A 70,504-nucleotide genomic window follows, 5' to 3' on the forward strand; every position below is an offset into this window, starting at 1 on the left:
CCCTGATGAAGTCAGGGTTATCTCAGCTTGGACTGTCAGACTCCAAGTTTATAACAGAAAGCCGATGTTACAGACTGCAGGTGCGGGGTTTGGAAAAAGTGGACAGGGAGGGTGTAATCAAAGATCCAACATTATGGGAAATGATGGATCTGGCATTTCTGAAGCTTGACCCATAAAAGAAAATATCAGGTTCTTGTGAATCCCCTAATTTTATGGAGATGGTAAATCGCAGCATAACCGCTTTAAAAATGATGAGATGTATCTGGCCACTCTTAGATTTAAAAAACCCCAAACAAAACAGTTAGCTACAAGATGTGATAAAACTGCGTGTTAGTGTGCATTTTTACTCACATTAACTGACACAACATATAATTTCTCTGCCATGTTGAGGTTTTTTTTTTTTTTTACTTCTTGAACTCACTGCCCAAATGTAAATAGTGCTGACATGACATTTCCATCAAGGGAATTCATCCTTCGCAGAGGCCCTGCTCCTTATACGACTTCCAGCCCTGCCTGCAATGCTACAGTACTGAAATCTGTCTGTTCCCCAAGCTGTGGCTGCAGTGCAACACACTTTCATAAACACACGAGAGACAGAGGGGGGGAGAGAGAGAGGGAGGCAGGGACCTTTAATATTTTTCATTCAAAATATTTCACTTAAAAAACAACAGATGGAGGAAAAACTTGATGCACCATGAACACCTCCTGCTGTTCTTGCACAGCCAGGGAGATAGAGGAAATGAAAGTGAGATCGAGATGGAGGAGAGTGTAGGGAGTCAGGGACAGAAATGATAGGTAAGTCATGTCTACAATAACAGCAGACCTGCTGCTGGCAGGGATTCACTGTCTTGCTCAAGGGCACTTTAGCAGAGCGGATGAGTGATCTTAGAGGAGCTTAAACCAGCGTCTGCTTTAGCTGAAGGATCTCTAAGTAAGACAAAAGTGCAGACATTTCTTCTGCGATACAAAATTACAGCATGCCTTCCAACAAGAATTGTAATTGCAGGTTATGAGATCCAAACAAGAAACAAATACTGTGGGGAGATTTTATAGAGCTGCTCAGAAAAAAAGAAAAATGGGAAAGAAAGGGAGGGGAGAAAGAAAAAAAAATGAAAAGAGAGCAGAGATGGAGCCGTTTCTGTTGCACTGACCTCCAGTAACCTTGGCAGGGCAGATGACAGAGCTAAATGTAGTGGAGGAGGACAGACTGGTTTAGAGACAACAGCAGTTCAGAGGTGGAGCTGGCATGAAAAACAAACCCTCTGCTCAGTCTGGGAATCTATCTGTGTGGGAAAACTGGCTGGTTTGTGGCGCTCTCTTTTGCTACGTTTGAGTATGTGTTGTGTCAAAGATGAGTCAGTTTTAAAAAGTGCAGAGCTATAAAGATACCACCTACATCAGATCTGCCCATGCTGAATAACTAGATGTACTTTCTGGAGTGATAATGTGAGCGGAAAGAGGGAGTATATGTGTGTAAGAAGTCTTCATATGCACTCATCTGGTTTATGAGTATTGTTATTGTCCTATGATTAGTAATACTAACTAATAAATACTTTATTAGTGCTCATTTACTAATGCTGACCTCATTTGGTGCGCCGACCTTCAACTCTCCTCCATAACCGCATCCTCTCCCTGGTGACTCTGGGCACACTCTGCTTCAGCTGCCAGACTACACACACACACACACACATTTGCACAAAATCAGGCATCGCTATCAAACAGCATGTGCAGCTGCAAACATGCATATAATAAGCAATTACAGTATGGTTAACATTAAGCATGAGGCAGTAAGGGTTAAGGTGAATGTGTGCACACATACAAACACACGGACCGACACAGACACCCATGGTGGGGGCAATACAAAGACCTCAGACAGGAAAACATGCACCCTGATGGGAATGAAATTCACACTGAGGGTGGTACAGAAATGTGTGTGTGTGTGTGTGTGTGTGTGTGCGCGTGTGAGGATGTGAGTCGGTGTCAGAGCATGGCACCCTCGCCCGCCTTGCAGTTGATAGATCTCAGCTGCACATCTTTATCCTTCAGCATCTGTCTGTCCCTGTGAGCTTCCTCTCTCTCTCTCTCTCTCTCTCTCTCTCTCTTTCTCTCTCTCTCTTTAACACACACACACACACACACACACACACACACACACACACACACACACACACACACACACACACACACACACACACACACACACACACACACACACACACACACACACACACACACACAACACAAACACTGCTGCAGTAAACACTACTAAGCTTCCAGCATGCACACACACACCTCCTTGTATCTTCCGGTGACAGAGCGAGACGCGGGGGAGGGGATTAAATAAGGAGTGGTGAGGGGTTGAGCAACATGTGATGTGCAGATCACACATATGCATTGCACTGAGTGACTCGTTGATTCTGCATCAGTAAACAGTTCGTACCTGACAGCTGATCTCTCACACACACAGACTTAGCTGCATTTGCATTATTAAGCAGTCTGTATGTTTGAACTTCTTTAGCTATACTTTAAGAGAAACTGTCTCCAACCTCTCATGTCAGCTAAATATAGATCTAATTTTAACCCTAAACTCAAATCTAAGTCTGAGAATAACCTTTACCTGAAGTGGTAATATCCAACAGTACTTTTTAGACTCTACATTGTTTTGCAGGTGCATTAAAAGTGTTTCTTTAGTCACTGCCATCTAACCTTCTGCAAGTACAGGAAGAGATATCAACTATTCATCTCAGCCTGGCTCAAACCAATGGAAATGAATAAGTAATTACAGGTTTTAGCTAAGCCTTAAATGATAAGTCTGTTTGTATTTTAGATTTTTCTTATCTTATCCAAATTACATAGCTCAATATTGTATAACTTTCATACTCAGCTGTAGCCCTAAGAAAAAAGGCTTTGCTAATGTTCTGCAGTCATACTAGAAAAGTGACAAATGAAGTAAGACATCAATGTAAATGAAAAAATCTATTTGATTTTGAAAAGGTGCTGTTGGACACCATTGCCCCACAATGCAATGCCCAGAAATTGAGGGCTTGCTTAAAGCTGGAAAACATTAAAACACATTGTGCATGTGAATATTGATTGGCTGCAACATTCCAAAGTCACTTTTTACTTTAAATGGTGCATGCTGTATACCAGGTGTTTCTAGACTTTTTGATAGTTGGCCCCTTAATAGGGAGTGTATGCTTGTAACCAGTTATTACAGGTTGAATGAATCTATGAGTAGTGAGCAGTTCACCTATAAAAGTATAAAGTATACCAGACCTATCAGAGCCCTGCCAGACAATTGCAGTCAATTGTATTCATCTTGTGCCCCAGCAGTAAATTTCACTCACAATGAAAGCAGGCACTAAAAGACTTTATGCTAACTTTAACTCCTAAGTTCTAAAGCTAAAGTAGCCCCTTAGAAGTTGCAGGACACCCACAGTGTCTCCACTTGAGAGGATTTTCCTCATCTTTCGATCCTTATGAGAATATCTAGTGCAGGAACACACACACACATCTTCGCTCGCTTGGACTTTGGCTTTCATATTCTCTGTGTGTCTTCCTCTCATCTCCTCTGCCTCCCTTTTCATTTTATCAACAGGGTATGTCCATGCTCCTCCTAATCTCCTCCTCCATCTGTCTCCTCAGACCCATGCAGAGCCCCTCTGACCTGGCCCATGCTCCACCTGCTCCCCCTGACACCACTCTGCCTGCTGACTCCACGATAAACCTACCCTCCAGCTACTGTGGTGAGGGGAATGAGTGAGGAGGGTGGTGTATGGAAAGGTGTAAAGAATGGACAGATGTTGGGACATGGGTTGTCCATGTTGCCTGAGGGCAGGTAGAGGGATGAATTTAGGCTCTACCAATCCCCAGAGTGCAATTATGCAAGCAATTACTCTCCCTGGGCATCGCACACCCCACTAAACCGCCAAGATCACATTCAATCTGTCAGGGCTGGCTGGGATACTGGATGCTTAATGTACTTCAATAGGCTTGTCCTCATGATAACTAGCTACGGATATCGCCAGAGGGAATGTGTGGAGCAGGATGAGGAGATTGAGAGAGGATGAGAAGAGGATGAGGTGAAGGGTAGAGGGATGGTAGAAGCACATATGTGAGTACATAACTTAAGTTGATATTCTATATGCATGATGGCTTACATATCCGTGAGAGAAATATCAATGCAGAGCTATTCGCTTCTATGTGTCCGCAACAGTTGAATGTGTGGAATACGATGATATGACACATCTTTATTCTGTATTAATCTTCTCAGCTATTTCTGATAGATATCCAGGGTATATGTGTGTGTGCCTCCACATCTGGAGTGAATAGAAGGGGATCAGACTCCAGGGTGAAATGAAACCTGTGGTGCTGTGCTTTTCCCTGGCTTTAGTGCATGCAGAGGAATACAGGTGCCAATTATTTTCACATCTAATGTAAACCAGAGAACAAGGACGCGTCAATCACTGCTGCAGCCTTTTGCAATGGAAATGTGATGTATTCATAGGAACGTGGCTATTTTGGCGGCTGATGAAATAGGTTGGTTGGGACTTATATATAATATCCCTGCAGATTCGGGCTTTGTGAGGAAAACCTCAAGTCATCTGAACTTCAGACTGGTCTATCTATAATGAGCAAAAAATGTGGCAATGTGAAAATGACTCTACTTCTGACGGAGAACAATAAGGAGTTTCATATTTGACGCATGCACATTAAGACATTGACTATTTTTGGAATTGAGCTCCTTTCCTAACAGTAGAAGTTATTGATCTTCTGCAGCTAGGAAATGCAACAATACACAGCTAACAAATAGAAGAAGCTTTGTAAAATAAAGTCTGCAGAAATGACGCCAGTAGATTTATCTTTATGTGGCAGAGCCCACTCCCTCACTTTTTCTGCCATGCTGGGAAGATCCTCCATCCAAGTTAAACAGACACTCTTTTATATGTCAAAGTCAATTTACTGATCGTGGATAGTGCTGCCCTGTAGGAGATTCATCAAGACTGACGTGCTCATGTAATTTTGGTTTGGGCTCAAGGACAACAATCCTTTGAAGGACTCTGGGACCGCTGTTTTATTGAGAGGTAAACAGCAGAATTACCCTGTTCACATTACAAAGTTGTCTATCAAGAATGTGTGCTGTACGAATTTGATTGGTCAGTCTGGTGTGTTGACGGCATTACTCTGCGGTAAAAGTTGCAGCTGATTCAAAGTGATTGGTTTGAACATGCTGCTACTAGACATTTTATGGGAAATGTGGGCCCATATTAGGGGACCAAAAGGAAAGCTGTTGGAACTATGCTGCATTCATTTTGAGTAATCATCTTAGCCATGGCAATCAGTGTCAAAAAGAATTGGTGGGAGACAGGAGGAGCACTTGCTACAGGTTACATAGGTGGGCGCCTCGGGGTGGTGCCAAAAAAAAAAAAAAAGTTCATCAGTGAGTGATCAATGCAGTCACAATATGCTAGAGTATTGATGGATATGATGGAATGGAGAGCAAAGGCTTGGGAATTAGAGAGAATGTAAAAAGCTGCTCAGGGTGAAGTATTAAAAAAAGAAAAGACAACAAACGTGACAAGGAGAAAGGTATGCTATGTTGCTATGCTATGTTAGTTTTAGTGAATGGACATGCTATCATCATGTAGGCTAATCCCTGTTAATTAGCTAGCCTTTGCTGGGGTTGGGGTCATGGATGTATTACAAAGGTTGGATAGGGCTCCACTGCTCAGCCTTGCAACCAAGTTTTCCCAGTGGCCACTTGTGGTATTGCAGCAAATAATCCCCCTGTGGCTCAAAAAGCCCTTTCCCCATAGAGTAGACCACCACCATAAAAAGAGACACTGTAAACCCAAACTATTATCAATTATGGATTATTTCTAATATGAATGTTTGATTTGAGGTTTTATATTTGTAAAGCTTTTTCTGAGCAGGGGAAACATCACTTACAGTACTTATCACAATGGAGAGCAGAGCAGGTGGACCCCATTACAAAGACCGAAGGCGAAAGTAGGGCTGAAGAAAATACATCTTTGTTGCATGCAAAAAAAAACAAAAGAAAGAAAAAAAGAACAGAACAGAAAACAAAGACGAAAAAAAGCTGGCTGAGCATAACAGGAAATAACAGAGAATCTCAACTGACGCTGAGCTGAAAACTGACTTTAAATACACCAGGGATAATTACAAACCGGACGCAGGTGAGTGAAACAAGACACAGGTGAAACAAAGGAGGTAATCAACCGAGGCGGGAAAACACAGGAAGTAAAGAGAACAAAAACTCAAAGAGAAAATGTTTCAAAATAAAACAGGAACTAAAGAGTCCAAATTCAAAGAAAGAAAGTCCTGGCTTAGTTTACATTTTTGTAGTTTAAAAAAAGAGAGAAAGAAAACTAATGCACATATGAACAAAATTAATGGATAAAGAGAAACAATAACCATAGTCAGGCTAAGCACTTGCAGATATGGTCCTAAAATCTAAACTGAAAAAAACAAAAACGTTAACCTCACATTGGAGAAAAACGGACATCCTTTAATCATTTATAAAGAAATGTAAACGTTCCCACCTCTAGTCAAAATATACCAAAACTTAATAATAGCCTATAGCTACTTTAACAAATCATTAAAATGTTGATAATGCAGTATACACATTCTCTTAAACACTGTTATTGGATATTTATCATTTTAAATTCACTTTTAAAACATCTGCGACCACCAGGGTTCAGCCAAAATTCAACCAGGCACTTTACGCTTAATTAAGGTGACACTTTTCCTAAAAGCCTGAGCTGTAAACTGAGAGGTGTACCAAATAATGTGGCAGCTGTGTAAATGCAGCACATAACCTATTAACTCTGAAGAAAACTGGATGTAACATCTCTGCTACACTGGTGTGTCAGTGCCAGGTCAGAGTGAAGCCCTGTGCTAAGCGCCTGCCAAACACATTCAAAGTCTCTCAGAGATAAAGGCCTCATCCCTTTGACATTTTGAGAAATGCCATGTATGACAACCTCTAAAAGCTACAGGAAATCTGTTCCCTCTGCCGCATGTTCTAAAAAGCCTTTCCCTTTCAAAGGCAGCATGAGAGTGAAAAACCAGAGAGCAGTCTAGACATTTTAGCATCTCAAGCTTCAGAGCTGTGTGCTCCTCTTTTCCTCCATGCTAATTCAGCTGGGGTCACACCACTGAGTGTTTGCTTGAGTGCTTCACTGTGGGATTAGAAGATTCAACAGGCAGACAGCCATTTGAATAATTGTTTTCAAATGTCTTTCTTAATATCAAGATCCCATTACTTACTATTCCGCACACTCCCTGGCAATGAGGCACTGGGACTGTTAAGTTGTGTGTATGTGTATGTGTGTGTGTGTCAGTCTAATGGAAGGCACTTATGCGAGGCCATGGAGACTCACTCAGGATGCGACGTAAATGGAGGCACAGAACACAGAAACACAGAACACTTGATGTGGATTGGCTCATTAACTGCACAAGTGGAAAGAGTACACTGCAGCCACCTTGGGATGAAGATAATGGCCTCGCTGTCATCTGTGTAGCAGCACAAAGGTTTGGCCGACATGCCTTTATGAAGGAAGCACAGATACCATTCACTGCACGTGTGGCAATTAGACAGAATTAAAGATGACAATTGTTCAGTGTTTCCTCTCCAATTTCATTGTTGGCAGGGTTGATAAACCTCATTAGAAAATGGGACTTAATAGAAGACTCGTTTAATATTGAAATCAATATCTCTCACATGCAATTAATGGTTTTAGCCTTGAGGGAAAACGTTTTTATAATACGACTGTAGGCATAATTTCACATTTAGGCAAACGTTGTACATTTCAGAGGTTTACAGTAACTGCTTTAGGAAAGTTGGGCTGATGTGACTTTGCCTGAAGTGGTTTATCATGAATTTGTCATGAGATTCAACCAATTTTGTGCGGAAACAAAAGCAAAAAAGCAGACTAAATGTAATGGCTTTCAGTGGACAAACGATAATAGGAAAAAAAATGTGTACAGCGTTATCCTTGAGGCAAGGACTCTAATACGAACAAAAAAGTCACCATAATATCACAGCTGGGCAGGATTGACTCTATGAATCTTAATGCAGCTTTCAGGACAATTAAAGTGGATAAAATGGATCAGTCTACACACCATGTTTTTAAAATGACAGCAAAATTCACAGGAGTGGTTTATTTTTTCAATTAACAATCTTTCTCTAGATTGACTCTACCTTTAATAACCAAAAGAGCACAATAATCTAAAACGGTGTATTATAGTTTAACCCTTGATATGTTAACGAATTAAAAGATAATGATTTTGCTTTCTGTTAAGCTGCTATAGGATAGTAACAAATTAAGTGTTTTTTGGAGAGATAAAGTTCAATCACTGACTCTCCCAAAAACAATCTAGACTACCCTCCCTTCAGTAAGAAGAAAAACCTTCTACCTTTTCTTAACCTGTTTCCTCTCCTAATCATTTTCACAAAGTCCTTTAAGCCTAAAAATAAATAACATTTTCCATATTCACCTATCAAACCTGCATTAATTGATATTTTGGCCACATGAAGGTAGTGCAACAAACAGCAAACACAACCCTGACATATAATGGCCTCGTAAAGTTGTGAATGTAGTGAATGTTTTAGCTACCTGTTGTTGACATGCATATTCATACATTTTTAGCTCTGTTTTAGTCTCCAACAAGACCACATATCTCGCTATTTTGCAGCCATATGCTCCATTACGCAGCTAATAGTTAACCAGGCTGTTAAACAAAGATAAAAGCAGTGAGACTGAACCAAAACAATGAGCTGAAAGACACTAAAACTCCCAGTAGAACTGAAAGGGAACTGCAGACTGGTGATAATTCATTACTATGATTGACACCTTTTACGTTATACACTGCCCTTTCATCCATCCTTAATACAAATATATTGATTAGAGCAGCTTTAAAATTTAAATACATGAAATACTGTGATTTTATACCTATTCAGACCCTTTGCTCTGACAGTTTTAATCCTTTCTGAATCCGATGAATGGACATGATTCCTTTGATTAGTGGCATATTATTGATTGTAATTTGCATACATCTGTCTGTAGTTGTCAGTTTATAGTTAATAATACAACATAAATTAAAGCCTAAGGAACTGTCCGAAGATGAATCCATTGAGACATCTTCTTATCCACTATAACCACTTTCCATCCCTAATGACTTACAGCAGACACCCAGGGGTGAAAAGGATCCACGGATCACTCTCTGGTAGGGCTTAGATAAGACCATCACACAAACAAGTGGCAATCACTACACCCCTGGATTATTTATTACACTCACTTGGCATTTTCTCTCTCTCTCTCTCTCTGCCCCCAATTTTCCTTCTTGTCGTCTTTCTACCTACTTTCCTCTCCGAAGGCGGAGACGGTCGCTAAGCAACCCGCACAACACAACAGTGCAGCTCTCCAACTTGGCTCTCTGCTCTGTGTGCCCCCGTGGTTTCAGACAATCAAATACATGAGTGTGTGTGCATTCATACATAATGTGTGTGGGAAAGGTGAAAGCTATCAATAGTTTCCATCTCATAAGCGAAAGCCAATAGTCCCTTTAGCTTTTAAGAGCTGCCTCTTGACTCCAGTGTAACATCTTGCATTCATTGAGGATTTATTACAGGGCATTCGACTCTGAACTCCCTTCAACAGAAAGGACAAAAATGAGGCCGTGAATCTTGTGAAGAGATATGCTTTTAATTCACTCCAGCTTAAATAAAACCACCACAAAGCCACCTGTTGTAGACAGTCACTATCGAGAGACTTGTATGACATCATCAAGGCCTACATGGTTCCTGATGCTTCCTGGTTAGAGAGTAAAGTTGTGTAATATTGAGTAATAATAGCTACAAATGCATAGCTACTATTGTTTGGCAACAAATTAGAGTTCTGAGAAGTGACACCTGAATCAGCAGAGACTTTTTTTTTTTCTCCTCCTACTCCTCAGTGTCTAAAGATACAAGGCTTTGGTTGGAGCGTGTTCTGATCAGATCCTTAACCTGCAAAGAAACCCTGCAGCAAAGCACACCTCACTGTTGGCAACAAAAGCATTAAGCATATCACTGCAGTACATTACTAATGCCATAATACAAATACAATGTGTTTTGTGCTGCCACATCACCACTCACACAGATACAATTGTCATCTGACCACCAGTTGTAGAAAAAATAAGCGAAAGATCACGTTTTGTCTCCCCCCTCAGGTGCACCCACTAATTATAGACTTTCACATTGTTATGAGGTTACAGTAATTAACTAGCTGCTTATAGAGTATACATTCGAAAATTAGAATGATCATGATGGCTTTACAAAAATATACATTTCGTGGGTATGCACAGAGCGACACAATGACTTGGGTGCGTCCAATAGTCTAAAAAAGAAGGTAAAAAGAGGAGATCCCGTCAGTTTACAAAAGCAAAGCTCAAGAACAAATGGCACTTACTGTTAACTATAGCAGTTAAGGATCTCCAGGGGCAGCATTACAGCCACACGCACACACAAGTAAACAGACACTCCCCATAGATACAACTCAGATCGGAGCTGCGGGCAGGACAATGGATCCTGCTTAACACCACAGACAAGGCTTTTAATTAATCCAAAAGTAGCTTCTCCGCTAAATTAAATTAAAACTAAATTTCCTTAAAAATGTCATGTTTCCTCTTGACTGGATTACATAAAAAATAATTTCCTTCCAAAAATTAACAGAATTGAAAGTTGGGCTCCAATCCACTCCTTATGCAACTCACTTGTTTCATCCTGAGTAAGGTGGGACTCCCTGCTTTTAGCAATGACAATGGTTTTGGCATATAGATAAGATACAACTGTTATATACCAAATTGAGCCCTACAAAGGCCTGGTTTGTAGAATAATGCGCAATGTTTCCTAAACGCAGGTGATTTATGGTGTTAACACTCAAATTATTCGGACTATGTATGTATGGCTGTATAAAAGTGATCCAGACATGCTTCTCCATGTTGGGATTTCATGTTGCTGATGCTAAACTGAATCTGACTGACCCATAATCAGATTTATCCACACCAAAACATTCCTGAAATAAATGTCACATGGAAGGTGTAACTCAATTTGATCCAATTTGTCAGAGGGGCTTCAGGCATCCGCCGCGGCTGTATTCTGCTCCTGGTTCTCCTCTGAGGCGGGGCCAAGGGGTCCGGCCCACCACAGCCTCATGGTGTTGTCTTGTCGGCTCTCCTGCTGTGACATCACAGCTTCGCCTCCTTCGCCGTCTGAGGCGGAGTCACCGTCACTATCCCTCGGCCACGGGAACTGGCGCTGCCCGCTGGATGTCGCCAACAATGGCATGAAGGGGTGAACGCTGAGGTAGAGAAGGATGGAGGAACAAAAAAAAAAAAAACAATGTAAATGAGTTTTCATTTAGATTGTAGATGGCTGAAATGTATGCTACTTTGCACTGCTGTAGTACTCTTAAAGTACATTTCATATATGTTTATAAATAATACACATTATGAAGGAAAGTATATAAGTTAACCTTCTACACTTTTATGTGGCAAAATCAAGGCCATCCATACATACATATTTTATTTGAACTTATATCCTGTGTTCAACTATGATAACATTGACATTACACTGTGCGAACTGCTACTTAGCAACCATCTGCGTGCTGAGGTTTTATTTATTCCCGTCACAAAGCAGTAATATGTTTTGCTGTATTACAATAAGAAACTGGAGGCTTCTTTTATCTAGAAAATGGTGGATGATTTGTTTGTTGCATCCTATGGTTTGTGAAACCTAACAGCACATCCCAGCAGTAGAAGCAGACAGAAAAACAGCAACACAGCCAGTAAACAAAAATTCTTAAATTTGATGATTTTCTCCCCATCCGCAGTTAGATTTGGATGTTATCTGTTTATACACAAGTCATATTTGATCTTTCTCCATCGTCACAGCTTCATAACCATTTGTACCTTTCATTTGATACATCTTGTAAATAAAATACAATCTGATATTTGATGTGTCTTATTAATTAATGCTGCTATATTGCTAATTGCTGTGACATTAGCAAACATCAATGGGGTGGGTTCGATTTTTGAATACCTGATGCCGTTCGTGCAGTCCCAATGGGCCTGGAACCTGAGCTGAGGTTGCAGTAGCTCCTCGGTACCCTCAGGAGGGGCTGTCTGGGTGTCCCACACTGACACCACTCCCTCTGTGTCCCCGCTCAGCAGGTACCTGCCTGACCTGCACACAAACAAACATCAGTGGACAATAAATAAAAATGCAAGTGCCAAACAGTGGAGGTATGAGGAAACCCATGATGACCCCTGAGTAAACAAACAGGATGTAAAAAAGCTGAATGAATGACACTCACATGCTCCCACTGAACAGTGCGTGGCCTTTAAGGTAAGCCGTATCACATACACACATCAGTGAGGAGGAGTTCTGCTTGGTTGAGTTAAACTTACAGGTCTAGGTCAAAGTAGATGCGCTGGTTAGTTGCCACGTTCCTCTTGAGTGAAAACACAACCTTGCCTGGCTCCCTTAGGTCCCAGCAGAGGATCTCTGGATCCTACGCACACACACACACACAATTCAAAGAAGCTTCAGAGCCCAGCAGGTATCAGAGATTTTTCTTTTATTATTTAATTATTTGAACTAATAACGTCTGTGCTCGAATAAGTAATTAAACTAAACATACATTAGCATAAAGAGGTAGCTTGTATTCATTATGGCTAAATTCATGAATTTATCTGAACTGAAACTAATAAATACATTAACTAAAACTGAAAATCTGATCTGTAAAAGACTAAAAGGTAAGGTAAACCTACCCAACCACCTTGAAAACTGACACTCATACAAGCATTTTTATTGATGATTATATCCAACACCATCTAAAACTAAATTGTAGATTCATGAACTGACAGTGTGACCTGAGACCACAAAGTATATTGAATCTTAACAGGGGTGACAGGAGGTAACGGGGATGAACGGAGGACACTGAATCACACGAGGGGCGGATGCTTTTGGGAGCACTAAATTGTAAGTTGTCAAAAGAACATTCCGGACAATTTGTTAAAATGACAGTAGGGGAAGACTCCAGACGCTGAGGGTCATTTATACTAAAATTACTGCGGTGCCTCACCTCTTCTTACCAGCTAATATTTTACTATATACGAGTACCAGTTAATTACTAAACAAATAACCATTTAATACCTCTGAAAACAAATCAAACCCTCTGTAGATGCTTGGGAAACATTGAATACTTGGAATTTCACTTAAGGGGGAATGTCTTCATGTCTAATCAGATATATGTTGACTCAAATTAGTGTATGAATCTCTTACCCAAAGCCTTTAATAATGCTTGTGTCACCTCATTTTGCATTACAACAGAGCAAAGTCACCTGCTTCACAAAACAATCCTTGATGATGATTTATGTGAGATCCTTCAAATGAATTATTACCCTCAGGTCTCCTCTCTGCCATTGTGAATATGTGTGTTTGTGTGTTCACCTTGCGCCCGCCGGTGTACAGGTAGTTGCCGTCGGGGGAGAAGACCAGATGGGTGAGGCCTCCGTGGTGGCGGGTCGGCAGCAGAGCCAGCGGGGTGCCGTCTTGGCAGGAGTAGAGGCCAGCGCAGCGGGAGTAAGAGCCACAGGCGTAAACAGACTGGCAGGGGCTGAAGCCAAAGCAAGAGATGATGCCACTTTGGCCCTGCTTCTTCACTGCAGCAAAGAAGAGAGAGAGAGAGAAAGAGAGAGAGAGTGAGTGTGGCATTTGGCAGGGTTTGCAGCCTTTTAAAAAGGTTCACCAGACGCAGCTCCCAATCATTTCTACTCAAAGTTAACTTATTGGCAGCGGCTACGTTCCTGATTACAACTCCGAGGGGAATATATTTTTCAACAATCCACGTACAAGCTCACAACTGGATCATCTGTTTCCTTTTTAAGCGTTCGCTCCTTTTCCGAATCATGCTCTTTCTCACTCTTGAAAAGAAGCTCTTAGCACATTTTTGGCACAAAAGCAGTCGTGAGGGTTTGGCACGGCGCTCACATGTATCACATAACCTGTTTTTGAGGTTGACTATAGGTTTCATAGACAGCAGTGATCTATTGTAGCAGGATGCTTTGTTACCAGTGAAACAGGGCTGAGACTTGTTATCTTCTTTTATCTAAAAAAAATAAATCTTTCAGTCACTAATTTTGCTGCTACTTTGCTACTTTAAGAATCAATTAAAAAGTAGAAAGGATATTAAGAAGTTAAAAAATAAAAAGCTGCTTGTTGACATTATTAAGGATGAGTTTTGTAGAGGAGACACCGTTTCAGTTTTCAAGATAAAAAAAAAAGAACAGAAAAAAGAATCAACTGCCAGCGAGCTGAAAGTTGTTTGGTGTGACAGAGATTGGGAATCCATCACAGTAAACATTTAGTCGCCTTTTGTTTTTTTGTCAGAAGTATGAAATAAAAGCTCTCCTTGTTGGTTTGTTCAAGGACGCTTCAGTCTGTGACAGCCAGCTGTCAAGACTGCAACTTTTGAGAATACAAGGAACGACCAACTTTAACTTCATTATCCTTTTCACAATGTCCCTGTCTTGTGGATTTGATTTTCTGAGAACACAGCCTGTGAATGCAATAGGTTTTTTTTTTTTTTGGTAAATCACTCTGAGTTTTGAGTGTCCTTGAAAAACAAGAAGACTTTTCCAAACAGTCCCTGCTCACACGTTACATCAATCATCGGATCAAGTCATAATACTTATTACAAATAATGATTATACAGTTGTTATGAATATTTTAAAACATCTGCAATCATTTGAGAGCAAAAAAGTGTGTTTGTTTGCTGAAAACAAATGAAGACATGATGACAGTTTAAAGTTACACCCTTAAATCACACATGGTTTGTAGTTAACGAGCTCAAACGTAGAAAACCTCCGTTATGGAGTTTTATTGAGCTGAGACTGGACTCTTCCAGACAGCAGCTGATGGCTGACCTACGGTGGGTCGCTCCTCGCAGTCTCTTCCAGGACGATCGGTGTAGAAGACCCTGACTGTTTTGTCAAAGCCGCAGTAGAGCTGCGTGCCGTCGGGGGAGAAGCAGAGGGAGTGGGCCGTGGTCAGCTCGTCCAGGTGATTGTAGGGCCGGAAACTGGCTCGCACATCCCCGTAAAAAGCGTCCCACACGTGGACCGGGTTGTCACGGCTGCTGCTGGCCAGACTGCGGATGAGGCCAGATGAAAAGAATGGAGAGGAGGGGAAGAGAGAAAGTTATTAGCACGCATGGAAAAAAAAGAAAAGACTAAGAGACAACAGGGAATAGAGAGTGAACAGTGCAAGGAGAGAAGAAATGCTGAGAATATTAGATAGCGTCAATCATTTTTATCCCTGAGGGGCTATTTTTGCCAGCAACCAATTAACAAATTACTCATTTTAGAGCTTCAGCACAAGAGCATATTCAGTGTGTGGTGAAGGAACACAGTGTACCAGTCAGTATTTGTCCATAAAAGTAGAACAAAGTAAGTGGTGGAATAAAGCAGTGTTGCATCCTGCATCTCAGAGGGTACAAAACAGATATGCTGCTGAGATTCTCCTAAAAGATCAATTATGTATAACTGAAAAACTTCTTCTTGATTCATTTTCTTGTTGCTAACCTCTACTGCACCGCATCCGCCCGAATGTATCAATGCATCAAAACAAACACGCTGCATTGTGTGCTATGCCTCATTATGAAGACAAGTCCATGGCACATTCTTATTGATTCAAATCAGGGCCCAAGACTGAGCCATGCCTTTTAAACTCTAATTATTGGGCGCTGAACAAACGCCGAAACATCACTGCAGCTCAATTAGACAAAGGAAATTAGCCCCTACCGCTGCTGCCGTGTTCTGTTATGGCCCCTCTGAGCCGCAGCTTTATTCCAGAGCAGGGAAATGCCCAATTATAATGCTAGACTGCTGCTAGCTTGGAGCGATGCCTAGAACTCAGTGCAACTTAACCAAGCCATAACAGGGGCCCTTATTCCCTCTCTACAGGAGGGGCATCAACAACACACAGCTTTTGGCAGACGAAGAGTTCAAGGAGCGCAGTGGGAGGAATGAGGAAACTAAACGGGAGATGTGAAAGGACGGGGGGGGGGGGGGGGACACGAGAGAGGAGGGAGGCACAGGGAAGGCACTAGAAAAAACAGGTTTTAATGTTGCTGCGTTCAATAGTCGCGACTGTAACCTTTTTAATCTGCTGCCTCTGCCTTTAAAATTGTGCTGAGATCTTGTCCGACCACCTCGCCGAGCCCCCCTCTCTGATATGTGGCAGTGATCTGAGGAAGATGAAGAGCATCTATTGTCAGCTCCTACATCCTCATCCTCTTGACGGACAGTTCTTTGCGCCGCTTTGGCAGATGCACACATGCCTCTCGAGTGCTTGATTGTCGGCATGAGTTGTTTGTTAAAACGTTGCGCTGTTTACACAACTCTCATCTTTGGACGTTTAAGCCCTGACCCCCCCTCCCAACACACCACCCCCTCCTCCCTGTAAATGAAGGCTGTGTGGTGTTAGGGGTGGAGTGCTGCCAAAGCTGGGCCTTGATCAGAGGGTTCTGTCGGAGGGTGGAAGCTCTAAGTGGAGGATGATGGGAGTTGCGCAAGTGTGTGTGTGTGTGTGTGAGAATGTGTGTGTGTGTGTGTGGAGGGGAGGGGGACACAGCGCGCACTGTTGGCAACTTGGCCTACGCTTGTTAGCGCGGTCGTACCTCTCCTGCCACAGACGATCGGCATTCTCCACAGTGACAGCGGGGTGTTTCTGATGTTGGCTCGGCATCAGAGCGCACCCACAAACACGCTGTGATGTCATAATTGCCGCGATATATATTAAAAAAAAGCCTGTGAGAGCGCGCACCTGCATACACACAAACGCAGAAGAAAAAAAAAAACAGGAGAAAAGAGATGAAAAGAGAAGCCCAGAGTCAGGGAATCGTGAGGCCCTTAAGGTGTTGTCTGGATTTGCGAGTGCTGTTAGCGGGTTGAATGGCGCTGAAAAAAAAAAAGCACTGCGGGCCTCAAACAGCCGAGCGCATCGCGATGGAGGCAGACGAGACGAAGGCCGACTCTTCACTCATAATGAGAGACATCAGAAAGCTTTTACAGCTTTCTCTCCACGCTGGCAGCCGGCTCCCACAACGAGTGCAAATACCACTGGGATCAAAAGAATGAGTCAGAAGCATACAACAACATCTATATTCGGATAGTCTATTACACAGGCTCAAGCACACAGATCTTGAGTCGCATAAACACGGTTTACCACTGCCGACTGACACCAGCCACAGTGACGACACGGTACCTTTTTTCTGCGCGTACACGCTTTGCCATCTGGCACGTTGACCTTAAAGCTGAACTTTAAAACGTCTCCTCTCTCCTGCCGCTGAGGATCGTGGCGAAGATTAGCTTCAACTCACAAGCACGTGTCAGGGTCCAGAGAGTTCATCTTGGGGTACCAGCAGTAGTCGTAGATGGTGTCTCCCTCTGCCATCCTCAGCACTGGACTCTGCCGCAGAGGAGAAAGAAGGGAGAGGACACAATGAAGCATGCAAACGACTGAGGAGAGTTGATGGACACCGCTGGGCTACTACTAGATGGCTGGATGACAATACTGCAGCCTTTGTGTTTCCCACATAGTTCAATCCAATATCAGAAGCCTTTGGCACCCAGAGAGAAATAGAGCAATCATGGCTTAATTTTCTACCCTGTTCACAAAGACTGAGATCTTTGTTATGGAGGAAAATGGATTATATTTCAATTATTTTTGCTCAGTGATCCCAATCTACCAGCATGTAATACAATTAAAAGATTTGGCTCACCACTTGATATTTTCTCAAACCTGATGACAGAATGCCCATTTTTATTTCATTCTATCAGCTGAATCTGCAGTCATACACTTTCTTGAGCATTGTCTTAAATTGATTCAAGTGTGCCACCTCAGTTACACAAAATACATGCAGCTTATCAGAAACATTTAGATTACATTACAGTAGCAATATCTTTGATATAAAGCTCTCGATTGAGACAAGGTTTGTTTTAAACACTCCCTCCATGAAAGTCCAGTGTTTAACCTTGTTGACATGCCCATGGGGTGTTTTTCATATGCTACAAAACATGAAAGTGAATGAAGCAGCACTGCTTTGAAACTGCAGTGTACCAAGGAGGGTCTCAAAAACACAGATTCAGTCATGCAGGATTTCCTATATCACAAATCTAAAGAACCAATCATTTGTCATTAAAGATAATTATATGCAGAGTCTACCTACTCAGGTTTTCTGTGACAGCCTATTTCTATCTGCACATAAGGGTAGCAACCTGTCGAGTTGAAAAGCAGAGACCGTAATATTTCCATCAGGAGAAAAACGCAACATGTCCTCATCTCCTGTTGAGTGCTCAGTCTGAGTTGGATCAGATCCATTTTGTTATCCGGTAAGCGAACGTTGACCAGAAAGAGCGATGGAACGGCTGGCCTGGTGGCGTTTTGGGTTGTAGCTTGGCTAACTGACTGGCCTGATATCACGTCTTCTGCTTCTGTGCACACCGCTTCCTCTCTCCTCTGAGTCTTTGTAATCTGCTACACAGTCTGCTGGACGCCGCGAGTTGTTAGTAAAGTTCACACGTTCTGTTGGGCTGTACTTTCTTGGCTTAGTTCCACTGATCTTGTTATCTGCACACTTACTCAAGTTAAGAGAAGAGTCCCCAACCCTTTTTACACCATAACCAAGAGCCAGAGAAGCTGCTGCACTGTTACGTGCCACCATATTTGCTTATTCATAGATTATGGAGCTTTTAATGAGGGACTAAACGTAATTTTTAAAGATTTTAAAGTGTTAATTATACTTACTCTTTTTGCAGAATAACCATATCAGACACACATTATTGTTCTAAGCTGATTATCTTTATAAGTCTTAATACATGTCTGGAGAGGATCTTTAAAATGGTTCTTTAATTATAGATAATCTCTCATAAACTGTGACAAAGAATAAGGTAGCACTGATCAAAGTAACAGACTACAGTACTTGTTGTGTCATTAAAGCAGAAGTTTTTAAAATGTGAGGCGTACCTCCCCAGTCGGATGTGAGAGAGACATGAAGCAAAGATACTGTGTACTGGGTGAAAGGAGCAGGTGCAAGCAGGTGTTGTGAAAACAAAGGGAAGGTAATTACTTTAATTTTTCATGCTGATTTCCTTTTCAACATGGTCAACCACTGCAGTAGCAGCAGTGTGCGTTAGACACAGCTCATGCAGATAATTAAGGTTCTTTTAGTAGCAACGTTTAGCTATTTTTGATATAGACAGCATCACAGCCTGAGACGACAGGATCCAAACCAAATGTTGGAAATCAGATGACCAGTACCTCCCACTGGGTTAACTTGGGCTGAATCAAATGACTCTTAGTCAGCCGGCTGAGTGTGTGATTTGCAAAGTAGTGCTAGCTAATGATAGCCTGCAACCTTTGCCACAAACTAAGACTTGAAGCTTTTCAAGGAGAAGGGGGAGCGGTGGAGGAGTTCACATTGGTGAATCTAAAGTAATACCTCCTGTTATTTCAGAATTGCACTCAAAAATGAGTTTAACTGATCGTTACTTCATCTGGATGTTTGAGCTTCACCGTTACAAATAATGTGCAGAGTTGCAAAGCGGCATATTCATCTGCTGAAAGCTTAAAGTGTCTGTGTTTACTTTAAATCTGGAGCTTATATGCAACTTACACAAATTCAACGTGGAAGCTTCAAAGATCCAGTGCACGTACACAATACATTTATCAGTGAAGTAGGAGACAACAGTTCAACTTTAGAAATAAACTCATTTGCATGATCATCATTACATTATTGAATATAATGTTCAAGTATTAAAATGTAAGATAGTCTTGTGGTGAAAATGATCACACTTTCACGCAGTCAGTTTCAAAACAGGCTAATAACTACAAACATTGAAAACACTGTGAAAACGTAAAAGTTTGTCAGCAGTCAAAAACTGACAAAAAAGACTTCTTACTCTTTACACTTAATCTCTACAAAACTTAAATAATAATTTCTAACTATAACTCTAAACATTTTTCTAATGTGTTTATTGTTTTTCCTAAATTAACTGTAATCAACTTATAACAGTGGAAGAATGTAGAATACCAGCAGAAGCAACAGATAAGTTTGTGATGATATTTTATAGAATTAAACAGAAGAAACCTTTGTTGGGCTCGTCTTACAGAACTTGATGGAGGAAAAGTGACCTCGACTTTGGCCTTATGGGGGCACTAGAGGAACTACAATATACTAGGATTTTGCAACATATTGAGAATCTCTCTAACTACAAAGCAGTTTTGCTCAAGACTGACATCTACTGTCATCTCAAATATCCTGCTTTGAGAACAAACATTTAAAGCTTTCCAACAGTCTCTTAGCCAGCTTCTCCTCCTCCCACGCACTACTGTAAAACATTTTAGGAAACCCTGATGACAAAGCTATTTTATACCCACCATCTCAGGAAGCAAGTCCCAGTTGTAGCTGTAAATTTCTGGAGGGATGTTGTACACACGAAGCACATTGTCTGCGCTGTTGGTTAGGATACAGGAACCATCAGGGGCCCTGGGTCAGCAAAGGAGAGAAGATAAAGAAAATGATCATGTTGTATAAAAGAGCTGTAAAGTGAGAAAAGCACTCACTCGGGTTTGTTTTATGCATGCATCTTTAACATATGGACAGTTTGGACTATTCACATCATCACTGTACTGGCTGACATATTGATTTATCTTGACGATGAGATTAAGATTGTTCCCAATATCCTCTCTAATACCAAATGTGCTGTCAGCACATGTTCTCATTATGGCCTGAGGGAGACAAACATTTTCCTTTGGCTTCCTTTGCACTGACAGAATATAAATGTCTCCCTGTAATACAGAACACTGATATCTGCCCCTAGGCACAACATGTACAAATGTAATGGTCTTGTTTCTTTATGGTACTACTGACTCCCAAAGTCGATAACTGTATGAAAGTTTTACACCTAGCGCCTTTATAACCTCATCCACATAGTTTATTATGTGTCATGTTATTTTTTTTAGAGGAAATTACCATTTACAGCCTTTGAGGTAATTCTCTGGAAAGTTGGAGTATTCGGTCCAGGAACCAGTCAGCATCTGGGGATTCTGGGTAAAGTCTAAGCCGAGGCTGGAGGCAAGATAGAGACAAGAGAGAAAGGACAAACATACATTACATCTTACTAATGTTGTGTAATTAAGGTGAATATCATCCCATTTATTTTCTGGTGTCTATCAAACATAGTGTCAACTTGCACAAACCTCAATAGGAGATTTATGGTGAATTTGAACATTTCACTGAGCTGCTGAGTTAAGACGCTGCTTCACTTAGTGTCACTAAGAGTGGATTGTTAATTACATTTCACACTCCCACAGGTTAATTCCAATTCCTTCTTCATCCTGTGTCGTCTTGTCCAAATTTTTCCATTACGATAATTGACAGTGTGACATGTTTGATTGGTTAATGCCGTGGTTATTTTTGCTGCCCCACTTCAACACGAGCACCATCATAAAAGGCACAGAGGAAGCAGAGCAACATGTAATACTTAGAGCCAAACAATAATAATCACAGGGAAATTACACAAAAAGCTATGACTGCACAATTATCACATCATTAAAATTATGACTGGAACTTATTTAACTTGCTGACACTCTTAAAAATATTTCCTGCTGCCTGTTGGCTGAAGAAGCAGAGAAACAGGCTGAAGCTGCTTTAGACTCAAAGTCCTTTTTAAAGGTTTTACTTGTTTGAAAGAACCCAAAATCAACCTTATGAACATTTCTTTACTTTGGTAAAGATGATGTAATACATTGATGTTAATATAACTAATAACATGAAATAATAATATTCATAACAGCAGTATTGGTAGATTGTCTGCCACGTTTACTGTTTGTAATTTGTAATGCCAAGTTGGAGACATTTTAATGTTAAATAAAGACAATATGAAATCTTGACATATGCAAGTTTGATTGGTGTCATTGCATCATAGCTTTGGTCACTTGAGTGTATATTGCACAGCCGTGGTGCCAAAGAGTATAGAAGCTCAAAGGACCAAACTCTGGTGATTTTTTGACAACCGCCACTAGATGGCGCTGTGGTAGCACTGCCACCATTTTGGCCTGAAAACCCCATCACATTCATTAGTCTCATGCGGCCGAAGTCGGCGAATCACACAGTCAAATCAGGAGAGCAATAATACATTTATCAAAATAAGTCATCAGTTAATTGTGTGAAACTTACAGTACATACTAGTGATGTCACCATGCTAGCACTGAAGTTTCAATACTCTCAGTACCTGATTTGATACCATGGCAAAACCAGAAATCCCATTCAGGACACAAATCTTTAACAACTTTTTTTATAAACATTAACAATTGAACAGAAACTGTGTGTTTCATTATTTAAACATACAGGCTGCTTTAAAATAAGAGTTACAAATTACATATTGGCCTGTAGCCTTTAAATAGGAAGAAAAGCAGCAAAAAAAATAGTATTTTTAAATTAGATAAAGTGTATGATATGTGATGCTGTATCAACAAATACAACTGTGTGCTTTTGTGCTCTCATTTTGGTTTGCAATCCTATCCTGTATGTGTGATTGAAACTTGAAGTGTTTCAGGATTTAAAACAAACACACTCTGGTTACATTAGAACAATAACACAGATTTATAGAGTGAGCAATTGATACTACTGATAACTGAAATACTGGTATTAGTATCATACTATAAATGCTGATATTGATTTGGTATCTATGGGATCTATGTATTGATTCTTGTGATATCCCTAATTGTATCCACTTTGTAATGTGGTAATCGACTTGTTTAGGAGAACGGTTCCCAAACTGGGATCAAAAGACTACCAGGGCTCCTTGAGAGGGCTGCAGGGGGTTCCCAGCACAAGGACAAATAGATTAATTCACTTTTATTACACTAACTTCCAGGAAAAATATCTTCTTAGAGGGGATGATTTGGGACAAAATCCTCTTAAACACATGTCTGTGGTCTATAGTACATTTATTTTGGAGGTCATCTTTGATATAAAACGTTTGAGATTATTCTCAAAATCCCAAGAATGCTGCATTTTTCAAGCTACCATTTATGTCCATTGCTCACCTTTGGCACCCATGGGAGGCAGAATTCTGAATCAGTGTTTTACACATTTCTGCTTTGATTTGCATTGAAGAAAATGTTGCTTTCTCTCATAAATAAGTATAGAATGCATAAAGAATTTTGTTTTACTTATGGTATTTACTTATGGTATTTTGTAGGCTGGATGTTTTACTGGCCTCTTTAAGTTCTTTGATATTATGTTAGTCGCCTTCAGTCCAAAATGGCAGAGGTGTAGCTCTATTGCTGCATGCTGATGTTGTAATGCAACAACCAATTAGCCATCATTTTTTATCAATACAAGTTCTTTGGTAGTGCTGCTGAATAGAAGTTGTCACTTAAGTGGTACACATAAGAACAAACTACTAAAAATAGCAGGAATGCTCTTTTAAGATGATTCACCAGCAGCACACATTTAATTTAAAGTCAGAAATCACAAGTGTTTAAAGTATATGATTATGGAAGATTGGCATTAGCACTGCGTTTCAGACTATACAGGCATCCTGCATCTGTCAGCACTACATGTTCTGCAGTGCCAGCACAAAAACGTCTTTTTTTCTCTATTTCACTAACATGTGTTTGACACATCTTCCCAATCATTACTTAACCCCACCGCCCCCCCACAAAACCCTGCTTGAAATAGCTCACTTGATGGTCGGTCTACTGGATACTGGGTTGCCCTTAGTTATGTGAACACTGGTTAAAAATAAACTCGACTCCTTCCTCCACTTACTGCTGTTCTTGACTGGGGCTGTCTGCAGATCCGTTACCGTTGGGCTCCTCCTCCGGGTTCGCATCTGCCTCCCCTAATGAGGCATCATGCCCTCCGTCTCCGTTGTGACGGCATTCCTCCTCACCTCCCTCAGTCGAAGTCACCTCCTGCGACCCTTGATCACCCTCTTCAGACTGTACGGGTGCTCCTTTTTTCCCCAAAGTGGAAATTTGGGAAGGTAATGGTAAATTTGGGAAGAAAAAATGAATTAGTCTTCAAACAAATCCTGAATTATAATCTCTAACAGACACACAAACAATTTAATTTATCAAACACACACACATACACCCTTTTTCATAGAATACAAAGGATGCATTACTTTGTGCTGGTGTTCCTGTGTGCATCTCTGCAGGCTTGGCAACCTGCTCCAGCCCCTGATCCTCCTCGCTCAGCCTGGGCCTCTTCGCAGACTTTGGGGCTCCTTCTTCCAAGGTCTCCCCTACCTCTACGCCATCACCTTCAAGTAGAGGTGGCGCCTGTTGAGGGGGCTCATTGTCTGCCTCTGAATCCTGCCCTGCCCCACCTCCACTTTCACCATTTCCAGCCGAGTCGGACATTTCTTTTGTTTCTCAATCTCTCCTGTCAAATCCTCTACCTGGCTGCCAGGTGCCTTGTGTGTGTCTGTGAGTGTGAGTGTGAGTGTATGTGTGTGTGGGTTGGCTGTCAGACGTGGGTGAGGTAGGTGCTACTAGGATAGTGCTTCTTCCTGCAGTGTGGGTGTTTGAGTCTGCTGGGGGACGAGGACATCACAGCACCGACTAGCCTGGGGCGGGTAAAGATGAACATGAAGAAAACACAGCAGGTGAGATAAGTCAATAATAATAGATAGGAAAAAATGCTATGCAACAGACACCTGTGGCTAGCCGTAGACGTACCAACCCATTAATTCTGCTAAGTTAAAGCTTGTGAGGTACAATATTACATCACGAAACCTTACACATTTTATCCCATGCAAGCTTCTGCTGCCATTTTCTATCATTTGTAAGCTTCAGTTTCCTTCACTCGCCCCTCCACAACAGCAGCAGCAGCCACTTCGCGTTAGCTTCAGTTAGCAGTGTGATGCTACCTACCTGGCCTCACGTTTTCGCGCTCAATTCGGCTTTAAAAGCTATCCTGCTCCGTTGTGGCAAAGCCGGAGAAACACTAATAACACAAGGGTATTCGACGACCCCCTTTCACTTCCGAGACTTTGGTGTTTTCTATTCACCACTATTCATCACGAGAAGTTGTATACAACCGAGAGCGGCCATGTGTTTCCCCCAACTATCGCGATAACTGTCGCCGGTGACGTGTTGAGGGTTGGGGGATGTGTGTGCACTCATGCAGAAAGGAACACACTTTATGGATGATTAAAGTCAAAGAAATACACCGTCAGTCACTGCTAAATGCTATTTATTCAGTATTTATTTTGTTCTTCAAACAAACAAAAAGCAAAAACTATTTACATATCTTTCAGTTGTTCTTTTCTGTAAGGGTTTCGTTACATGTACGCTGTCATTTTTCAACAACATTCAAAGACTTATTAAAGCAAAGGAGCTGAGCTAACTGGGGTATCATTGTCATCATATCTTTTTTAGATCAATATTGTTGGAACGACAACTACCAGAGTGACAAATGAACCAGGAGATCAACTACATACCATCGTTATCTTTTCAAAAGGCTGCGACCAAACACCCAGGGCTTTTTGGGAACACAATACTGCAGTTTATCTAATCATAAAAACCATTGTAGTGCAGTACAATAAACTGCCAACTATGTTTTACCCTTTTAAGACAGACAGACTGACCAACAACTAGCACCACCCAATATCAGTGTTTAAAAAGGTTAGTTTTTTTTAAAGTCATTCACAAATAAAGACTTGATGGCATACTCATTGGTTAAAGTCAATTTCTCTGTTTTGGAATCTGATACATTAAACTTGGTAACCATTTAGTATAATTCAGTATCAATTAAACAGTTATGGCACACTAGAGGCTGTGGCTACTCTAGTAAACACAGTTAGCTATGACAGGTAACTATCCATCACCATCCCAGCTGACAAATATACAAAGTTTATTACAATTCTTATCTGATGGTAATCAATGAATATCAGATGCTACTTGGATTAAAAACTCCATATTGATTATCTATGGTACAAAAAAATGAATGGTTGACTAAAAGCACTTATTTGTCAAATCCAATTAGATATACAAGACACTTTCCAAAATTTCCTGGCATGGAATCTCCCTTCAGCTAACACATGACTGACTGGTCCATTCCTTATCTAGTCGGTGCCATCAGAGATGGTTGAAAGAGAACATAGGCCAAATTCTGCCCCTTCACAAGGTCTAGTGTCAAAACCCACAATTATTACAAGTAATGCAAGCTTGCCCTAACAATCATGTTTCTAATACAGGCCTGAGACATCATCTCAAAACTGTAAAAAAAAGTCCCCCGGAGTGTAAAAAAATGAACCAAAAAGCCCCAGCTTGTATCTCAAATTGAGGATTACCTCTCACTCTGGTTCAGTATAGTCTTAATCCGGGTATCTGTTGCAATATCCAACAGTATTACTGCAATCTTTTGTCACACAGCAACAAGTCTGTTCTTCAAGCTAATTCTTATTCATTGCACCCCCGTTAGTTCAGCTCCACACAGTACAGACTTCAGCCCTTTATTAAGCCTGCACCTTCAGCAATAATCTAAACAGGAAATCTGAACAAATCCACTCTTCATTGGAAAGGAAACCAAAAGGGCAAAAAAAGCCAACAACCAGCAAAAATAATAGTCGAGAACAGCTTGCTGCTCTATTCTGTAGCTAACTAGTAACTTTCCCGTTGATCAGATGTACATGTAGCAGGTTATTACAGAACAGACAGTTCTGTTAGTCAACAGAAAACAGTCTTGTAGAAAAAGCTCCTCTTTTTTTCACTTAAGGTATTTAACAAGGTTGTGTCCAACTTAAACTCAGCGTCGTTTCAAGAACATTTTCAGTTAGCTGTTCAGGACTGAACTATACAATTTAAGGCATGTTGAACAGAGAAATAAAGCAAAAACCACTATGAGAAAAAAAAAAATCAAAACACAAACTTTTACATTATTTACAAGGCTCAGCGTTTATAGTGATGAGCATTGACGCTTGTGTGTGTGTGTGTAACTCTATTGTGTGATGTGATACTAATGTAGCCCTGTTATGTGTGTAGATGTGGTTCAAGAGGAGAGCCAATTTTAACTGAGTGTATGTTGCTTCTGCTGTAGGTGTGCATGTAGTGTGTCTGCAACTCCTTTTTACACTCTAGAATATATGTGGTGTGTAGCTAAGTGTATGTGTTTTATGTTTCAAAGTCTTTTTTTTTTTTTTTGTACAATTCTTCAGTTCATCCAGTTCTACAGCTGCAGGGATTTGTGGCGGCTTAGATCTAATTCAGCCGTGTCCATCCAACCCCGACCCCAGCTCTCGGTCTCTGACATCTGGGCGGGAGGGCAGGTCTTCCATCCCGCTGGTTAGAAGAAGACCTCCGCGCGGCCGCCCGAGAGTTTCAAGCTGAGGAGGATGACGACATCTGAGCAGATCGTGCCTCTCTATCCTCTTCCTTGGCGGAGAGTGCACGATCAAATCCCAAACCTAACACTTCCAAACCCAGATGGGATCCACGGTCGATAAGAACCTGTAACTTCATCTGGTAACTGTCCAACTGATAATGCCAATGGCCTGCCCAGTCCAAGGTCAAGACAGAAAAGTTTCTTAGGGTTTTAGTTCAAAAGGATAGGTTTAGGGTTAACTGGTTCATGGGTTGGCTGTAGATTAGATGCTCCTCGCAGAGGGCAGCGAATGAAGCACAGCCAAACTCCTGTGGGAAGACAGAAAAGTACAAGATCATCACCACACTGCAACAAGGATAGCCAGAACATTTATCATATAAGGTCACTCGTGTGTGCCGACAACAGGCCAAATTACACTTAAGCGAGTATATCTTACCAATGCCAAGGACTCTACGGCTCTCAAGGCAGGCAGCAGGTTGGGAGACGAAGTGTCCTTGCCAACAGCTCTTCGAAACCATTACTGCCTTTTTTTTTTTTTTTTAAACTTTGTCTGTTGATCAAACACTCTTGGGTGGGGACATCTGTAGCCACTGCAACATCCATTTTGATAAGTAGCTATCACTCAGTCTTGGAGCCACTGTAGCATGTCCAACACCTCAGTCCATGTGGCTTTCCCTTCCACCCCCGATTGTTTCAGGGTTACTGGCAAAATAAGGGAAATGCACCACGAGTCTATCTTAAACTATATTCAAAAAGATTGGGGTTTTTTTTAAGAACATTCACTCCATATAATCAATGTCTCATGAATTTTCCTTCATCCATTTTTCTTTCTACTCAGAAAGGTAATACAAAAATATGGTTATATACAGGAGGTTGGAGAAGACAACCTTCTCGAGTCTCTTATTTCAGTTTGGGAATATCTTTTCAGTGACTTTGTCAAAGTCGTAGCAATCCTCCTGTTGTAAATTGTGCTCCCATCCCCAAAATGGTACCTCACAGCTTGAATGAACAAAAGTGCATAGGTGAGTTGGTGAGGGCAGGGTGTGAGTGCTTATGAGGGTTGAGGTGAGGACAAGCGCACTAACCAGGTGTACTCATATTGCCCTCTCAGTTCCCTCTAGGGTTCTGTAGCCCTGCACTCCGTTCTACACAAAACAGAGTCGATCCTTGATTTTCCCGCCTTTGCTCCGTGGTTGATCATCAAGTCTCAGGATCCACGACCACACAAAAAAGTCCAGTTAGAGGATCTTGTCCATGTTGTTGTGATGCCTGCCACTCTTCCTCAAAAAAAAAAAAAAACACCACTCAATGTCCATATGGCAGAAGCGCACTTGCAAACCCCACCCGTCTCATGTGGGAACGGAAAAAAAATAAAATAAAAACAAAAAAAACTGCACCCACGGATATCCATGTGGTTTGTAAACAACCAAAGCTCCAGTATGGAATAGAAAGAGTCCTTTCTTTTAATTCTTAGTCACTACTTGTACGACCAGGATTGTAGAGGCAGTGTGTTCAACTGTATCCATCCCGAGTTTTTTTTTCTTCTCCACTGTGTAAATAAAAAAAAGACCTCGCTAAACTCTTTGAAGCTTTTTTGTATTTTGTTTCCATTTTTGAAATCTTCTGAGGAAAAAAAAAAAAAATCTGGTATCAGCACGGGTTTCTTGTCATTTTTTTGGAATACATTCAATATTTTTCTTAAGAAAGAAATAATACACACTTCACATGGCGATAATGAAACAAAAATGAAAAACAAATTAAGGAAAAAAAAAAAAATTAAAAACACACAACAAAAATAGCAGCCCCAAGTGCTCATTATCTTAGTCCAAATACTTTTTAAACTTTGTATATAATGTATATATTCATATATATTTTTCATTAAAAAAAGAAAACTCGTCATTATCAAATTGCAACAACGAAGAAGTAACACAATATGCTAACATGTCATGCACCGTTCTGTGCACTTGCACATTAAGATGCTGTATTTTTTTTTTTTTCAGAGTCAGAAACTCGACACCTTTCATTCACAAGTTCGAGAGCTGACAAAAGGCAACGTGATCACACCCCAGGAAAAAACAGACTGGACTAACCTTCCGATGGATCACCCCTAGACTGAACTACAAATATTTACGATATAAACTTACATACTTTACACACACTGTGCTGAGCACTGACACACGCCACACTCGCTCTCAAAAAAGAGTTAATGTCTCAATGGCCACGCACCCTATCCAAGTTCTTAGGCACAAATGTGCATTCATACACATACAAAAAAGCACATGTATTCAAAATGAGTACCTGTAGTCTTAACTCATTTCTATGAACAGTAAATGAACATGCACACTGAAAACACACACACACTTTCTCTCTCACACACACACTCGTACAAAGTCTCATTCTGATGCACACACAGTAATGTCCCTCATGATTCGCCCTGTCTTCTAGTCCTCACAGGTCTAGAGACAGCTCCCCGGAGGGAGAAGCAAAGGGAAATAAACTAGTGGTGGTCATCGTGTGATGAGCGCAAAGCTAACATTTACAAATGTATGCACTTCTATTTTCGTCTATCTGGGGATGAAGAGCTGGTGAGAGAAAGGATGTGTTGTGCAATTGCCCTCTCTCTCTCGTTCGTTCACACACTCACTCTCATAACAAACAGATCGAGTCCCCGTTTGGAGAAGGGACACAAACACGCGACCACTCTTAACATGAGAATACAAAAAATTAACATTTGAACAAAAAAGACAAAAATGGCCTCTTATGTTTCATACATCTTGGTAAGCAACTAAAGAAAGAAAAAAAAAACATTGTGCAGACTGGTATATTACTGACACAAACCAACCATCACACATCAGTCACTCAGTCATTCATACACATTCACAAAAATATTCACTTCTATAACTAACCCCATTTGTTTGATTTTTTTTGTTGTTTTTGTTATTTCTTTTTTAGGCAAGTGCAAATCTTCAAGTTTTTTTATAATCCATTTTTCAATAGCTTTAACTTTTTATATAAACGTAAAAAAAATGCTAAACAAGAGAAATATCAACAGTGTTTGTCTTTCGAGAAAGGATTTGCTCTCTGATAAGGTTTCAACTAAAGGTCCCCCTGACTTTGAAAACCTAACAGCCCGACCGTTCACCCCCAACGACTGTTTCTCCGCCCCCTTCCAGTTCCGATGCACATGCGCACGGATAATGTGTAACACACACACACCATATGCGCATTGATTCTGAACACACGCATACATACACACATGGAAAAAAAAAAAAAAACCTATTCAAATCCCATCTCAATAAAGTGCATTAGTTCAGTATAAGGTGCTTAATCTTTTGAGTGCCAGAGGATACCCATCTTCCTTTTAACCTCACCCCCCCCCCCTCTCCCCTGCTCAAGTGATCAACTGGTGCAGCAGGGAGCCCTTTTTTTTTCTCCTTTTGGGATGAGGAAAGGGTGGGAGGGCGCAGATCCAGGCGCCTCCACCCTGCACCTCCCATCACGCTCGCTCCTTTCCTACTCCCACCACCGCCACCACCAACTCCCACCCCCACCCCCACCCCCCGTTTCCCCCAGCAGTGCACATTCGTCATCAGGTTTGTCTGATTAAAAGACAGAAGGCCTCAGGTAGCTATTGCTGCTGCGCTGCGTCACATCAGTAATCCTCCACCATCTCCATCTCATTCAGGCTCAGACAGTCGCCCGCGTTGTGGAATGAGTACCCTGCAGGTGGGAGGGGGCAGAGAGAGAGAGAGAGAGAAAGAGGGGAGACGGAAAGAGCAGAGTAAGATCAGAGGAGGGCGGGACACAGGGGAGTTCACAGGGCTGCCTTTAACGCTGTAGGCAGGGGATAAAGACACAATCCAGACAGTATTTGAAGAGTTCTGTTGCATTTTTGTATGTGAGGATACATTTATATTTGTTTATGTAGGACTTTTTAACATGAAAAAAGTTTTTTTTAAAAGGAAGATAGTGGTCACATTTAAACAAAGTAGGGAGCGTGTGCAGGATAAAATCAGAACAAAACAAGAGGTAGTGTGCACTTTTTTCTCCATGGTTTTGTTCTATATTTAAATAAATCTGTAATTATACCACATATTCTAACACTTAACCTAAATCCCATTTATTTCACCACCTGTTCACATCTACTTCAAGAGCAAACTTCAGATATAATCCTTCAGATATAATCTTGCTCTATAAGCCTCACAGACTTCTCACAACCCGGAATGGGTGCAAACACGTCTTGGTGATGATCACATTTTCCATTTGGGCTCGTTTTGTGTACTAAGTTGTTACCTTGATGTAAAAGTGTGTTTTATTTATGTCAGACTGTTGCTCCTATCAATTAAACATCATACTCATATGATAAGGTTACTATGTGTAGTATGGAAATGGACAAAGGTGACATACCTAAGATGCTGGGGTCAGAGTGCAGCATCATGGGCTGTTTCTTCTTCATCTTTCCCCCCTGGTTGTCATAGAGACCAGCCTTGCCCATGTGGTTGGCTTGAAACATGGACTGCAGGGTGCTTGGATTCATACCTCGCATTGAGTCCTAAAAGAAAAAGAAGGGGAAAAAAAGGAGAAGACCAGGGAATTTAATTAAGATGAAACTATGTCGAACATTGTGACTGTGACTGCCTTTCAGTTACCAGCTGACTAATATTGCTTTCTTATAGCTTATAATATTTCAAAGTTGCTAGGTGGGGCAATGCAACAACAATGGCTTGTTTGTCCACTAAGCAAGGAGCAGCACGTGGAGTCTATTATGTTATCTCCTGTTATTGTTATCAGAAGAAAAAAAAATTTGTCACGCCTGTAGTAACAGCAGTGTCAAACAAACACAGTGACAATCACTCTCTCCGCCTCACTGACAGCTCAGTGTTTGTGTGTACTGTATGGAGGCATGTTGGAGGTATGTTACCTGCAGAGGGAAGTTCATGTTCAATCCAGCCACTTCCTTTGATAACTGTTATTATAAAGAAAAGGAGAGGAGGAATTTATATAGGTAACCCTGTCCAACACGCTTAAAGGCTTTTATTGTTGGAATTTGAAACCTATAAATAGTATTTTAAACAATGTATCATATGGAATCTGCATTGACAAATATGTACGTGCTCTTTACGAATCAAATGTACAAGGCATTCATCACTTCATCGTTATAGTTTGTTGTCATTTGGGATATTTTATGTACATGTTTCTGCAAGACACACTCCTTTTTTTAACGCATAATTCGACTGGAGACTTTGCTAGTATTATGTACACACCTCTGTTTAGGTAATGAATCAGAACTGTAACCTCCAATTAACTTACAAATATGTGATGTTTCAACAGATAACAGGTACAGACATGAATGTGAACAGCAACGCTGCTTTGCTGTATTCATTCCTGACAAAACCCTCACTGATTTGACCTTAGACAGGTGCAAACTAGTATCCAACTTTTGTACTGCCACTATCATTCTTCACTTAGAAGAAAAAGTCCGAAGCAGTTATTAGAGTGGAATGAATTTTTTTAGATGAAGACAGTCACAGTTGACACAGTGTGCTCAGTAAATGGAATAACTTCTGATTCTTGTGAAAATGTTTTATTTCTAGTCTCTAAGCAATGACAGCAGCCATTAGTGGACATGATAACTACTCCTAATGCACAGAAAGAAGGAAGTCTGTGCCCAAGTTAAAGTGTCTGTTTTTTCTTTACTTGTTTAGTTTGGGATACTGAACTGAGGGGGTGTATCCAACAGGTTATGTTTCAGAAAAAACCCTATGAGCACAAGCCTACCTGCTGCTGCTGTCTCTGTTGGTTGGCTTTCTGTTTGGCACGTCGCTCCAGAAACTGTTTGGCGAACTCTTTGGCTTCCACTGTGTCCCCTAGGTAGGACCGGATGAAGTCCAGCACTGCATAGGGAGACTCCACCTCCTTCAGGTATGCCACAATTGTTGCAACTAAAAAAAAAAGTATTAATTATAGCAGGGAAAACATTTAAGGTTAATTCACATTTAAATTCCACTTAGGAGGGAGCTTGCGTATAAACGCTATAGATGTGTTGCATTTAACAAGCGACGCTCACCTATGTATGAACTCTCCACACACACTTGTAATTTGCCAAATACATAAAAGCTGAGGAGCTTACCATCCAGAGAGGAAGAGGAGTTGTTGGCAGAGGTGTTGAGAGCGTGCAGCATCTGTTCACACCAGGTGGTGAAGCCGTCCTGAGGCTTCATGCCCTGCAACAGCTTCAGCAGCTTCTCCTCCTCCTCCGTCCGCTTCCGACGCATCATGTACTGATCACTGCAGAAGACGAACGGGGTCGAGTGCATATTTATTAGCTTCTTCAATTGAAAGCTACAGATATAAAACATTACGATGATATTTGCCACATTAGGTCTAAAAAGATGATGACAAATGTAGCAGACTGCTAGAAGAAGGTAATTATGTCACTTTACAATGACACAGATATTTGTTACAATATAATGGGTGCAACCACATAAGCCAAGCTGCAGAGTTTACAACGGGCCAATCAGTATTCCTCGGGCGTGTATTAAAATGCATTTCACTTCATTTAATTTCATCTCCCATACCTGAGTGATGGGCTGCTGCGGCTGCTCTTCAAACCCATGTTGTTGTTGCTGTTGCCACGCAGGCTGGCCTGGTTCTTCACAGCCTCGTCCCACATGCCCATGCTGCCTGAAGAGCTTCCGCTGCCACCCTTACCCTCCATGCCTCCAGGACCGCCCCACATGCCGACGCCATCCGCCCACTGACCTCCCATGGAAGAACTCCCCATCGACATGCCGGAGTGCTGGAAACAGAGAGAAATCCAGCTCATCATTATGACAAAAGACATTTCTATTCGTGTTTGCCTACAGTGTGCGCTGCCTGTCATTATTTTTGTATGAAAACAAAACAACAAACCACCAAAAAAAACATATAATTTTAAGTTGCTGAAACTCACGCGTTCTCTCTGCTGCTGGGCTCTCTGTTGTTGCTGCTGCTGTTTCAGCAGCCTTTCGGCCTCCTGCTGCATTTCCAGTAGAGCCATAGCCTGGGTCTTTCCTGACTTGGTGAGCCCGGAGGAGGAGGCCCCGCTCCAGCTTGAGCTGCTTGCCCCAGGCCCCTGCTGTTGGGGGGCCTGCTGCAGCAACTTCATGATCAGTTCCTGCTGCTGACGACACTGCTGGGAGATAGGACAAACACTTTAGAGCTCAAATAAATAAATTAATGAACACTAGAGCCAGGTGATAAATCTATATAGTCTTACACCGATAGTCTGTGTTTCTATAATAATTAATATACTGATTACCAATTCTAATCCCTTAATTAATTAGGGATATATTAACCCCAAAACTAAAACAGAATAGCATGTTTTGTTTTTTTAACTTAGTCCACACCAAAAATGCCCAAAATCCTGTGTTTGGAAACGCTCAACAGGTAATTTTATTATAAATAAAATTAAAAAAGGGGAAAAAAAATCTTTGGCTAACCTGCTTGCGTCTGAAGAGATCCTCCTCGTCCCTCCTCTTTTGCTCCTCCTGTTGCCTCCTCTTCTCCTCCCTCCTCTTGCGCTGCTCCTCCTCCTCACGCTTCGCCCTGAGTTCAGCGTCTCGCCTCTCCTGCTGGAGCTGAAGGGAAAAAGTCATTGAATGAAGTAAAAGAAAAAAGCAGAAAAAATGTTTCTCTTTGGAGTGCTTAGATTAAAAACACAATAAAAATGACATGACCGACTGTGTGCGGTGTAGGTACTGGAAGCAAAACGTGTAAATGAAGAAATGTGTGCTCTAAGGATGAAAATCTCATGACTGAACCCACCTTTTGAAGCTGTTCGAGAGTTGGACCCTGAGTAGAAGGATTCATTGTTATGTCCCAAAGACTGGCTTCACCGCCTGCATGGAAATAAAAATGGGGTCATTTTAAAATCATAATCACGGTTTTGTTTTTTTCACTACTTACATGCACACGCAACACATTACAGGCTAGCTCGTACCTGACGGCTGTGAAGCTGAGGTATGCATGTCCCACATGGACCCTGTATCTGGCACTGACATCGACCTGTTCATCGAAGGCATCATACCCTGCTCACTGCACCTGGAACATAAGCAGAAACGCTCAACAGGTAAATCACCCGAGAAGAAAAAAATGTTTTATGTACAAAAAATTACATATAGTGTAAAATGTCAGAAACTAAATTAAAATGCGCCCTAGCCCTGACATGTAGGTTGACCTGTACTACATTCTTTCACCTGTTAATGAGCTGGAATAGCTGCTGCTGTTGGAGCTGCTGATAAAGAGCTGCCGCTGCCAGCTCCTGCTGCTTTTTCAGGCGGTCCTGGTCCAGATTTCCCTGAAGAGAAAGAGGAAAGAGACCATCGCCAGTCAATATCATACATAAGATACCAGTTATCCCTTTATAAGAATTGAAAGAGTTAGTTTTCACAGTGGCATTTTAACAGAGAACTGTCCAGTTTTTTCCTAACAGAATTTGTTTTGTGTATTGTGCATTCAGATAGATGTTTTAAAGTGAGCATATGTGAATTGGGTGTTTCCCCATAATAATATAGGTTGTCATAAATGCACTTATCTTAGCACCTGTGCCATTTAAAGGCAGTCAGGGACATGGTAACCTATATGTAGTGTAACACTTCATGTACTGAATGATGGTATGTAGTCTGCCTTGTTCTGCTTTACCAATTTGAAGCTTACATGTAACTAGTTATGTAACTGTTACTAGAGGACACTGAAAATATGTTTCATGAGTTTGAGTATTAATAACTCTCCTCACTTCCTCTGGACTTCTACTCAATGACTTCAGGAGGAAAATATATGGATTAACACAATAAACAGTACAAAAAGCAAGTTACGTGTAATAATATCAAGTGGGAATCATTTCACAATCTTGTACAAATGTTTAACAGGGAATATTCATCTTTTTCTACAACACATTATCTTTCTACTCAAACTGAACTTGGATTGATTTTAAGTCTATTACCGTGACCTGTCTATCAATCTTTCCTCTCCTCTGCATCCTCCCCTTCCCATCCTCTATGTTGGCTGTGCTCTGACTCACAGTCCCAGCGGGCCCCCGGGTGGGCTGCGGGCGCTGCGTTGGTGGTGGCTGTCTCACCAGCAGGGGCGGCGGGGAGGGCCCTGGGGCGAACGGTACGCGGCCCCACATCTTTATGACGTCCCCCAGGGGTTGGAAGCCCTCGTCGCAGCCCCGCTTCACCAATAGGGTCATGGTGAAGTAGCCTGCCTGGAACCATTCGCACATCTCCACAGTGGTGAATGGACCTGGGTGTGGGTGGAATAGAGAGGTGGGGATGAGTTTACAAAGCCGTAATAATGAACCGATATACTGTCTGCACGTGTAGGAGTGCGAGAGTGTACCCTGGATCTCTCCCTGTGGGTCCTTGTAGAACCACTTCATGGCGGCCTCGTGAGACAGCGGCAGAGCGGCTGCTGTGTTCCTGCTCTCCTGCTGCAGAGTCTGGGTGAAACACTCCTCCTCCAAAGAAGTGTCCTGAAGTGATGCCACCATTTTTTCTGCCTCCTATACAAACACACAGGTTGCCATGACACCACATCAGTTTACCTTGCAAGTTTAGACTGAACATTTAAGACATTTAAACAGCTTTAATCTTTTAAATACAGCTTAGTCATCAGGTAGAGCTGCTAAAATAAAGCTGCAGTGACTTTCTGATAGTCATCACAGCAGCACATTGGAAACTGAAACTAAGTCACGCTTGTAGCATTCATTTTATACTAGTTTTGAAAATGCCTGTTAGATTAAGAGATACAGTATATTGCAGTATGCAGTGTTGACATCTTTGCCTCTTGGAGGTGCTAAAGGTGTCCCTACATTAATGATCAATGTGCAGATGTTGGCTATAGTGTTACAAAACGTGTTTGTTTCTTTCCAATTCAAGCATGTGATAATGAAACACTTGTTCTCAAATGTCTCTGAGACACATCTACACCTACACATTTATTGTGCATTCAATATAATGAGTCTAGATTGTTGTGCGGCACAGCCATCGCTGGCTGCAGCCGACCTCTCAGGAAAAGAGATCACTCGGTGGAGTTAATCATAATTTCGGAGACAGATGCTCTAAATGTTGCCTCCTGTTTTTCCAACCTGCTGCAGGTGCTTCATGCCCTCGTCGTCCTCGGTGTCTCCTCCAGACAGTGGGAGGAGAGGAGCAGCAGAGGAAGGGGGTGGGGGAGGCAGAGTGGAGGAAGTGGAGACGCTGGGGCTCAGCTGGGCCTTGGAGCCCCCTACCGGAGCCGCGTCTGACACAAAAACAACAAACAAAACATTAGTAAAACAATGGGGACGTATTTTTGGTTGTTCTATTTGTGGGATAATGATGTTGGATGTGAGAGACAGAGCCACCTACTGGCTCTGTATCTGAACAAGAACAGCAGGTTCAGTAAACAAGATATTAAATGACTGGGGCTAAACATATTGGATATCAAACCAAAATATCAACGTGGCTGAATTTCCTCTCATGCTCGCTGCTCTGAGACTAAATGCTTGGCTGAATGTACGAGGTCACAAGCTCTTAAATAACTGCACTGGGACTTCAGGATCTGTCATTTCAATTACAGTAAATGTACAGTCAGAAACTAACTCATCATAAAGCTCCAATTTTAACACTTACTCTTGACTTTTCCCTCAACAAGGTTAAACTGATAGGTAAATGTACAATAAATATGCCTCCCTACAATAGATATCGAGGTAGGTGTACCTTCACAAATTGTAGTGCAAGCCTTAGCAGGGTGGCTGTTGCTCAGATGAGTGTTGTCCACCATTGGGCCTCCTGGGAGCTCCAGGGATGGAGGGGTACAGTGGATAGGGGGAGAGGTGGAGGGTGATGCTGGCTTTGTCTCCCCATCAATGTAAGCAGAGCCGGCTTCTTTACTCTCTGTGGAGGTGAGGAGTGACGGAAAGGAGGCAAATTTAAAAAATGCTTGTGACTAGGTAGAACTGGATGGAACAGGGGAGGAAACATGTTCTGAATAATCAAATCTTTCAATTCAGAATCTTTCCTCACCTTTGTCTTTGTCTCCGTCAGCACTGTTCCTCTCCATGTCAGCGAAGCTCTCCTCCTCTTCCTCCTCCTCTATCCCCTTAAACTCAAACTCTTCCTCCAGGATTGTCTCCTTTCCGCTCTTCTGAAAGAATAGGACCACGAGAAAGAGAAAAGAGTGGAACAAACGTTCATGAGGTCAGAGACAAGATTACCCCATTTTGGATAAAACACTTCACGCAAACATTAACATCTATTCAATTCAAAGAGTGGAATTGAAAATAATATAACCTCAATTTTTTTCCTCAATACACACCTTCATAGTCATGAAAGCTCCAGAGGAGTCAAAAGTGCCCATCTCCCCGTCTTCCTCATCTGTACACCACTCGGGCAGGCCGTCCCTGTCATCCTCTAGTCCCTCGCTGCCTGCGCGCCGGCGGCCGCTACCACCGTGACCGTCAGAGTCCCGGAAGTCGAAATCGAACTTCCTTCGACGGCTCTCTCCTGGACCACTGTGGTCCCGCCAGCCTGCTGAGCGAGGACCACCATCTGACAGAGAGAAGAAATGGACCACTGTTAGTTAAGACACTGTCAGAGCAATAATCAGAACAGCCATTAAAATATCAAAAGAAATAGTAAAAAGCCTAAAAACTTTCAAGCTGCTGTTCCTTGTCGAGATCATTTTACTGCCACTAGATGTCACTATAGCTACTTTGTAAGTTAGAACTGTACATTTCATTCATTTATTAGATTTTAGCGCTGCTTTTGATTTAACTGTCTTTAAGCTACTTCGACATAAGAATATTACATATAGCTGGTGTGCCAATAACATGAACACATCTGTTGTCAGGTGGGTTACAACATTTAACAGTAGTTTGGCCTCATTTGAGGATGATGAGGCAGTACAGTGAACAATTTAATATTTTTCATTGATTTAAACGTGAGCTCTGGGAGATGTTTTGATTAAAATTGGATCACCCAGAACCAATTTACTTATTATTTCAAGTTCAACAGATGCACATATGGAAAAAAACTGGCTCTCATTCAGGGTAATTACACAGGGCAGGTTGCACTAGATTATAGCTAAATGGGCTTTTTAAAAAGTCCAGTGAAACATAAATGATCTGCAGAAGCTTCAGATAGTTCTGAATCAAGCAGCACATCTGGTCATGAACTGTTCAGAACAGGAAGTTAAGGGAATGCAAGTCTTTTATCTTCCAAACATTTTTCAAGGATAACCTTCACTAAAACTAAGCACTGTGACATAACTAGACAAGTAACAGTGGATTTGGTAGCTCTTCCAGAATGCAGACATAATGATCTTTTTTTGTACAGGCCATTCAATGAAATCTTTTACCTTCATTAATCGGAAAATCCCTGAACAAGGTTACCCTTTAAAAATAGTGACAACAGCTTCCAAATGAGCCACTGATAGATTTAAGGCCTTTTCTGGCTCCGAGTTTATAACGTGTATAAAAAGACAAGAATATAGTGGTGAAGCAGTGAACAAAAAAAAGAAAAAAAAAATCAATTTACAGCATTGACTATTACTGTGTAGCCTTCAGTATTCACTGAATCATCTGTGTTGATCAGTTATTTCAGGAAGTTCCTTTTACTTGTTTTGACTGAGCAATGGCACTAAAATAGCAGCACACTAGTTGTTAAACCCTTAAAACCACCAGCAACACATTTTATATTGCAGCTAAACTAAGCTAACAGAAACTCTCCCTCCATACTGGTGAATCAAATATCAGAGAGGTGTGTGGTCTGCCCATCCTGCATTTAAACAAAAAACACATGAGGCCTTTGTGTTTTCCTCGTGTGTAGCTTTGATTTTGAACACACACAGTTTGAGGCAGCGCTACGATAAATAGATAAACGTTTGTATTTATCGTACCATCCCTGCGGGGTCCAGCGAGTCTCCAGTTGGTGCCCGGCTCCCCCCCCTCTTCCTCCTCCTGCTCCTCGCGGAGAGTGCGCCAATTATCGCTGTCAGCCCTTGTAAACTCCTTCCTCCCTGGGCCCCCGGGACCTCCAGTCTCCTCAAAGCCAGGACGCACCACCTCCCGCCGTAGCGGCTTCTCGAATCGACGCTCACCCCTGAGGAAAGGAGGGAAATGAAGAGTAATTCATATCAGTGAAGTGATAAACAGAGAAAAACAAGCCTGAAACATGAACTAGTTTATGTCCTAGATAAATCTGACCAGCTAAAACCTACATCTCATCTACACATATCCCATATTTATACATTTGAAGCTGGCCCCCATGAAAAGAAAAACTGCTTAGAAAATACAACAAACAGATGCTTTTGTTCAGTCTAAGCAGATAAGAGAAGACTCCTGCTTAAGTGAGATAAATTAAACCATGAGAGCAAAAAGCTACAAAAATACCACAGAGGATTATTCAGTTCATTACTCTGGATGACAGCTCCTCTCAGCAGTGAGAATACAAGCTTCTACTACGCAATGGAGCGCTTGGAGCCATGATTTACTACAACCCATCCTCACTAGTGTGTGCTGGTTTCCTTACCGGTCATCCCAGCTCTGGCTGCGATGTATCTCTCGGACGCTGCGGCCAAAACCAACCTCCGCTTCTTCAATACTTCTTTGGTAGAATCCACCTTCACCACGGCCTCGGCCTGATTAAACACACACAAACACACGTAGGTTCGACGACTTGCCATTTGAGAAGAATACGCTGTGTGTGCATATATTGTTTCTCTCTCCCTCTCCTCCTTTCTTGTATTTCCCCTTGAATCAGCCTTATAAAACGCTTTCACAACTTTTAAAAAACACACAGCTATTTAATTACCTTGAATCCCCTTCGAGCCGAGCACAGTCGCAGACAGACACCAACGTGCACACAAATTATAAAACCCACATGGCACCATTTTTCTCAGTTGCGTCCTTGGCTGTCCTGAACCGGACGGCCAGTGTTTACATTGGCCATTCATACGAGTGGAGTGTTGTGTGTGTGCAAGGTGAGTTCATAAGCCCCGTGGTTTTAGGCAGGTGTGGCTGGACAAAAGGACGACTATTTAGACAGGCCAAGAGGAAGTGTGGTGCGTCAAGATGGTGGAAGAAAAAGGGGAAATAAACACTTCAGTGGTTGGCTTGAATAAACTCTTTTAAGTTCCCTGGATAAAAGCCATGCAGCCATTGTAGTTTCAGGCTTGGGGCAGCATTTCTGTTGCTGTTGGACTCGTGTTAGCTTTAGTGTAAGTGGTTGTGGATTTATCATAACTGCACTTAGGCTGAATCAATGCTGTGCTTTATTTGTTGCCGTGTTTTTTTCCGCTTTCCTAATGGGTGTCTGGGTGACATTTTTTTCCCTCTTTAGTCTTACCTCGACCGCCTCGTGTGGCCCCTCGTCCTCGCACCACTCCGGCCGGGGCAGCCCCACCCACCCCTTTTCCCATGAGCCTCAGCACCGCCACACTGTTCACAGACATGGAGAAGTTCCTCTGCAGAGAGAGAGAGAGAGAGAGAGCAAAAAGAAAGGAATGTTAGGAATGTCAGCTCGCAGCCACATTTGTCAACCAATTGAACGACTCGCTTTGGAGCAGAGGTTGTATCACGGTGAGATACCACATGACCGTTTGAAATAGTTCAACATTTGTAGGTATCAGTGTAGCTGTGTGGGTGTGTGTGGGTGTGGGTGTGTGTGTGTGTGTGTGTGTGTGTGTGTGGGTGTGTGTGGCTCACCTGCTCCTCCTCAGTGAGAGGCACCAGTGCCAGTGGCTGCATGGGCTCATCTTGCAGAATAGCAGCAAACTCCTTATCCTGCATGTCTTCTGGGACCTAAACAACAACAACAACAACAGCACTATGCATGACTGTACGCTGGTGTTTAGAACATGTTTTGTCACTTTTAGCACTGATGACTTCCTCAACATTGTTGAAATTCAGCAAAATCATCATGTTGTATGGTACTGTGAGAGTTCTATCCACTAACCTTGTTGTCTTTGATATAAAGTGCTAACATCTCCTCTCGGCCGTAGCGATACTCGGCCAGCTTGTACTTTGGCATGGCGGGGGAAGGAGGGGGGGATGTCACACTCCCCCCACTGGACAGTGCACGGAGCCTGGGTGAGGACAGATCATTGGACATTAGTAACATGTATTTTCAATGTGAGCATTTCCTTTATCAAACAGATGTCTTAGTTTTGAGTTATGAAAGGTATGACTTTGCTCCAAATGTTTGGTTTTTTTGGAAGGTGCAAAAGTGTAGAAAGTATTCAATAGTATGAAAAGACAAGAGGAATCATCTTAACAGGTAATCAAAGCTATTAGTCAGGTCAGTGTTTCAACAGGAAGGTGCTGTTCTCAAATTACAGACTGAACTTTTAAAGCTACAGGTTTGCAGTATTTTTCCTGGTTACTGACTTGAGCTAAAGTTTAATGCAGAAAAATCACTTTCAATAGCTTTTGGTGTGAAATCCCCTGCTGGCACTGAGTACAAAAAAAAGAGGGTTATTGTGAAACTGCAATAGAATTCCTTTTTAATGTGAATTGGAGAAAATAATAGCATCCATCTTGCACCAGGGAAAGAAGAAGAAGAAGAAGAAAAAAGAAAAAAGAATTTACTAAATGTTCTGTAACAAATCAACCATCCACCTACGCAGGTCCCCCGGAATACACTTGGCTCGACGCGGATGATATATTAGCTTTCCAATCTCAAGATTTCATTTTAAAAAGCTATTACTAGCAGGCCGGCTTCCAAGGCCTGCTGTTTAACAATGGGCTCCATTCACATGCCTCTACAAAGTGTGTCATTGACTTACAGCCCCACATCAAAACCATATGCACCTCTGTGAGATGTGTAGGTGGGTGCGGGTTGGAAGAGGTGGAGGCAATACTGATGAGGGAAAGAAAGCATCATGAAAGACTAGCTGGTAGCGAGCGGCGAATCAAAAACGGTAAAAATAAGTGGAGCAGGGACTATTATGCATAATAAGAGGAGAGCTGAGGAAACAAGCCAGTGGGTGGGGTACTAGGAAATATTTTTGCATATTAGTATCTGCTTTACTTGTAGTTATCTTAACTAAATTTAGCTTCCACCGCAAATACTGCAAGCATGGGATCTACTGATCTCCCGCTTGGGCTGCAGCTCAGACTGAGAAGCAGATGATCTTCCATACACTTAAGTTAATGATCATTCAGGAGTGTTGTAGCCTTATAGCAAAGGCTGCCCTCAACGATGTTACAGAAATTGAAATTCTTGGCAGATGGTTTTTCCTTTGAATTCTACCACGATGACTAACATACTTGCCGGCTCCGCTGCCAGCTAAATCTCAAATGGTTGAAATAATTTTGGAACGCTAACAGGCATTAAAAAGACTTGTAAACACTCCGGCCAGACAGCTGTATGTGGTCAGCGCACGAACCGGACCACTCTATAGCTGTGTTAAAAAAAATGGGGGGGGGGGGGGGGGGGGGTACAGGGATAAATGTGGGGCTACAAGGGCCACTGAGAGGAAAGCAGCTGCAGATGTGTAAAGAGAGAAATATTCTGGGAGGCTGGCGCTGCACCAAGAATGCATACAGCAGTCACAGGCCGTTAGAGATGGCATGCTACCAAACTGGAGGCTACCCCTCCCATTAATCGCTACACAAACATTCGCTGCTGAGGAGGAGGAGGAGGAGCAGCAGGAGGAGGAGCAGCAGAGAAGGAGACAGAGATGGACAGGAAACTGCTGTCAGAGTACCTACATTTTGACTTCAGGTAAAGAAAAAAAACTAAACGCTTTCACCACCATTAGTAATTATAAGAGAAATTAGTCTTTAAAAGCTTCAACTGAACGCAGAAAAATGCATAAGCCAAGTCATTAAATGTTATTACTGTTATTTCTATGTGGTTAGTTATATTTACTGGTATGCATTTCATCCCTCCTGATGGCACAGCTAAGGACAGAGATGCTGGTTGGTCTCTTGTGCCAGGGCTTGGACTAACTATTACTTTCATTATCAATTGAACTGCCAATTATAGTCCTAGTTAATGGCTGTGTTTGTAAAAATGTCAGAAAAAGTGAAAAAAAATTGAAAGCGAATCTAAATTGCTTTGTCTATTTGACAAGCTATTTGGCATTTTAATTGAAAAATGACTCAACCAATTTATCAGTTATATTCTATGACAAATCAATTAGTAACTAACCATTATCTCTGTAAATGTAGGCCATTGTTTCATTAAATGTCTTACTGACAGTCCTGATTTCCAGCTGTTGATTTGACCGGGGAAATTAAACAGTATATGTAAAAGAGTAACTTATTTTATATTATAAGGACAGATTTACATGATATTTGCTGTGAATATTCGTTGTCTGAAAAATGAATCCCAGTCTGACGCCCTGGCCTGTCATTTACTCTCACTAGCAGGTGGTGATATCCAATTTACACACAAGACATGTAGTACAATGCTTTGAAACTTAATAAGCACAATCAAGAAGGCCATGTATTATCAAGAAGTTACTAAATACATGTAACTCGGTTAGTTTTCAAATGTTGACAAAATTAAACCAATCACATGCATTTTTTCTTTTTCTTCACTACAAAAAACAAAAGAAAAGAACAAAATCTGATCAGTTACCATTCTGGGCCGAAGTTAAGAGTCTCAGCAGTCATATTCCTCACGTCCACACAGAACTGAGTATCTGAGGAGGGAAAAAACAAACGATTTTCTGTTATGAAATGTGAAGAATAATAAATGCATTCCAAAAAGGAGAAGAATTAAATTGTGCCATCCGCCCAAGACTCCACTTCCTTACCCTGTCCAGATGATCGGAGCAGGCTGGACTGGGCTGGACCAGGCTAGAGCTGGCTGGATTTAGTTAGGCTTAGGTGACTAGAAGGCTGAGTGGTGCTTAAGCTGTGGTCACAGAGCTCCCCAAACACACAGACACAAAGAGAATAGCTGCCAGTTTCAGGTGCTTGAGGAATACCAGGTTATCAGGTCCTAACTAGGTAAGGAAGGGGGTTTTGACAATAGTTTGGAGAATGGAAGCTCCTGCTACTCACAGCCGAAAAAGGTTGTTAAACATAAAAAAGAAACGAAAAGAACCTTGGAAATTAACGATGGAACAAAATAAAACACTCTTGCTAGTAATAATGTTTTCTCTCTCTTTTTTTTTTTGTTTGTGTTTTTTTTTTATATATATATTTATATATATACAGCAGTTATATCTCACATTAAAGTTAAAAATATGAACTGATTCATCAAAAAAAGGTAACGCAGGAACGAAATAACAGCCGAAACAATGAAACAGGCTGCTGGAACAGCTGCCAAGAGCAGACGCGACTCGCACTCCTCTTCTCCTTTTTCTTTGTCTCTCTCTCCCTCCCTGTGCCTTTTCCTCGCGCTCCAACTGAAATGTGGATTGACGGAGACCCTCCAGGTAACTCCTTTATTTCCTGTCCTCCTCCCTTTGCACCACTGAAAAAAACAAACAGTTTGAGAGAGGGGATTAGAGAAATCAAACACAACCAAAAACATACACTTAATAAATCAACTGTCTGTGAGATGCATTTTCACAACTTGGCAGTCTGCCTGTATTGTGATAGGAAAGGAAGTTTAATTCGATTTTCCTTTGCGCTGGATTGACACGCTATTTTCAAGGCGGCGTGCCTCAGACTCACTGAAAGGCACCGGCCCAATTTGATCAATCTGTATAGCGCACTGAGCTGAGAGAACAACACTGTGGTATTCCTTCGCTGGATAAATGTGATGGCGAGCTATTTCTAGTCTAGTGCTCAATCACGGCCCAACGTTTCTGCTTCTCACTGAACATTTTCCATCCAGAAATTATAAGACTCTATTTCAGTGATGCTGTGAACCAGGTCTTTCTTAAAGCATTGCAGCTGGTCAGGAATAGTTCCTCAAGATGTCATGGCAACTGAACCGATATCCAGGCAACCAGGTTTCTTCGGGTTAATGCTCGTACATGCACACAGCGTCCATATGATATGAACTCCGCACCCGTACATTTGTAACTGTTTTCCCGTCATATTTACCACACATAAAACATCGCTTCAAGTACAGTTAGTACTGACAGATACACAAATGAGAGGCTGGCAGACAGAAACCTGCTTGGCCTGCCAGCTACCATTATCCACCACGTTATACCAATGTCTTGGCTGGATAATTGGGGTTATTTTAAACCTGGACCTTATTTTGCTCCCTTTTACCATCATGAAGATTGTGTTAGCTTTCCCATTCAAGCAGTACCACTCTGTAACGCACAATATCCAGCAAGACATCCACTTGAGTTCAAGATGTGATTCAACTGCATTCCTTTTCTTTAAAGAAAAATGTATTTTACAATTCAACAGAAGATAGTTTAAACCACCAAGTTAACAAGTGAGTTTCTCTTTACATGAAAACTTGGAGGGGGTTTTGTTCTTAGGATTACTGTTTCTCAGCATTAAATGTGGTTTAAAAGGGTATCAGGGGACTGTCAATTTCAGAGGCTTAAATAACTCATCACTGGCAGATCTTATCAGCTGTGGCCAATTACATTTGCTCTATGGGTTGGTAAAATATCCGACGAGTTCAGATTGGGTGACAGCCAGATGTTTTGTCTACCAGTTATATGGAGGCATCTTTCTCTTTAAATACCTCTGGCAGTGTTATTATCAGGCCATTGTCTGCAATGCTGACAATGAGCCGTACTCTTTTATAGAAAATAAACTGTCAGTGTGATCAATGTGATGGAATTCAAAGGATTAGCCAAAAACAGACCTTCAAATCTGGTTATTTTATCTATAAACAGCATCTTGCCTGGTATAAAATCACATATACACTGATAGATTTTATCTATATCACCCATCTCTACTATGAGTCTTAGCCACTGGTACACTGTTAAAGGAGTTGTTTAACACTAATGAAATTATTATTGCTTTAACTTTGCAAAACATTTTACTGTCCAATTCATTTGGAAATATAGACAGAAAAGCTCAGAAACCTGTTTCAGTTTCAGAAGGTAACTAAAGGCGACTTTAGCTTAACAACTATTGTGTATGTTTATGGGATGTAACACAACATGGCATGCTAATAAAAACTTGGACACTATTTGTGTTGGACTGCACAACATCAATTTGAGGCTGTTAGATTGTTTGGTGAATCACAGCACTAAGATGTAAATAGAAAAAAAAGTCTATGAAAGCAAATGCCCATCGTCATCTGGCATCATCCATCTGATGCTGCTCGGATGTTTAAAAACACAAAGTCACACAAACTTTTTTTCTCCATTTCATTTCTTGGATCACCAAAGCTCCTCATCAGTGGATGCAGGATGTGTCTCCCAGTGTAATCTAGGAACACTGTTTTGGATTGACCAGAGGTTTGATTACGTTTCTCTCATGATTGTAAACTTTGGTTTGTGCTTATGCTTTCAGACCTAGCCTGTTTGGTTCAGTTATTGATACATGCCATTTCGGTTTTTGAAAACAGAGAAATTAATAACTTTATAATTTTGTTCTCATTCGTCTATTTTTTAAAAAGATTACATAATGTTCCAACCATTTAAGTCACTGTCCACTCCCTGCAGCCGCTTGGTAAAAGCCCTGTAACACTTCTATGCTGGATAAATATCATTTTTAATGTCATTAATTTTCCTGACTCTGTAGATTTGGGGAATTTTTATGGAAATGCAATGCCTAACGATTTAAGCTTGTGAAAAACAACCCATTTCATGACCACATTGAAGCCAATTTCTATAAAAGAATTCAACTCACGTGTCGGTTTAACTGAGTGTGCAAAAGGACTGACTGGAAAAAGTATTTAATTCTCAACGACCCCCACATGTAACACAATTGTGCATGCTTACAAATAGTGTCAAACATCATCAATGTCAAAATGCTTAAAAACATTTTATGCCTTAATCAGCCATCCCTACACCACACAACCACTCACACTAGTTAGAGGTATCTTGTGAGGCAAATCAACACTTGAATTTGAACACAAAATATGAACTGTAATACTACACATGATACTTTTTTAGCATTGCTCACAAATCCATGTTTACTTAAATGGGGGGTTTTATTGTAAGAAGTGGAAAAGTGAGCTTTTAATACAAGTTGGGTGCCCACTGGCATTATGTTATATCAGCATATGGCAGGCTCACCATTTATATGCATTAAATCATTTTAAAATCAAATGTAAACAACAATTTGATTTTGGAAACGTGTCCTGACTGTAGATGGCAGTCTTGGCTTTTTAAAATCTTTTAATAGCAACACTAGTGGATCCTGTGCTGTTTACTGCTAGTGTTAAAACTTCTGCAACTCATTATGTCTCAGTGCAATTTATAATTATTAATACTGTGTAATAATGATAGAAAATCCGGAATGACATGATGGCAGCAAAGTATTTTAACAGTACTTTCCAAGTAGCTCAAACGACATTAAATAATATTGCAATATATGCATGTTTACAACAATATACTATTTTGTTGAAATATTACTTTTTTTTTCTTTTTTGGAGGGGGAGGATGGGGGGGGGGGTATATGGCGTGTGTGTATTGTAGTTATGTCACCTTTTATACTAACTTAAGTAACAACACAAAACCATCATGGTGGAAAAATTGGGATAACAACATCAGGGTTGAATAAGACTTTTATACCATTTTCATCAAAGCTCTGGTTGCCACAACTGTTGATGAGCTCATTTTAGTCAACTGTCAGGAACGCCTCATAAATATCTAAGTATTATCTGATAGTAGTGTAATTTAATGAGCATTGGGTTTAAACTAGAGCTCGACCAATGTATCAGTCCGTCAATACTGGCCTATCACAAGTAGATCAGTATAGTTTACTTTATAGAGTTATAATGGCATAATTTAATGTAATGCATTTGATTATTTTTCTTAATCTAAGCCTAATACATGGCTGTTTTGGTTACAACTTGTTTTTTATGTATAATTATAACATTCACTGTAACGTTTAATGTTTTAGTGCCATGCCATTTAATACAATAAAGTTTATCATTAAACTGTAAAATATCACACACGCGTTTGTCACAAGTGTTTGATTTGAAGGACCATTGCCAAAAAAAAGTGTGTTTGTGTATATTCTAATATCAGGTACTTTTGTCACCTTAAAGTCAGTATTGGCCCTAAAGTTCAGCATCAGTTAGGCTCTGGTTTAAACATGTTTGATTTGAAATAAGAAAATAATGTCATTCATTTATAGCACTCCTGGTTGAAAATCATATCAATGAGAGTGAAAATAATTAGTAAAGAACTAGCAGAAATCCAATAACCGAAGAGCAGAAATTCAGAGCACCGTAACAATGTACAAAATGTAACTTAACCCTTCACATCTGTAAAGATCGCGGGGCATTAATACATTACTATACTACAGACTCCAGGCCACAACCGGCAAATAAACGACATCTTTTACTGTGTAGCGCCAAGTTTGCACCGAGGAAACTGAAGCAAGGTCATTCAGGAATAATGTTGTTAACAGAATATGTATTTTCTAGTGCATTTGAATATTTGCAAATGTTTTGCTCTTCAAAAACGTGGCGGGATACTCATTCAAGCGGCGGCTATGCACAATGTAAAACAATGCTAATTGCTATCATTAAAACTACCGATTTTGCAACTTTAAAATGGTAAAAACACTCAATTGTTTGTTAGGAAAGATGGCTAACGTGCACAAAATAGCTCAAGTTGACATTAGCACCAGTTAATGGTTGCTAGATTCATCTGCGTGGTACGTTGTTCGTCTTTCAAAACTAACTACAGCAGCTCGATTGATGGGATAAGAAAGATACATCGATGATTACACTACTTTTTTGACCCACAATATCATATTTCTGTTGCATAACAGAGATGTGTTAGCTAGCCTGCTACCTAACCTAGCACAAGGTATGCGTTGATCGTTAAGGCCTTGGCTTGTAGGTTCAAATGACACCAGATATGATGGCGGAGGGGGCGGAGAGAGACTCCCCGGCCTGCTCCGCCAGTGTGCGGGGACGACCACCTCCACTCTGCTGTCCGTGTTCACCTCGGGCTGCTACAATGAAAACAACCAAACTAAAATAACGCCAGTAACAACAAAAGGCTTTTAATTGGAAAACGACTCCGAAGCAATGTTTTTTTAAAACCTCGCCACTATTAAATCCCAACTCATCCGAGCTGCAAGATGTTAGCTTGTTAGCTACCGTTAGCTAAAAGACAAGCTGCAAAGAGGAAACCACGGCTTACCTTTTACTGTTTGTAGCTACCAGACCGGCGTGTCTACAGCCAATATATTGTATGCATTGGTCTCTTTAAACACTGTAAACGTATTCACTCGACAGAATCGTACTTTCAGAAAGTCGTGCTCTGTGTTTTATGTATTTTTTTTTTTGCCCCTCTCCTCCTACGGTCGCTGCTGCGTATCACTATGTGTCTGCTGGCTGCTGCTCGCTGCTCTTCTTGTTGTTTGTGTTTCGGAAACATGGCCGTCCGTGTGACACCACGTGACTGAACATTGACAAGCGGCTAACCAATGTTGTAGCAGAGCAAACACACCCCTATTTACCCGCCTGGACATTGCCGTGGTGGACCACACTTTTGCATTTCATAAGAAAATAAAGAAGAAGCGTCGTAGCTGAATGGGCTCAATTAACCAGTAGTCTAAAGTGTAGATTTCAACATGAAGTTGTATTAACAAAGGCGTACATCGAAAACAGAAAAAGAGCCGTCACAGAATAATACATAACCTGCCTTCAAAGTTGTTTCATGAACTTTTCAGTCTGCGACAAAATGCTCGAAATGTATATGGTGGGAATTTGGAGCAATGAGTCCTCAATACCCTTGAAAGTGAAGTGAATGACTGGAAAAAGCATGTTGAGTGGAGGACGATTCCGTTAGGCAGTAGTAGGGTTCAGCCAGTAGAGGTCGCTGTTGGTTAACAGTGGTACCATTTGAATGCAATGATTTTGGGCTTGATGCACTGGGGTCAGTTGTTTTGCAGTGGGGCCTTTATTTACATAAACATCAATGAAGACTAAGTTAGCATTGAAAAGAAGAATATATATGTCCCTTTGAATGAAGTGCATGTTAAGTCAATTTTATTTGTACAGCCCAATATCCCATATTTGCCTCAAGGGGCTTTACAGTCTGAACAGCAATTACCCTCTGTCCTTAGACCACATATTGAAATAAGGAAAACTCCTTAAACAAAACTTTAATGGGGAAGAAACCTCAGGAAGAGCAACAAGGAAGAAACCTACAAAATTGGAACAGTTTCTTCATCTCAATGTTAGACTTAGAAATAGTTAATTCACTGTGGCACTGTGCAATAATCCTGGAACACTATTACCCACTGTACCTAAAAATTATATATAATTTAGTCTAAAATACAAAATGTGCAATGCATTTTTCTCACTACTGTATATCTGAACAGGCTATTTACATACCCACCTACTCAATGCATATAAAGTAACATATTTTTTAGTATTATCTCAGCGCTCCTTGGACTCTTCATTCCTTTGCACTATTTGTATCCTGTTTACAATTCACTGAAATGTTTTCACCTGTATATAGTCATTCCTTACTGTATATTTCTGAAAATGGTTGTGTTGAGACCCAGTAAACTGGAGTCAAATTCCTTGTATGTGTAAACATACTTAACCAGTACCGACGATTCTGATAAAGGATGTAACGGAATGAAAATACAGAGGAAATGTGCAAACATTGAAAAACAGCTGTTATTGTTGCAGGAGTGCATCATCTTCAGTCTGGCACACTTTCAATATCCAAACTGTGAGGCTGAGAAAACTTTTGGTTACACATCAATTCAATTACTCTATGAATACATGGGAATTAATAATCTCATAATACCAGTTGGGTTGTTTTGTTTTTTTGTTGTTGTATGTTTAATAAGTACATAAATATGTTTGAAACTGTGTATGGGGTGTGATCGGCAAATACTACACAGCGAACATTTAGAGCCAAACTTAAGAACAACAGATATGATAGACATATAGGAGGGGCAGTGCAAACAAATTCAACTGTTGCATGATTTTTAGACTGACATTTAAAATCAGTGTAATCAAATGGTAAATGGTGTGGATAAAACATTTGCAATCGTAGCATTTGTTACAGAATAGCTATATAGTGTATAATACAGACACACAAATATTGCGTTATAAATTAATTGCATGTTATGAATACAGATCTAACAGACAGCAGCACCGATGTGACTATTAATACCAGTATTATTACCTGTAATAATATATTGATAATCATTAATATAGTATATGTATTCATCAATGGCTACATAGTTGTAGTTTGTAGTAATTATTACCACCAGAGGGCAACAAACTCTCACAATGTGTGTACTTGATTTAAAAAAAAACTCAACTACCAATTATGTTTATGTGCTTAAACCAATTTTATTGCATTATAAAGCATCATCAAAGCATTTATATTCCACAAAAAGGTTGAAATTGCTTCTAAATGTATGAGCAAACTATATTATTTAGTAATTTTAATGAAACAAAGAAAATATAGACGAACATAAGCAACCAAAATATCAACAACATGAAGCCATTGACTGACTCATATTTGTTATGTATGTTACATACAATTATACAGGAAGGAAGACAGCTTGCAACAGTGGAGAACAGAACTTGAAGAGTTTTGTAGCTTGAAAGTCTGTCAAACCAAGACAGACTGCACTTACTGTCCCCATAGTGAGTCAGATTGTAAAGAAATCTGACAAAACTATTGTAGAATTAACATAAATGTAATATTACATATTTTCATCCTAGCTGCAAGTTATTTAAGCTTTTTGAATACATTTTTTGTGTCTGGTTGCAGACCAATTTTGTATCAGACAGACTTGTATTCTATGTATGTTGAATCTAAAAAGACTGACTTTCATCCACTGGTGGACTCCAGTCACAGATCACTGGGAAGAGGCAGATAAGCTTGAACATCGACATCATTGTTTCCCCTCACCACTGTTTGGTCCCCTCTCAGATGAACCAGCAGGTCCTGGTTGACATTCAGGCTAGTGCGGGGTGAGTACAGGTCAAGGATATCAGCTTTCATCCTGAACGGGCTATACTCTGAACAATTGTCACCTTCTAGCCCGGGGGCACACTCCGCCTTGTAGGAGAAGTACAAGTTGCCGTGATTCATGGGACAGACGAACGTGAAGGACCCGGCCTCGACTGATTTGGTGCAAGACCCCAAGAGATCATTGGCTTGGTCATACCAGTGATTATCTTCATCCCACACCTCAAACTTCAGCTTCGTCTTCAGGGGCAGTTCAACCGTGCCCAGGTAGAAATCCTCGTTCCACTTTGGGTTATTGTTGTTGTTGATGACCTTTGTCTGGAAAGTCTGGTTGCCCATCAGGACCCTCACAAAGCCATCAGTTTGGGTGAACATGTCACCCCACAGGCCAGTGGCATGTTTGACAGTTACAGTGAGGTGGGCCACGCCTAGCTGCTGAGGGCAGCAGTTGTCGGTGATGTGTTTGGTGGGTCGACACACGCACGCACATGGATCATGGGAGCTGGGAGTGGAACCCTGAGTGCACTTGTTGGAGCAGTGTTTGATTAGAGCGTGTTCCAGAATATAGTCTTCAGTGGCCTTCTTCACTCCCTTTTTCTTCACAGGATCTTTAACTAGCTGGTAGAGTGGGTACAGGCTATAACTGATCATTTCTGGATTGATTTTCAGGGTGTTCTTCCATTTACGAAAGGTGGCAGGTTTGACCTCGGTGGAGAAGAGGAGGTCAGTTGTATTACCTATAGAGCCCCCCACCACCTGGGTGAACCTCTGCTTGAATGTACTGCTAAAACTACCCTTGTTATTATGTCTTTTCAAGGCATTCTTGCAATACTCTGCCTGAGCTTTTATTTCAGTGCTCTTGACACTTGCTCTTGCAGCTGCCTCAGCATTCAGGCAGTTTCTCACCTCCATCTCAGTGTAGCCATCCAACGCCGCCTTGCATGTTTGCACAGAAGTGACGCTTTTCACTCTGCCACCCAGATCGACTTTGTGCGTGTAATGTGTGCCAAAGGTGGCCAGGAATTTAATGTAATCTGGCTTGGTCTGGTTGTTGTACTGCTGTGGTAGCTTCATAATAGACTGAACAAACATGGGATGGACGGGTGGGTTTTGTTTCAGGCTGTAACTGAAGCAGAAAGAAAACAGACTTTAGAGGAAACAATGCACATATTACAGACAGAAGAAATATATATTATGATTTTAATTTGTATCATTTTAGCATCTTAAGAGTCTCATATGGAATCAAAATTGTGCTACAATTGAACTTTAAAGTCACTTCTGAAATTTGAAATTGCTGAACTGTCCACAAATTAGTTCTCAAGCTATTACACTTTTCTTTTTTTTGCCATGAATCAGCTGTTGCTCTGAAAAATGTGCAAATTGAAGATTACAGCTAACTCATTGTACTAATTGTTAGGCATAAAGAGGCACTGTAAGGAAGTCCTCATAAGGAACACAAATCTAATCAAATAGGTCTACTGTAAGTATGTGTGATTTCTCACCGGTAGGAGGAGCATTTCACTTCTTGGGTAATGAAGCTGAACTTGTCCAGTTTGGACTGAGCCATGATGATCCTGGCAGCAGTAGACTGCATACCCCCAACTAGGAGTGAAGTGGTGTTCAAGTTCAGGCCTACTGTCCAGCCAGGCTTCACATCTGTGTTCCTCTTCATGATAAAAGCTTCAGGGGACTCATACACAGTGGAGGATAACATCATGTTTAGTTTCAGGGGTTCCCACTTCTCCACAGCCGCAGGCAGCCTCTGTAGCTTCCCCTTCATGAGGGGGTTTTTGCAAAGGGTGCAGGAGTTGTTCTGTTGCCAGGTGCTCACATCGATCACGTAGGACTGTGTACGCTTCATGGTGACAACGTCAAATCCCAGTCCAGCTAGAGTTGTCCCAGGGGCCGTCCCCGCAGCTTTGCACATTTCTGCTTGGCCTATCGTGCAGGAGAGCTGCGCTGAGTGGCACACAGCGGGCAGCAGCCACACTGCAATGAGCAATGTCTGGAATGCTGTGAACAGAGGTAAATGAGTGCTGAATGTTAGATTACTTTCAATTAGGTAAGTTATAATTGTATATTGGAATTAAAATATAAAACACCATCACTAAAAATGTGTGATTGCTAAGAAAACAAACTAGGCAAGAGTTTGCATACCACCAAACAAACATTCCACTACATAAGTTAATTTTCAGCTCAGTGATGAGACTCTATAAGCTGAAAACAGCACAATGTTCTGTAGACAGTAGATACATATGCTTCAAAAATTTCATGCACTTTTAAAGTAACTGTTCTAAAATTGCAGCCATTTCAAAGCCATGATTTTTGGGTATTCCTGTCTCTCGTAAGACTATGTATATGACTTTGTATCAGAAAATGTCTTGTTCTAAGTCATAGAACAGCTGAGTCTATGATATCCTATATTATGTCATTGAAAATAACTGCTGTGTCATCACCACTAATCACTGAAAACTCACTTTAACTGCCTGTTAAATTGTGGCCTTGTCTGGACTAATCTTTATAAGCATCACAAACATTGATCTGATATCTAAATTGTTCTGTTTTAGCTGTTCCCCAAAAGAAAACAAAAATCAGTTTTACTATAGAGCCAAATAAAGTATAATAAAACAGTCTTCCAAGTAAGCATACTAATGCTTCTTTTTAGAACAATAAAATATAAAGAGCTGTATTCTAACCCAAAAGAGTGACCAGATAGAGATCACAAAATTATTCCCAATACAAAAAGCATTTTATCTGCCAAATATCCATCCAGTGTTATATTGACTTACCTAACATATCAGCCTGTACTGTACAGCATGTATAGCAAGATGATAAGATAGGCTGATATGATGTTGAAAATGTTTCCTGGCTGAATATATATAGCCGCTCTGATGTGCGTCAACATGTGCGGTTGGCAAGTTTGTAATAGATTCCTCAATATAGATTACTTGGTAATCTAGAGTACTTCTGTTTATAAATGTAAACTAAATACACGTCTTTTCAATGTGGATTTTGTTGCCTTTAAAACATGCAGTAAGTAATTACAGCTGTAATTACTGTCATGTTTGTCATTTCAGTGCTCAAACAAAAGAAAAGCTTCAATATAAAAAAAATGAATCTGATGAATGTGTTTATTTCGCATGGACCATATGCACCTTTTACAAGTGAGTTGTAACTCCTTTGTTTTAAATTTGTCTATGAAGCAAACACCACTACATTACTTAAAGAGGAACCATCCCTGTATCTGGACAGATCTATCAATCTATGGGCGTTTTTGGTAGAGGAACTAAGTGGTTAGATGTCCACTCTACTGTACACGAGTGTCCTTGCAAAAGGTGTGATCAGCTCAGGCATGTCATGCAACACTTGTACATGCATGTACATCTTTGCTGACTTACAGAGACCACAGACTTATTTAGTTTTGCAGAAGTTGTTTCTCTCTGATTCAAGATAACTTCTCATTTTGATAGTTTCATGCATTCCTTAAGACTAGAGGTTAGCAATAATAAAAACCCTCTACCCATCAATGGCACTACCTGCAAAGATTATATTTAAAATTTATACTAACACATACAACAGGGTCCCACAGGCAAAGATAAAAACAATAGAAAGCAATTCATGTCGAGTGCATGTAGGGATGCAGAGAGGAGTTCCCCCAAGTATGTTAGTTTATTGTCTTAAATGAGGTAAATGCAGTGAACAGAGTGGAATCATTTAGAAGCATTTAAGAACTTGAACACAGCCTGGCTGTGCAGAGATGCATGACTGCACAGACATTGCAGGAGCAGATAAGTCAACTATCCAGCCAATAGATCCACTCTGAGCCACTGCTTCTTTGCATACTGGCTCTCTGTCCCACAGCCATTATGCAGGGAAACTCCAATACAAGATGACATACTATACACCACATGGAATTCATTCATATTGCTACAGGACATTTCAAACTTCCTGATGAGGAAATAATCAGGATTCCTTTTTTCCCCCACCATCTACTCCAGTTGTATGACTATGCACTCGTTTTGCACCTGCTTCCTGTCTTTCTCCCTCCTCATGGTATCATTCCTGGTGAGTGCCAGCGTTTCAAACAGCTTCAAAGACTGCAGACACTTTTTCTACATGCAGACACCACCTGTCGGGATCAGAGGAACAAGCTTGAAGAAGATCTGCCAGAGGTATGCAGACAAACTGCGCTACTCCACGTTGTATGACAGCAGTCGCCACCTCCCCCTCTACTCAGCCTACATCTTTAAGAAGTCTGATGGGAAGAGGAGGATGGACACACCCTGGATGTATGAGCCTCAGGTATAGACAGCAGCACTGTTTACTGTTAGGACTGAGAGAAGCTGATTGGTTGTGTGGGCAGTAATGCAGTTATGCTATGTCAGATGAAGATGAACTGTCATACAATTTGTGTTTCAATTTTGCTCTACTGACTTTTGAAGTAATAACAGCTGGTTATTAAAGACCCCACAGTTTACACATACAGAAAAACAGAGGCATGGATCATTTGTTTATTAAGGGATATTTTAAAGCTTGGGTTAAGTGCTTGAGGTTATTTTGGAGACTTTTTCTATCAAGATCATAACTTTTAGAGAAAGAAGTGGCACTTGTTTAATCCAGATTTCATTAGGGATACGACAACTTAAGACCTTCCTGTATTGGTTTAAGTGTTCAGTATGACCTTCAGGCTCTAGTCACTTAAAAAAGAAAAAAAAAACCTTTCTTTTTCTTCTTTTCCCTACAGTTGGTTTCTGAAGATGAGAGTGGTAACATGAGGACACTTCCCCTTACAGATGACACACCCCCTCTGATTGAGGACAGCCAGGCTGTGTTGGAGGACTATACAGATGCTGTGCAATATAAACGTGGTCCACTTAATCCAGACCTGCACCAAGCAGAGCCAGATGACAAATCCTCCACCTACACCCTGACCAACGTGGTCCCATTAATCACAGACGTCATGGACCTTTCCTGGAATCCATACTTGGACATTGTTCGCCGTCGCCTCAACAACTTCTGCTTTGGCAAATCTTTTATGGTGACAGGGGTGACCATCTCTGGGGCAACCATCCAGAAAGATAAAAGAGACCGCTTGGCTATTCCAAAACATTTGTGGCTGGCGTACTGCTGCCCACAGTTTGATCGTAATTCACCGTACGAGGTGAGGTTCATGTTTCCCAGTTATGGGGGCTATGCACTGAATGAACAGACTGGACACAGTGTGGTGGAAGTCCCTCTGAAGACTCTGGAGGTTTTCCTAAAGAGCCAAACAGACATAGACAATGATGTGACTATTTTTTACAAGGGCTGTGTGTCAGAAAACCTCTTCAAAAAGAAGAGAGACCTGATTAGTGTTTCAGTATGAGGGGAGATCTTGAAGTGGATTCACAGACACGATGAAGCCTAACCTAATACTGAAATGTACCTATAAACTGGACTAACACCCAATAAACTTTAATAGTGAAAGTGTTAATTAGTCCTGACTTCACATATCTTTAATAAATTGAATTGGCATCATTTTAAGAAGGTATAGGGCCATTTCTTGACCTATGGGGCAGGTTAACATTCCGATTTTATGGTCGCCCCCTGTGTTAGGGAGAATGGGCCACAGCAGAAGATATTAACTTGCACCTCCAAATGAAATAAGATGTTATGGCATACTAAAGTGATACCTTGTGATTAAGCATCAATTTCCACAAAGTTATGGAGACTCATAATAAAGATATTAAGAGAAGAACTGTCAAAATCAAAACATCAGAGCCTGAGATATCCTGACTTGTATACAGTAAATACTAAGCTATAAAAAGACTTCCAACATTTCCCATTATGCAATTCAATAGCATCGTTCATTTGAGCTTCCTTGCCTGTTAAACAGTTAGGTCTTTTAACCCCACTTTGTTACATAGGCTTGCTGATAAAAATGTGCAGTTTATAACTGATGACATCATCAGGGTTTTTGCCCCTTTAATCCAGTATATCAATCCAAGGCAGAATTAACCGATTGATAATTGGTCACATCATTTGTTTTGTGTATTTCGTGTATTTTTGGCTTAGTTTGTGTTATACTAATTCACACATTCATGTATATTCAAATGAGAGGAAAGTCTCTATGTTAGTCAAATGGGCCCTGGTTATCTGGATTTTATGGTTCAGCTGTTCAAATCAAACTTAAACAATGTTTATAGCCCCTGAAAAACTCTACCTCATTTGTGCTCTGTAAACCTGCACAGTGCTGAACAAATTAATGCTAGTTGATTGGCAAACTGGCTTTGCCCAACATTAAGAAAATGCCATAAAGACTATCTGTCTCTAAAGCACTAAAGCTGGTGAATGATGCAACAGGCAAGAAGAGGGTGACAATTTTTTTTTTTAGGCTTTAACAACATGAGTACCTCTGACATTCTGTGGTTCCCTTTGGTCATCAATCTTCTGCATTTTACGGGAAGTTCTTGCACTGTACAGTATGACATCAGAAACAGTCCTCCCTGGGCCACACTACTGTCACTATACTCTGATTCACACACCACGGTTGAATGTCTAAGTAGCCTACTGGTTTAAACATATTAAGAATGTTGGGTGCTTGTTTGTAAGTTGATTATGAATGCTGAATTTAAAACATTAACAACTATTAATTTTAACTTTCACTGAAAAAAACATTTTAACAACTTTATCAAGCATTACATATAGATCATTGGTTATTGACAATGCTTGATAGACCCTTCATATGACTTTTAACTATATCAGTGCCAAACACCTGAGTAGAAATCTTTACCGGATGCTGTTGAGATATTTTTCTTTCATGGTAGATATTTTTTTGTTTATAAATAAAAATGAATAAAAACCATGCTATTTTGTAATTATTTTCAAAAATATCCCTGCATTCATATTATAAGTTTTCTCCAATTCTTTTGATTGTTGGGGGAGACTCTAATTTCCAATGCGTTGTCTAAAAAGGAAAGGAAGAACAGGAAAGTCGGTGACAATCTTTGGACAGTTTAGTGACAGGTATAGCTTGCATCACTCTGTTGAGTGTAATTTAACAGTCAAATGCTATGTCAACAATGGTTCAATGTTTTGTTTGATCTACGAGGTCCATCTACAGGAGACACTCTTGCACTCTGACTACTATACACTTTTATTATACTTTTTGGACATACTAGACTACCAACTGTTTTTAACCACTCTTTTTTGTCCCATTTTTCACACTATTAAGTGTTATCATTATGCACTTTATTGCCTTAATAGGAAACATTGTTACCAACATGAGGAGCTGAACCTTGAAATATTTGGTTGAAACCATGCTTAAGTATTTAGAGTGACAGCAGTAAATGAGAATCCAAGAGACTGACTATGAACGGATGCTCACCAATTAAGTTTTTACAGGGCATTCTGGTTTGAATCTGGCCAGTGACATTTGCTGCATGTCATCCTCCCATTGGTCAGTCTCCACTTACTCATATTCAATAAATTATTCCTGGAAAGTATTTTTTAAAAAGGAGTTTATGTTTGACCAAGCTCTTATTTTTACTTATTGTCTGAACTTGATGTTCACTATTACACAATAAGCAAGTTTCAAGTCTCCTAAATGATTTTCATACGATCCAGAAAATGAATGAAGAGCAAATGGAACAATAGAAAAGATACACTCAAAGTATACTTGCAGTAAAAGGTAAAACAAGTAAAACCACTGGTGGTTCTGTAATGCCCTAAAAAATATGGAGATAGCTGTGAATTGTAATGTTTTCACAGGCAAATTTTTAAAAGGCTTAGTTTAATTGATGCAATTTTAATAGTTTTTAAACAACAGTGGAAGACAGATTTTCAGGCTTTGGATTTTACTAAATTTCTTTCTGATTTTACTGAGTTGGAAATAGTCTGGCTTCACCAGAGTTCAAAGTTCTGCAGGAGGAGGTGGAGGCTGAGAACGTCATTGTGAAGAAAAAGAAGAAGAAGAAGAAGAAGGAGAGAATGTGTGCATTCTTCCGTGGCATTTGGAGGAAAATGTCATGCTGCTGCTTCTGAAGCATAATTCACATCAATGTAAATAATTGTATATACTATTTAAGTGCATGAAATAAATGACACTCAAAAAAAAGATATTGTTATTAGTAATATATATACAACACTGGGTTTGGTGGGATACCAACCAATGAGAAAATAAAGCCAGTGTCAACAAAACACAAAGGTTAATGGTTACATTCACAGTTTTCAAGTCAATCTGAAAACATTAAACATTACTTCCTCCTTTCAATACTGAACATGAGATCACAAATATATAGTTTTGTTTTTGTTAAAGGCTCGGCCATTTCCTAAAACACCTGTGCTGGTATACAATGTGATTAAACATAACTTGATTTGACATGTGATTAAATGAAAGCATTCGTTTTGGATTGTATTATGTGCTCGGTGCAGGGGCAAAAAAATACATTTGTTCCCCACGATGAAACTGACTTTGCCTCACTGTAACCAAGTTTCTCCTGCTAGGATATTTTTTTGGCCTGATTGCTGCCAGTGGCTAAACCCTATCCATTTGCATCGATCTCCTTTGAAGAGAGATGCAGATGAGCTTAATGAGTGGGGAGCCTGCCGTAACCGCCACTTTGTGTGTGTGTGTGTGAGAGTGAGTGTGTACGTGTATGCATATTTGGGATTTTATGCTTGTGCATGACTGTATGTATGTGTACACCAGGCTGTTTTGGTCCAGTGTATGTGTGTGTGCCGCTCTGCCAGAAAGTGTAATGGCAATGACTGGTGTTGTCTCCCCTGGCACACAATAGCCTGGAGACCAAAATGTCACTCGACAGGCCTGTCTCTTCTATCTCTCTCTTCTTTCCTTTTTGCTGAAAGGGATGTAATGACATAGACGAGTGACAGAGCTGGAGCATGAAGAGCTGTGACACTGGGACACAATACATATCTCTTGAAAAACTCCTTAAGCTTTAACAACTAAACAGCTCAGAGACATGAAAGTGTCCTAACAGATAATAGATAGATAATTGGCTGTAGTTGTGGCTGCAACTGTCAAGCACAGCAAGAAAAGCTTTCGGCACACAAAACACAAGACATCATTACTTGCATGGTGAACCCATCTTGTTTTCTTGCTGTATTTTCACTCTCAGATACAAGAAAGTCAGAGTGTGACAGTGGAAGAGATGGATGACACTTCCAGATGACTTTGAGGTCTTGCCAGTGTTTCTGTCTTGTTACCTGTTGAAGAAAAATAAAGCAGAATCTTTATTTTATATGTTGACAAGACAGGATGTAGATGTAGATGTAGATGTATCACTTCCATATAAACTTAACAGATAGCTAAGAAGGATGGGAAATTGGTTTGTCCAAACAACCCATGGCAAAAAAGGGAGATATTCAAGGTGTGCATATAAGGTTTTTAATGTGAATATGAATACCAAGGCAGCAGCAACCTTTGTTCTTTTTCTGGATGAAAGCTCTATCTTTGACATTGTCATACTGCTAGTGTTACTGTCATGTAAATGTGTAAATTGCAACACAATTTCCATTTGCTGGAAGTGCTCATTGCTCACAGTTTCCATTTACTGGAAGTGCTCATTCAGTTTCCTCTTTTAAAGCTACTGGTGTTTTTCTTGACTGTTTTCATGAAAGTCAAATGTTTACTCAGATGGGAGCTCGAGCAAACAATCTGAGGTGATCAGACACATACATGCACCCACGTCCACACAAACATGTTGAGGTTTTGTGGAGAGTAAAGCAGTAACCAGGGAGGAGAGGCGAGCTGAATCTGTGATGACTGCCTTACCAAAGGCTCTGTGGGATCCTGCCCTTTTCTCCACCAATGAGAGAACAATAGGACTGATGCCTTTGTTATTGGCCAATGGCAATGCACTGTATCAGTTGGGTGGCAAGACGTACATTGCTTTGCATAATGACTGCTGATCACAGAGAGCTGTGTGTGAAACCTGTAGCAACTGTTTGAGTTAGATGGCCAGGTATAAGGACAATTGTAGCAGCTCGCAGGGATATACTTTTAAAGAGGAGAGTTTAATTAACATCAAGAATAGCGTTGCTTGTGATTTTTCCTTCTGCAGAAATACCCTTCTGGCACACATCCAGGATCTGACAGCATGGAACCCATACCTACTATGGCATTTTGGGCACAGATAGTTTTACTGCTACTCAATATAATGACATTATCAGTCAGAGGGAGAGTGGAGAAAGAGTTGTCTCCAGAGTGCAGAGAATTCCTCTACATGGCAACACCACCGTCTGGACTGGAGCACCCCTCCCTCCATTACATTTGTCAGCGTTATAACAGGAAGCCACGCTATGTGACTCTGTACAACACCGTGGACCACATACCTGTCTACTCTGCCTACACCTTCAAACGCACGGATGGGATGAAATGTGTGGATGTGCCTTGGATGTATGAACCTCAGGTAAGACCATAAAGTTTATGTGCTGTAACATCAGCAATCTTTTTCTGTATTGAAATCATGTTAGTTTTGTTGTCCAAATGCTTTAGTTCATACAGATGTCAGATATCACATTGATCATATCTCTTTACCTTCATCCTCTGATTTGTCCCGGGTCTGTCTGTTCTGTCTACACAGCTATCCACATCCTCTGATACAGATGAGATGCAGCCCTTCCCACGTGGTTACATGCACCTGAATTTCGAGGACGCCCAAGCTGTTCTGGATGATTACACAAACGCCATCTTCTACGAACGCGGTACCCTCAACCCAGACGAGCATCACGATGAGCTCGATGACAAGGCCTCCACCTACACCCTGACCAATGTTGTGCCTGTGGTGCCCGAGTTCAACAACGGAGTATGGAACACACAAGAACACATCATCCGCAAACGGCTCAACAACTACTGTCGGGGAACAGCCTACGTCATCACAGGCATCACCACCTCAGGGAAAATGATCCGCCGCCACAACATCAACCGCATTGCAGTGCCCACCTACTTGTGGTCGGCTTATTGTTGTGAGGACTATGACCATAATGCACCATATGATGAGCGCTATAAGTTCCCATCTTTTGCTTATTATGGCCTCAATGATAAGAATAATGAGATAGTTGAAATCCCTGTCCAAAAGCTTAAGGAGTTCCTTAGGAAGACAACTTATGTAGACCAGAACTTTCAGATCTTTGTAGGTGACTGTGTCCCAGTCGCCAGTCAAGTTAAATAGGGAAATATTTTGCTATAGGGTAGCTATTTTGCATTTTTCCTCAACTATCTTAGAATCACATTACATTATAATGTATTGCATCTGGCCAGTTTTTCTCAGAAAAAGTTCATACTTTGTTATGATACAATCTATGAGACTATATATGTTAACAGTGATCTTAGTTAAACAGCTGATTTAGAATAACTAGCTGTTAGAAAATGTAACAGAAATGTGCTGTCCTTGTCAAATATGCAGTAATAAAACATTGCCCATCTGTGACTGAACTGTCTTTGAAGTTTTTAACACATGCAAAAACACTTCTGTGATATGACCATTTCTCATTATCTTTCACAAGAGTAACAAATTATAAAAAATGTGCTTGCCCACTAAAAAAACAGGAAACAAAATGAAGACTTTGAGGGCTTTTTTTCGGGGGTAATGATTTCACACTTCTCATTGTATCTAAGCTTCTTTCAGAATGAAACAATATACTGTATAACTAACAGTACACATAATCTAATTAAAATTGCCAACACTTTTATATTGTAGGTTAAAACTGTTTGTGGTCCTCACACCTAACACACTCAAGAACAGCTCATTGGTATACATACTGGATGTAGAATCTATACTTTAGTTTCTATTACTTAATAGTCATGTAAAAAAAAAAAAGAAAAAAAAGATGGTGTGGATTTAGAGGATCCGAACATCTGTCTGTCCTCTGACATATGGATTGCCATTATTATACATTCAAGTTTCTCCATTACATGCTTTTTTACTCTAACCCTCTCTCATCTCACAAAAACAAGACTTAATGAACTTAATGCAAAACGTAATTACTCAAAGTATAATACCTTGAAAGAAGAGGGGAGATTATACTTCCTCCATTTCAAGTGTAATTTGGCTCTCTGTATTCCACAGCTATAAAATGCTCTCAATGAATGATAACATTCACTATGTTTGAATTACTGCTACGACACTTGTATCACTTTGAATATATGGAAAAGACTTTACAATGGGACACCAGTCTGCTTGAACTACAGATGAGGCAGGGAGGGAAATAATGTTGAGTCTTGATAGAGCAGGGACATGGGCTGTACTTGTTAGATTATAGTGGATTTGCAGTGGTGAGTTACAGGTGAGAAAGAGTCACACGAGCAGGAGCAGAGGCGTCTGAAGGCATACAGAAGATTAGACATAGTGGAAAACAGAGTTGTCGGGATGGTACCTACATCTGAGAACTGTGCCTTGCTACTGGCAGCTGTGGTGACCGTGCTGAGCTGTGTGTTGCTACCGGGGGCCCAGGCGGGATTGGTGGGGGACTTCAACCATGCGGAGCGCTGTAAGGACTCTCTGTACATGGGTACTCCACCTCGAGGCTACCTCAGCAACTCCTTTAAGAAGATCTGCCAGCGTTACGAGGGTAAACCCCGCTATGTCACTCTGTATGACCCCCAAAAGCATATCCCCATCTATTCTGCCTATACGTTCAAGAAGTCAGATGGGGAGAAGAAGGTGGACTTCCCTTGGATGTTTGAGCCCCAGGTGAGTGTTCTTTTAATCCAAATCCATTGTACATAGGTCTGCCATCTCTTTGAATGTAACTACAGTATGTTATACAGTATAATATACAAACCCTAATGTATATCATTATAAAAGGACTTTTTTGTTTGGTCCTTCATCGTTTTTGTTCCTTCTCTTTATGCTGTCTTCTGTATTACTAGCTTGTCAGTCAACTGGGAAGCACTTTGAACTACGCTAACCTGCATAGAAGGTGCTATATAAATACAGTTTGACTGATTGATTGATTGTCTGCAGGCAAAAAACGCATCTCATATATTCACACCTACCCAGGAATTTAGTCAGTTGGGGAAACTATATTACTGTAGCTATGGGCAACAATGTATGCTTTACCACTTTACCACTGGAAAGAAAGTGGTGTTCAGTCAGATAGTGTTGTCTTATGCTTTGTTAAATAGTTATGCAAATTATTTCACTTGCAAATGGGTTTTATGTGAATGTAGTAAATGCTCTTATCAATGGATGAGCAAATTATTATGGTCTGCTGAACCTTTCATAAGTAATGAAACTGTTAAATGAATTTACAACAATATTGTACTGTATCCTTCTCTCTCCTTCTATAGTTGGCCTCAGAAAAAAGCAGCAGTAACATGGAGCCCTTCCCCCAATCTACAAGCATGCATATGAACTTCGAGGACAGCCAGGCAGTCCTGGAGGACTATGCTGATGTGGTTCAGTATGAACGTGGCCAGCTAAATCCCGATGAGCATCAGGCTGACCCTCTGGACAAAGCAGCCACCTACAGCTTGACAAATGTGGTGCCTCAGATCAGGGAGTTCAACCTGGGTCCCTGGGCAGAACACCAGGACATCATCCGAAAACGCCTCAACAACTACTGCCGCGGCAAGGCCTTCGTGATCACTGGGGTCACCACCTCTGGACACACGATCCGTCGCAACAATCTGGACCGAGTGGCTGTACCAGAGTACATGTGGTCTGCTTACTGCTGCACTGCGTTCGACCAAAATGCACCATATTTTGTACGCTACAAGTTCCCTGTGTTTGGAGCCTATGGGTTGAATGATCGTATCAACAACCACATGGTGGAGGTTCCTCTCAAGAACCTAGAGAAATTCCTCAAGGGGAGGATGGATGTGGACAAGAATTTCCAGATTTTCTACAATGACTGTGTGCCAGATAACTGAGACAAAGTAGATGTGACCTCTGTTATGAATTATGTCTTAGAAAACATATTTAGCACCTGATTGTAGAATGGTTTGAGGTTCTTGCAGCTAAAAAATAATATTGTATGTTGTAAGCAATTAAATAAAGAGCTTATTGGAGTACTAACATGGTTGCAACTAACAATTATTTTCATTATTGGTTAATCTGCATTTATTTTCCTCTATTAATCGTTTTATTGATTACTAAAAGGTCAACAAAGCCTAACCTGAAAACCAACGGTGTCTATTCAGTTAACCATCACATGAGACAAAAGTTGAAAGTCACATTTTAGCAGTTGGAGCCAGAGAATTTAGGGCATCTTATTAATTTTCCGTTGATCAACTAATCTAAAAATGTCGCAAGTTCATAAAATGCAAATCAACAGCTCAAACAAATTGTTGGAAAAGAAGGCAATTTACACATTTGCAACAGCTTATTTATATTATTATATATTATAATATAAATGTATATATATATATATATATATATATATATATATATATATATATATATATAATTATTGTATCATTTGCAGTATAAATACTATTCATATAATTCATATTGTGAAATACTACATCCTCCAGTCAAACAGTTGTTTTATTATTAATTCCTCCTCTTTTGGATCACTATTTGCATATTCATCTCACATTTAGTGTTATACAACCAGACAACAATAAAAGAGCTTTCAACAATAAAAATTGAAGGGGAATGTTTTAATATATGTCTTACTATATCTGTGGTTCAACAGGATTTTTATAGAGCCATACAGAAGGCATTTTAATCATTTAGATTTAGATTTGATCAGTTTTTTGTCATTATTGATTTTGTACACATGATGGCACTACAGCTTATTTTTAAAACACACATGCAGACAGCACAGTAGACAGTTTGTTTAAGTAAGACACTTGCAAACACTGATACTTAATTGTATCAGTGAGGAAGTCCAACATTTTGCTGAGTTCATCCACACAAATAACAACATCATTTGCAGGTTTGTGACAGATAATTACGTTACTTATTTGATCATTTTTTGGCAGTCTGAGGCATGCACAGATTATAAAATGAACACTGATCCAGGGATGACACTCTTTTCCATGCCACCCACCCTCGCTTTTGCAACTCCTCCCTCTCCAACTGACACCCATAGTAATGAGGGTCAACGATTAACAAGTGGCTCCCATTCTTGTCTGTGCAAACGCCTACAATCCCCTTGGAGGAGTTATCCCTGTCCCCTCCCATCATGACTGGACATCCATGTTTCTGAAAGTGCTGATGGAGCTCTTCCACTGCAACCTGCTCCAGCTCTGCCCCTCCGCCTCTGATGTGTACCAACTTACAGGGAATATCATAGAAATAGTCAATGACCAGGGAGGCTTCAAATGTTCCAATCCACTCCCTAGAGCCCGAAAACGAGCCTGGCTTGTCCCCCATGGTCACCAAGGCTTGCTGGGTTTCTGAGAGGCTAGGTGGGGGTCTGTGTTGGCCCTTAGGTGGGGGCCAGTTATAGCACAGCCAGGAAGCCATTGTCTGAATGGTGCGGTAGCCACAGCCCCATCCTCTGTCATCTTTCCCATCACAGCCATAGTAGAAGTAGAGGTAATCTCCTTTAATCATAGAGCATTTTACAGAGTCTACAATGGGAGCAGGAAGACCAGTGTGCACATTCTTTGGTAAGCTCATCTTCTTCATAATCTTCCCTTCTTCAGCTGCACTTTCTCCCCAGTCAATCCATTCCTCAGACCCTGAAGCTAAATTATTTTTATCCATTTTTTTTAATCGTCTCTAACGCATTTCGTCTAATATATTAGACTTCAAAACTTTCCAGCTGCTTATAGTTCATGACACGAATTAACGACGGGACCGTGGTGTAACTGCAATAACCGTCCCTCCACAATACTTAAGTTCCGCCTTAGCTTTTGTTCCTACTGACGATGACGCCTTCAGGAGCTCCTCTTCAGCGGGTGAAATTACTTATTACACCATCTCTTGTTTTTGTAGTAGTTTGAATGCCCCCCCCCCCCCCCCCCCCCCCCCCCCCCAATTCTTTATTCTTTGTTGGTCAGAACATACAACAGAACAAACACAGAATATACAAACAACCAGACATTCCAGTTCCTAAATAAAATATTAAAGAAGGAAGTGTAACAAATAAAACGATTTCAATATAAAATAATATAAATAAAGAATAAAAAAGTAAATAAATAAAAAAAAAAAAAAAAAGACAGACATCTTCAATTAAAACATTTTGAATAGAATTCAATGATCATCTTAAAATGTTAAGTCAAATTGAGTGTTAGATATATGTATTTTTTGGAAAGAGTGCAGTAGCCTAAAGCTACAACAGTAGGATAAAAAACGGAAAATGCAAAGGCAAATTATGATATATATATAACATTGGATAAGTACAATTTTCCTTTTCTGGCGTTTTTACAAGATTAGATTTTGTGACGTTTGTGTCAGACTCCGAACGCTGCATTAAACGCAGGGCACGTGAATGCAACATTTCTGAACGCACCTGGCTCTAATAAATTGACGCTAATTAATGAATAGCCTGCTTGGTTTTTCTTCAAAAAATGGCGACGCCGGGAAAATATACGAAATGTGTCTACTTTTTGGTTGTTTTTATGCGTGAGTGCGGTGTTTCTTTGGCTCAAAGAAGAACTGCAGAAACTCAAGTAAACGCTGGACTTGAAATAAAATGTGGAGAAGTTAAAGTGAGACTAACAGTTAAACGACTGCTATTCGAAGGCAGAGGTATTCCGTTCAAACCTGAAAATATTCGACTGGGAGCAAATTCAACACAGCAGGAGTCCTGTGGGCCGAAAGAACCGACGTCTGAATCTGAAATGGTCATCAGTGTAGGGCTCCAGGAATGTGGGACCAAGTCCATTGTAAGGCTAGTGTGTTAAAATGAGACAATCAGATAATAACGTTTCTTTTATGTGGCTACAGAATGACAAACACCATTCAAAACTCTGTCATAGGAAATTTTCTTATAGTTTAGTCATTATTGCATGAATCTGAAATGGTCCTATTGTATCGGTGTAATGCAACACAGTGCAGCACCTCAAATTATAACACTATTAGTTTATAGGACATTTAGCCATTACA

At 40.7% G+C, this 70,504-nt stretch overlaps 8 protein-coding genes across 17 annotated transcripts in view; 4 read left to right on the forward strand and 4 right to left on the reverse strand.

Moving 5' to 3' along the window:
- Positions 1–9,714: 9,714 nt before the first annotated feature.
- wrap53 (WD repeat containing, antisense to TP53) lies at positions 9,715–25,325 on the reverse strand. 2 transcript variants are annotated; one of them, XM_062444303.1, is made up of 11 exons: positions 25,016–25,325; positions 24,265–24,708; positions 23,907–24,090; positions 21,102–21,197; positions 20,507–20,615; positions 17,448–17,536; positions 14,992–15,215; positions 13,517–13,728; positions 12,472–12,575; positions 12,104–12,247; positions 9,715–11,363 (listed from the first exon to the last, which is right to left on the reverse strand). In XM_062444303.1, the coding sequence occupies exons 2-11, from the start codon at positions 24,500–24,502 to the stop codon at positions 11,138–11,140; spliced, it is 1,626 nt and encodes a 541-aa protein (XP_062300287.1). In that variant the 5' UTR covers positions 24,503–24,708; positions 25,016–25,325; the 3' UTR covers positions 9,715–11,137. The 2 variants fall into 2 exon arrangements, with proteins under 2 accessions (XP_062300287.1, XP_062300286.1); XM_062444302.1 differs by having other exon boundaries at positions 23,907–24,093.
- Positions 25,326–25,331: 6 nt separating this feature from the next.
- gigyf1a (GRB10 interacting GYF protein 1a) lies at positions 25,332–50,912 on the reverse strand. 9 transcript variants are annotated; one of them, XM_062444295.1, is made up of 26 exons: positions 50,694–50,912; positions 45,255–45,919; positions 45,077–45,140; positions 42,446–42,575; positions 42,196–42,291; positions 41,837–41,954; positions 41,021–41,129; positions 40,389–40,591; positions 38,808–39,040; positions 38,516–38,633; positions 38,210–38,386; positions 37,597–37,751; positions 36,849–37,011; positions 36,451–36,752; positions 35,705–35,805; positions 35,449–35,549; positions 35,274–35,347; positions 34,949–35,086; positions 34,420–34,641; positions 34,046–34,266; positions 33,598–33,755; positions 33,246–33,409; positions 32,389–32,433; positions 31,875–32,019; positions 27,904–31,187; positions 25,332–27,775 (listed from the first exon to the last, which is right to left on the reverse strand). In XM_062444295.1, exons 3-25 carry the CDS (start codon positions 45,109–45,111, stop codon positions 31,120–31,122), a joined length of 3,276 nt encoding a protein of 1,091 aa, XP_062300279.1. In that variant the 5' UTR covers positions 45,112–45,140; positions 45,255–45,919; positions 50,694–50,912; the 3' UTR covers positions 25,332–27,775; positions 27,904–31,119. The 9 variants fall into 9 exon arrangements, with proteins under 9 accessions (XP_062300279.1, XP_062300284.1, XP_062300283.1 ...); XM_062444300.1 differs by having other exon boundaries at positions 35,449–35,543; positions 36,529–36,752; positions 38,516–38,636; XM_062444299.1 differs by having other exon boundaries at positions 34,420–34,638; positions 36,529–36,752; positions 38,516–38,636.
- Positions 50,913–52,946: 2,034 nt separating this feature from the next.
- On the reverse strand, positions 52,947–56,294 carry LOC134005565 (perforin-1-like). The gene is made up of 3 exons (XM_062444489.1): positions 56,288–56,294; positions 55,001–55,511; positions 52,947–54,624 (listed from the first exon to the last, which is right to left on the reverse strand). The coding sequence occupies exons 1-3, from the start codon at positions 56,292–56,294 to the stop codon at positions 53,379–53,381; spliced, it is 1,764 nt and encodes a 587-aa protein (XP_062300473.1). The 3' UTR covers positions 52,947–53,378.
- Positions 56,295–57,506: 1,212 nt separating this feature from the next.
- On the forward strand, positions 57,507–58,863 carry si:dkey-85k7.11 (endonuclease domain-containing 1 protein). Its single transcript, XM_062444490.1, has 2 exons — positions 57,507–57,800; positions 58,243–58,863. The coding sequence occupies exons 1-2, from the start codon at positions 57,507–57,509 to the stop codon at positions 58,861–58,863; spliced, it is 915 nt and encodes a 304-aa protein (XP_062300474.1).
- A 4,795-nt stretch (positions 58,864–63,658) lies between these two features.
- si:dkey-85k7.10 (endonuclease domain-containing 1 protein) lies at positions 63,659–64,672 on the forward strand. Its single transcript, XM_062444491.1, has 2 exons — positions 63,659–63,910; positions 64,085–64,672. Exons 1-2 carry the CDS (start codon positions 63,659–63,661, stop codon positions 64,670–64,672), a joined length of 840 nt encoding a protein of 279 aa, XP_062300475.1.
- A 1,197-nt stretch (positions 64,673–65,869) lies between these two features.
- On the forward strand, positions 65,870–67,374 carry LOC134005568 (endonuclease domain-containing 1 protein-like). The gene is made up of 2 exons (XM_062444492.1): positions 65,870–66,193; positions 66,793–67,374. The coding sequence occupies exons 1-2, from the start codon at positions 65,870–65,872 to the stop codon at positions 67,372–67,374; spliced, it is 906 nt and encodes a 301-aa protein (XP_062300476.1).
- Positions 67,375–68,138: 764 nt separating this feature from the next.
- Positions 68,139–69,217, reverse strand: ufsp1 (UFM1-specific peptidase 1 (non-functional)). Its single transcript, XM_062445054.1, has one exon. It carries the CDS (start codon positions 69,158–69,160, stop codon positions 68,417–68,419), a length of 744 nt encoding a protein of 247 aa, XP_062301038.1. The 5' UTR covers positions 69,161–69,217; the 3' UTR covers positions 68,139–68,416.
- Positions 69,218–69,966: 749 nt separating this feature from the next.
- Positions 69,967–70,504, forward strand: part of LOC134005569 (zona pellucida sperm-binding protein 3-like) — a 4,620-nt gene continuing 4,082 nt past the window's right edge. Inside the window, exon 1 of the mRNA XM_062444493.1 lies at positions 69,967–70,284. Within this exon, the coding sequence (XP_062300477.1) occupies positions 69,967–70,284 (318 nt within the window). The remainder of the gene's footprint in view (positions 70,285–70,504) is intronic.

The sequence above is a fragment of the Scomber scombrus genome, chromosome 23 (genome assembly GCF_963691925.1).
Source record: "Scomber scombrus chromosome 23, fScoSco1.1, whole genome shotgun sequence".
In the NCBI taxonomy this organism is placed as follows: domain Eukaryota; kingdom Metazoa; phylum Chordata; class Actinopteri; order Scombriformes; family Scombridae; genus Scomber; species Scomber scombrus.

Coding starts and splice junctions, on each gene's coding strand:
- si:dkey-85k7.10 (XM_062444491.1), top strand. CDS start 63,659: ATGACATTATCAGTCAGAGGGAGAGTGGAGAAAGAGTTGTCTCCAGAG. Junction 63,911..64,084: donor CTTGGATGTATGAACCTCAG/GTAAGACCATAA, acceptor CTGTCTACACAG/CTATCCACATCCTCTGATAC.
- ufsp1 (XM_062445054.1), bottom strand. CDS start 69,160: ATGGATAAAAATAATTTAGCTTCAGGGTCTGAGGAATGGATTGACTGG.
- LOC134005565 (XM_062444489.1), bottom strand. Junction 54,625..55,000: donor GTGAAATGCTCCTCCTACCG/GTGAGAAATCAC, acceptor TTTCTGCTTCAG/TTACAGCCTGAAACAAAACC.
- si:dkey-85k7.11 (XM_062444490.1), top strand. CDS start 57,507: ATGCACTCGTTTTGCACCTGCTTCCTGTCTTTCTCCCTCCTCATGGTA. Junction 57,801..58,242: donor CCTGGATGTATGAGCCTCAG/GTATAGACAGCA, acceptor TTTTCCCTACAG/TTGGTTTCTGAAGATGAGAG.
- LOC134005568 (XM_062444492.1), top strand. CDS start 65,870: ATGGTACCTACATCTGAGAACTGTGCCTTGCTACTGGCAGCTGTGGTG. Junction 66,194..66,792: donor CTTGGATGTTTGAGCCCCAG/GTGAGTGTTCTT, acceptor CTCCTTCTATAG/TTGGCCTCAGAAAAAAGCAG.
- gigyf1a (XM_062444293.1), bottom strand. CDS start 45,111: ATGACTGCTGAGACTCTTAACTTCGGCCCAGAATG. Junction 34,642..34,948: donor ATCTCTTCAGACGCAAGCAG/GTTAGCCAAAGA, acceptor CCTATCTCCCAG/CAGTGTCGTCAGCAGCAGGA. Junction 32,020..32,388: donor ACATGAACTTCCCTCTGCAG/GTAACATACCTC, acceptor TTTTTCTTTTAG/GACTCAATGCGAGGTATGAA.
- wrap53 (XM_062444302.1), bottom strand. CDS start 24,502: ATGTCCGACTCGGCTGGAAATGGTGAAAGTGGAGGTGGGGCAGGGCAG. Junction 17,537..20,506: donor GGGACTTGCTTCCTGAGATG/GTGGGTATAAAA, acceptor CCTCTGCGGCAG/AGTCCAGTGCTGAGGATGGC. Junction 12,248..12,471: donor ATCTACTTTGACCTAGACCT/GTAAGTTTAACT, acceptor GTTTGTGTGCAG/GTCAGGCAGGTACCTGCTGA.